General features: G+C 41.9%; 1 pseudogene; it reads right to left on the bottom strand.

Annotated features, from left to right (window-relative positions):
• Nucleotides 1–8,472: 8,472 nt before the first annotated feature.
• LOC137235081 (uncharacterized) lies at nt 8,473–13,193 on the bottom strand (annotated as a pseudogene).
• Nucleotides 13,194–72,089: the final 58,896 nt, after the last annotated feature.

A 72,089-nucleotide genomic window follows, 5' to 3' on the forward strand; every position in this document is an offset into this window, starting at 1 on the left:
TTCAGCGCCCCCTGCCGGCTATGTCAAAAGTCGCACAACATAAGGCTCTTCCCGATTTACCGGGGCATGACGAACATGGATCGACTAAAGACAATCATAGATTTGCGATATTGCACAAATTTCTTATCGCCATTCCACCAACGGAAGACATGTCCCAGCGAAGATCGCTGTCATCGGTGCAACGAGCAGCACCACACGTCAACACACCTCGACGACGTTCCACCACCGTCCCACGAGAGCGATGGCGAAGAGAGCTCCGACGGAGCCCTATCCATCCACGTCACGGAACAAACCCTGTGGTGGGAAGCGGACGTCGCCGAGGAAGAGGTCGAACGACGGGAAGATCCTACTTCAATGCTAGCCACGACACCACCGGGCGGTTCAGGACCACAACGTTTCCGACCGCTCCTACGGCATGAAAGGCCTTCAAACTTACAACGCGGGGATGGCGGGGAGACACGTCCTTTCCCCCCATCGCACCGCTCTGCCGGGCGGCGCCGTGGTGACGCGGAACCGCGTCCGTCCCGCTCGTCACGACGCTCAATTGGCAGGGCGGCCCCGTATAATGCTCGTGCCCAAGTAACTACGCTCGCGCGCCAACCAACAACGCCAGCCGGCTTCAGAACGGGACGCCTCCGGGAGACTCCTCTAGCAACGACCATTACACGCGCATTCGTAGCCATAGCTCCAATGGCGGTCGTCCGGATAGCAGCAGGAGGGAAGCTCCACGCAGTACGCGCCCTTATCGATCCGTGCGCTCCGAATTCAATCATCGATGCGAATCTCGCGAAGGACCTCGGGTTAGAGCGAACGTCCTATCACGTGAAGTGCACGCTTGTTCTGCGAGGAAAATACGGGGTAACGGGAGCAGTGACGACCCAGGCCACAGTGGTGTCGCGATATTCACGGCTTAGTCCGACAGCAACTCTGGATCCATCGGTAGCCACGCCATTCCAATTTATGAAGCTGGCGGATCCAGCTTTCCACCGGTCTACACCTGTCCGGCTCACACTAGGTGCCGACGTCTACGCCAGCCTAATGGTTAGCGGCACACCACCGTCGAACGTCGGCGGGCTGCTGACTCAAGCCACCATATTCGGGTTGGTAGTGTCTGGAGCCCACCAGCAATAATAAACCCACCAACACTAATATACCCAAACAAATTTTCATGGAAATACTTAAATTTTGCATTGAAGAAACTAGATACTTCAAATTTAATGATACGGTATATACACAATAGAAAGGAATGCCAATGGGATCCCCTGCATTCCCAGTCATAGCGGATATCATAATGGAAGAATTGCTCAACAAAACGATGGAAAAGTTAAGCCGTAAACCAAGAAGTTTAACCAAATATGTCGATGATTTATTTGCGATCATACGGGAGGATGAAGTACAAAATACGCTTAACATATTAAATTCGTTTGACAGAAATATTAAAATCCCCATTGAACTTGAAGAAGAAAACTCATTGCCGTACCTTGACTCTATTATAATCCGCAGAGGAAATCAGCTAAAACTAAAGTGGTATAGAAAAGCAACAGCATCCAGGCGAATCATCAACTTTCATTCGAAACATCCCAAAACGATGATAATAAATACAGCAATGGGCTTTTTACGACGTATGTTGCAGATAACAGACAAAGTTTACCACAATCAGATTAAAAAAGAAGCAAAATTACTGTTATAAGACAACGAATTTCTGGAAAACATGATAAAACACTATTAAAATGAACCAAATTTACAAAAAATCAACAAGACCGTGAAACCCCGAAACAAATATTCAAATCCGTCACTTATGTACCTCATTTATCTGAACGACTAGCGAAGTCAGATTGTTATGATAAAGAAAAAGTAAGAATAGCCCATAAGCCTACCAACACTCTTAAAACCATGTTCAACAAAACTAAGTCAAAAATACCTGAATTAGTAAAAAGTAATGTAATTTATAAAATTCCAGCTAACGGCATTAACCAAGAACCTTGCAAAAGTATGTATATTGGCACAACGAAATCAAAGTTAAAAACAAGACTAGCACAACACAAATGGGACGCTAAACAGTGCCATCATTCAAATACACAAAAAACTGCACTTATGGCACACTGTGCAAGTAGCGGCCACTCCCCCAACTTCGAAAAAGTAACAATATTACAATAAGAACAACACTACAACAAAAGATTTACACTAGAAATGTTACATATAATTAACACACCACCAGACATTCGGCTAAACTACAAAACGGATACCGATGGCGTTGCTCACTTGTTTCGTCATTTACTAACGATCAAATAGACAGTGTTAAGCTCAGCGTCAAGTTATAAAGACGTGCAAAGAAATGTATGTATATACAAATATTGTTTATGTTTTGACTTTGTTTTTGGTATTAAGAAAATTGTTTATATCCCGTTTATACACAGATCCTTATTGGAATAAATTAGTCAAAAAAACCTGTGGTTTTATTCAACGTAGTTTTATTGACCTCGAGCCAGCTAAAGTTCAACATATTTACATATAAAAAGGTCGCTAAAAACATTCAGCTTACAAAGACGGAAGGCACGCCGTAAGCACAGACACAGCAAAAATGGGTTGTGCAGATATAAAAAACAACAACAACAACTCCAAATAGATAATAAACAAGTTTCAAGTTACATCGAAGAAAGTGGTAAAGCTTAAGTCTAGTATAAAATTTTTGTTAAAATGCAGAAAATCTAAGCTTATACCTAATTTTATTAAAAATTGTACAAAATCTTATAAACTATTTGTATATGAACGAGACATACATCAAAACATAGACAGAACGTTAGACAAATATACACACCATTATCATACAAAAGTATTAAGCCTACTTCTTAAACACAAAAACAGCATACTACAGAGACAAAATAAGCGATTGGAAGACATAACAACAAAACTAAAGAAATCTTTGAGTCCAGAAGATCTACGAGAATTTATGGAAAATGAAGAAAACGTCACATATAAACTAACAACATTGGTAAAAAATAGGCAAGTGGCAAACATGAGAAATTAAGAAACAAACAAAATAGCATACTTACTAACAACAACCACGAAGATTGGTTTTTAAACAAAACGACAATCGACTTCCCACAAGATATCAAAGCACTTCTCGCAAAGGGACCGAAGTTCGCGTTACCGAGAAGCACTTTGATATCTTGTGGGAAGTCGATTGTCGTTTTGTTTACAAACCAATCTTCGTGGTTGTTGTTAGTAAGTATGCTATTTTGTTTGTTTCTTAATTTCTCATTTTTTGCCACTTGCCTATTTTTTACCAAAGTTGTTAGTTTATTTGTGACGTTTTCTTCATTTTCCATAAATTCTCGTAGATCTTCTGGACTCAAAGATTTCTTTAGTTTTGTTGTTATGTCTTCCAATCGCTTATTTTGTCTCTGTAGTATGCTGTTTTTGTGTTTAAGAAGTAGGCTTAATACTTTTGTATGATAATGGTGTGTATATTTGTCTAACGTTCTGTCTATGTTTTGATGTATGTCTCGTTCATATACAAATAGTTTATAAGATTTTGTACAATTTTTAATAAAATTAGGTATAAGCTTAGATTTTCTGCATTTTAACAAAAATTTTATACTAGACTTAAGCTTTACCACTTTCTTCGATGTAACTTGAAACTTGTTTATTATCTATTTGGAGTTGTTGTTGTTGTTTTTTATATCTGCACAACCCATTTTTGCTGTGTCTGTGCTTACGGCGTGCCTTCCGTCTTTGTAAGCTGAATGTTTTTAGCGACCTTTTTATATGTAAATATGTTGAACTTTAGCTGGCTCGAGGTCAATAAAACTACGTTGAATAAAACCACAGGTTTTTTTGACTAATTTATTCCAATAAATTTCGGTTATTCCGCGATAACCGGTCTCAAGGATCTGTGTATAAACGGGATATAAACAATTTTCTTAATACCAAAAACAAAGTCAAAACATAAACAATATTTGTATATACATACATTTCTTTGCACGTCTTTATAACTTGACGCTGAGCTTAACACTGTCTATTTGATCGTTAGTAAATGACGAAACAAGTGAGCAACGCCATCGGTATCCGTTTTGTAGTTTAGCCGAATGTCTGGTGGTGTGTTAATTATATGTAACATTTCTAGTGTAAATCTTTTGTTGTAGTGTTGTTCTTATTGTAATATTGTTACTTTTTCGAAGTTGGGGGAGTGGCCGCTACTTGCACAGTGTGCCATAAGTGCAGTTTTTTGTGTATTTGAATGATGGCACTGTTTAGCGTCCCATTTGTGTTGTGCTAGTCTTGTTTTTAACTTTGATTTCGTTGTGCCAATATACATACTTTTGCAAGGTTCTTGGTTAATGCCGTTAGCTGGAATTTTATAAATTACATTACTTTTTACTAATTCAGGTATTTTTGACTTAGTTTTGTTGAACATGGTTTTAAGAGTGTTGGTAGGCTTATGGGCTATTCTTACTTTTTCTTTATCATAACAATCTGACTTCGCTAGTCGTTCAGATAAATGAGGTACATAAGTGACGGATTTGAATATTTGTTTCGGGGTTTCACGGTCTTGTTGATTTTTTGTAAATTTGGTTCATTTTAATAGTGTTTTATCATGTTTTCCAGAAATTCGTTGTCTTATAACAGTAATTTTGCTTCTTTTTTAATCTGATTGTGGTAAACTTTGTCTGTTATCTGCAACATACGTCGTAAAAAGCCCATTGCTGTATTTATTATCATCGTTTTGGGATGTTTCGAATGAAAGTTGATGATTCGCCTGGATGCTGTTGCTTTTCTATACCACTTTAGTTTTAGCTGATTTCCTCTGCGGATTATAATAGAGTCAAGGTACGGCAATGAGTTTTCTTCTTCAAGTTCAATGGGGATTTTAATATTTCTGTCAAACGAATTTAATATGTTAAGCGTATTTTGTACTTCATCCTCCCGTATGATCGCAAATAAATCATCGACATATTTGGTTAAAATTCTTGGTTTACGGCTTAACTTTTCCATCGTTTTGTTGAGCAATTCTTCCATTATGATATCCGCTATGACTGGGAATGCAGGGGATCCCATTGGCATTCCTTTCTATTGTGTATATACCGTATCATTAAATTTGAAGTATCTAGTTTCTTCAATGCAAAATTTAAGTATTTCCATGAAAATTTGTTTGGGTATATTAGTGTTGGTGGGTTTATTATTGCTGGTGGGCTCCAGACACTACCAACCCGAATATGGTGGCTTGAGTCAGCAGCCCGCCGACGTTCGACGGTGGTGTGCCGCTAACCATTAGGCTGGCGTAGACGTCGGCACCTAGTGTGAGCCGGACAGGTGTAGACCGGTGGAAAGCTGGATCCGCCAGCTTCATAAATTGGAATGGCGTGGCTACCGATGGATCCAGAGTTGCTGTCGGACTAAGCCGTGAATATCGCGACACCACTGTGGCCTGGGTCGTCACTGCTCCCGTTACCCCGTATTTTCCTCGCAGAACAAGCGTGCACTTCACGTGATAGGACGTTCGCTCTAACCCGAGGTCCTTCGCGAGATTCGCATCGATGATTGAATTCGGAGCGCACGGATCGATAAGGGCGCGTACTGCGTGGAGCTTCCCTCCTGCTGCTATCCGGACGACCGCCGTTGGAGCTATGGCTACGAATGCGCGTGTAATGGTCGTTGCTAGAGGAGTCTCCCGGAGGCGTCCCGTTCTGAAGCCGGCTGGCGTTGTTGGTTGGCGCGCGAGCGTAGTTACTTGGGCACGAGCATTATACGGGGCCGCCCTGCCAATTGAGCGTCGTGACGAGCGGGACGGACGCGGTTCCGCGTCACCACGGCGCCGCCCGGCAGAGCGGTGCGATGGGGGGAAAGGACGTGTCTCCCCGCCATCCCCGCGTTGTAAGTTTGAAGGCCTTTCATGCCGTAGGAGCGGTCGGAAACGTTGTGGTCCTGAACCGCCCGGTGGTGTCGTGGCTAGCATTGAAGTAGGATCTTCCCGTCGTTCGACCTCTTCCTCGGCGACGTCCGCTTCCCACCACAGGGTTTGTTCCGTGACGTGGATGGATAGGGCTCCGTCGGAGCTCTCTTCGCCATCGCTCTCGTGGGACGGTGGTGGAACGTCGTCGAGGTGTGTTGACGTGTGGTGCTGCTCGTTGCACCGATGACAGCGATCTTCGCTGGGACATGTCTTCCGTTGGTGGAATGGCGATAAGAAATTTGTGCAATATCGCAAATCTATGATTGTCTTTAGTCGATCCATGTTCGTCATGCCCCGGTAAATCGGGAAGAGCCTTATGTTGTGCGACTTTTGACATAGCCGGCAGGGGGCGCTGAATGTGTTGCCGCGTGCCTCCGTCTTGGCGCGTTTGTGGGACAATCCAGTCATTCTGGAATATCAAATTGTTAGTAGAACATTCGTAGATGCCCTTAGATTGGGTGGCTTATGAGCCGGTACTAGGAGCTTAAGTAGCTGAGGTCGGGGTTGGCGTACTCGGGATAAAGGGTTGTGTGGAACGAATAATCTTCTTAAGTTATTCTGTCGATGTAATGATGGGTTTGTAGTGGTTGAAACCACTGTTATATTTAATATAATTTTAGGTATCTTTAATTTTGGTAAATATCCTCATCATACTGAAATTCTGATATTGAAAGCAGTCATTTTTTTGGTGTTTGCCTAATACAGGCAATATGCGGTAATATACGCTACATTTGTGTAGCAGATGGTATCACGAGTTACCCATGTATTTTCACGGCTCCTTGTAGTTGCCCTACAAAAATTTGGTCACAAAACTCAACCACGCCGATACAAATGTGGCTGTGAATATAACCTATGAATCCCTGTAAAATGACTAGTCAAATGACGTCGTGCATATAAATGTGCGACAGATGTAAAGAGGCCTTTACTCGCTGTCTGGGAACACTCTTTGTGTTGATTTGGGCCATGTTGTGTGAGAATCACAAATTATGGTGTGTTTGTTGATTCCAACACAACCCTGGCGGGCATAGCCTACACTAACGAGTGTGGCAATTTGTAGAGCTGTCAGCTGTTCACTCTTCCAATCGTTGGAATGAGATCGCTGTGCGGTGCTGCCCATTGCAATTTAATGATACATAATGGTCATGTCATGAAGTATTTAGGGACAGCTTGCGTCTGAGTCCTGACGCGACATTAAATTTATAGTCTGTTCTAAAAAGTTTAATTTCTCCCTTGTTTGTAGCATCGAAAGCATAGATGACACTACTTTATTCCTGCTGGGATTTCAAGCTAAAAAAGGGACTGACGAAAGTCTGTCGAAACTTCAATGCACAACAAAAGCAATTTCTGTCATGAAAGCGCGACCCCCATTGAGTGTGCCATGTTTTTGTTTATGTTTTACATTTTAATTTTGCACTACCCTTTTTAACAATGAAAACAATGCAAATAAACCGCGAGAATTATTTTGGTCTCGCGTGGTTCCACCTTTTGTTTTCACAAGAAAGTTGGTTTTAATTGTGTGTCTGTGCACCAAACTGTCAAACTAAAAACTTTTTCCAAAAACAGAAAAGAGAATAAAAAATACTGCCGAATGTCAAAAAAACTATCGACATACAACCTGGCGCGTGTGTTTTCAGTGAAACCAGGTTGTCTCTTCAGGGTTTTCGTTAGTTGGTTTTTTGTTCGGTTACTAATACTCGAGTTTGTTGGATCCCGCGGATCCAACTTGTGATCTCATGGGGTCGCGCGCAATGTGTTTACGACTTAAGAAACAAAAGGCAATGTCAGACGAGTGGCAACCTTGCTTCGTTCAGTCAGAATGGTATCCATTCATTAAAATGTGAATACATACCGATTGTGACTGAATAACCTTCATCAAAGTATGTACCTCACTGAAGAAAAAAAACGTGTTCTGGGTAAAATATGCCCTTTTTCTTTAAGAATTGGTGTGTTAAAGTGTGTAAATGCTGATTTCATGCAACTCAAGATAAATGCATACTATGTGGATGAATTAATGAGCACTGGACCTGCATACAAAAACTTGCATTATTTATTTAACTTGGCACAGTAAAACATTGAGCCTATGGCTAAGGAAAACTACTATAACGATGAGTTGGTAATTGCACATACGGATGATATGATAGACGCACCTACTAGCATGGTATTATTCATTTTCAATGATAAAACTAATTTTTTTTATTAAACTAGATTTCTATACATTATATTAAACCAAAATCTTGTGAACAAACTGACACTAGAACAAAACAGCAAAACGTGTTTTTTAGTGCTAATTTTCGTAGGGCAAATCGGTATCTGCGTCGTATATGCTTGTGTATGCAGCTGTAGGCCTTAACAATTTTTGCTGAACCGGATTACCTATATAAAGGCTTAAAAGAATGGTTTACAGATGGCTAGCTGTCTGTTTTTGATATATGATATTTAAAACTTTGCGTACGTAAAGTATAGGATTTTCCGTTTTTAAACGTTATTGTATCGTAATTACTCCTCATCAGCGCTTTTAACTATATAAATTCAAAGCCTTCATATTTTGAATCTGCATCAATACGTTGCTCTGGTAATATTGTGTGTCCCTCAATATCGAAAGCGTTTATGAATGTTGTAGTTTTACCCTCTACTTCCTCACTTTTTATAGCAACTATTATTTTGTCATCAGTATTGGGTATGCATTTTGAAACTTGAATATCCATGTGTGGGCGCTGTATTCGTGGCGTCTAAAGGAACTGTTGTAATTTTTGTAAAACGTTTATCTGCCGTGATTAGTAAGTTACAACCCAGATGTTCATCGCGCGTTTCGTTGTACTCTTCACGCAAGCAGCGTCTTGGTAAAGTACCATTTCCTTTGATGTGCTGACCAAAATACCCCCTGTGTGATCACCGATGGTACGTAGTTTTCCATTGAATGTTACGAGTTCTGATAACTCCATACCACGTCCTTTGAGCAAAAATGCAGATTCTAATTTAACAGGATCGCCACCATTCCCTTTGACAGTGATTTCTGGTTTTGACTTGCGATATGTCAAATATCCCTTCTTTAAATAGCTGCGCCATACTGTGCTACCATCTTTCCCTACAACTTTTGAGCTTGTACCCAAATCAGCTACTATACCCATACGATATGTCAACTCACTGGAGTGTACCTCGATGCGTTGCGTAAGTGGATATTTCTTATCGTAAGCTAAGTAATCAGGATTTCTGGTTATACTGACAGCAGCGGTACTACGTGTTGAACTGCTAGAACTTTTACGCCATGCTATATCTGAGGAAGATTGTGAACCTGTGTGCACATAAGCAAATAGAAAGCATAACAGAATAACACAGCACGCGAGCAGCCAGAAATGATAATTGAAACGTGATGTTCGATTTCCTATTCGATAAGTTGGTGGCGTACGTAACGCTGAACACCAATCGCGTGTATACATCACCGACTGTGTATGCGACAGATTCTAAGTCGTGTGGTGGTGTGATGTGCGCGGAGTGCTTGAGCTATTGACTTGGCGGTATGCGTAATTACTAGCGTGGATTGGTGTGGCGGTGCTGCTGCTGCTGGTTCGCCCTGAGTTCGAGTATACGCTATCTTATATCCATCCAAGCTCACTGCTACGATGCACTTGTTTTAAAAAATCGTTTACAAAAAATCGTTTTTTTTTTTATCCTGCGAACTGAATATACATTGCACCATGATTGGCATTGAAATTATAGGTTTTTGCAATTGGAAGGAACAGAAAAAATCACAGCATTCGACGCCCTTCCCCACAATAATGGGTTTTTTTTTTTTTTTTTTATAAGGTTTGTTGACGTAATGTGGGAATATACAATTTGATTGAAAACCCACGATATGATGTATTGTTTAAAAAAAAACAGACAATGTAAACGCAAAGGCAACCGGTGCTTTGTACCTATTTGTGCGGACCCCTTTGAACCCCCTTACTTTGTTTGGTGGTTATATAGCGGTATAATAAATATCCTGATTAGGTTAACCCATGTAAGGAATGATGTTTTATAATTGTTTCAGGATTTTAGGTGATATGAGGAATTTTGAGTATCTCGCGATTGGTGTACACACAATGGCACATGCCTTCCCGATGTAACAGAGAAGAAAAACTCTGGTTTGGGGCAGTGCCTCGAATGATCACTGGTACCTTGCGTCGACAATGTAGTCCTTGTTGCTTCGAGGATGGAACCGAATGTCTTCACAATGCCCATCCCTATATGGTTGCATAGTCAAATATCTAGGTCACCATATATGTTTGGGTCTACCTACAAATTGGCTGAATGCCATTTTTATACAAGCTATAGTTCTTCTCGGTCTAACGTAAGCGCGTTAAGATTGAGGTGTATTAGTAGTACAGGCTGGGCCATTTAGCTCGCCCCAGTTTTCGGAATCTGCGAGTTTGGTTGCTGGGGATCAAGCATCGGTGGTACGATGACTCCTGTTGCTTTGAAATAGGGGGGGGGGGGGGGGGGTTGTGTAATTCTGATAATTGCTGATTCAATGGTATGTCGCCTATAGTAGATCTGCGTTAGGATTGTTGGCTTCGTTCGGGGTGAACGAGAGCTGGGTTCGGCGGGTTGTAGGCCTCGTTCGGGGTAAAACGAGTGCAGGGTTAAGGGGGTTTGTTATAACGGGTGGGAGTTACAAGTCTCCCTCACCCTCACTGGAGGGTGGTAATAGGACCAATTTCGTGATTGGTCTGGTGGTTTGTCCCCTTGCCGTATCCAGTTCGACGACTCGAACTCGGTTATCGGGGCCATAATGAAGGGTGGCTATCCGACCTAGTCTCCATTCGTTGGGGGGCAGATTATCCTCCTTAATGACGACTAGGTCTCCCTGTTTGAGGTTTGATTGTGGATGCTTCCACTTAACGCGCTTCTGCAATTCGGTGAGATACTCCGTTTTCCACCGTTTGCAGAAGGTTTGATGCAGCGCCTTGAGTTTTTCACATCGATTGACGAGTGATGCGCGATTCTCGCTGACGTCGATCTCGGGTGGCGCTAGTAGGTGGCCTCCAACGAGGAAATGGCCTGGAGTAAGTGGCTCCAAATTAGACGGCTCGTTGGAGGAGGGGCTTAACGGTCGAGAATTGAGACAGGACTCGATTCGACAAAGTAGTGTGCTGAACTCTTCAAGGGTAAATTTGTGATCCAACGCGATCTTCTTGAAGTGGTTCTTGAAGCTTTTGACCCCTGCCTCCCATAGTCCGCCCATGTGAGGAGCTCCTGGTGGTATGAAATGCCATGTCAGGTTTTGATGACTGTACTTGGATAAAGTTTGGTTGCGAGCGTCCGCCAGGAAAGCTTTGAGTTCTGAGCGGAGAGCTCTGGAGGCTCCGACAAAGTTGGTTCCGTTGTCGGAGTAGATGTTCTTTGGACATCCTCGCCGAGCGACAAACCTATCGAAAGCTGCCAGGAATGCGGCAGTACTGAGGTCACTAGTGGCTTCCAAGTGAAGCGCTTTGGTTGCAAAGCAAACAAAGAGGCAGAGGTAACCCTTTGACATGCGGCATCCTCTTCCGCTATAAGATTTGATGTCAAATGGTCCGGCAAAATCTACCCCCGCATTGGTGAAAGACCGGGAAAAGGTGGTTCGTTCTGAGGGTAGATCTCCCATAAGTTGGGTTTGGGTCCGCTTGCGGAATATTGTGCAAGTTTTGCAATTGTGTATGACCGATCGGATCATATTTTTGACCCTAGGGATCCAATATTGTGTGCGTAGGCGACGAAACATAAGTTGGTTCTCCCCATGCAGGGTGTCTTTATGGATGAACTGGACAAGAAGTCGTGTGAGCCGGCAGTCATACGGCAGAATGATCGGGTGCCGTTCACTGTAGGGAAGATCCTTGGCCCCTGAAAGACGACCGCCAACCCTCAATATGCCCTTATCATCGACAAGGGGGGTAAGAGGGAGGATTTCACTCTTTGAACCGATGAGCTTCCCGGAATTTAAGCTCGAAAGTTCCTCCGAATAGTGCCTCCGTTGGTAGAAAGCTATTAACTGACTTGTCGTGGCCTGGATTTCATCGGGTGAAATGAAGTGCGATGCCGCTTTAAAGGAAGATTTTGTCTTAGGATTGGTTCTTTGGATAAATCTTCGAACATACGATATGACCCTCAAGGCCCTGGACAAATTGGAAAACCGTTCGAGGATGTCGTCTTTCTCTTTTATTTTTGAAGTTGTATGAACCTGCACCCGTTTTTCCTCTATGTTAGTCCGATAGTCCTTTTCTTGTATTGGCCATTCTGTCTTATCTTCTTGTAACCAAGAAGGTCCCTGCCACCACAAAGAGTTATTGACTAACTCCTTCGCTGATAGTCCTCGGCTAGCCAGGTCGGCAGGATTGGATGCGGATTCTACGTGGTGCCAGGATTTGTTTCCTACCTTTTCTACTATTTTCGTTACTCGATGAGCGACAAAGGTTGACCAAGAATAAGGGGGTTTTCTTATCCACGCCAAAACAATCGTGGAGTCTGTCCATAGGTGTAGATTGAAATTTTCTAAATGCAGATTTTCACGCACTGCTTCGATGGTTTCGGCCAGCAACACTGCACCGCATAGCTCTAATCGGGGTAATGAAACTGTTTTAACGGGTGCTACTCTTGTTTTTGCTATTAATAAGTTAACGTAGACCTCATCCTTTATCTTTACTCGTAAAAAGACTGTCGCGGCGTAAGCTTTTTCCGAGGCGTCGCAAAAGCCGTGTATTTCAACGTCGTTGGTTGGCGTAAAATACACCCAACGTGGGATACGAATTCCGTTAATGGAGGGGTATTCCTGCATAAAATTATGCCATCGGTCTAGGGTTCCTGCCGACACTGGTTCGTCCCAGTCAGTCCCCTCTAGCCAAATGTCTTGCATAATGATTTTTGCAACAATGACGACTGGGGCGAGCCAACCTAGGGGATCGAAAAGTTTAGCGATTGCAGAAAGTATTGTCCTTTTCGTTAACATATCCCGATTTTCAATTGGTTTTGCCGTGAAGTAAAAATAATCCGCATGCGCGTTCCATCGAATACCTAGGGTCTTGACCGTACTCGTGTCCTCGAATTCCAAAAAGTCTTCGTTGAGCAGGTGAGGTTTGGGTATTCCTTTAAGTATTCTTGAGCAATTTGACGTCCATTTGCGGAGGGAAAAACCAGCGGACTGTAATGCATCTGTGATTTCATCGCGAGCTTTGAGTGTGGATTCGATGCTATGTCCCCCGGCTAGAACGTCATCGACGTACATACCTGTCCGTAAGATATCTGCGGCAATGGGTAATGAAGTTTCAACGTCGTCTGCTAGTTGGTGCAGTGTCCTTATCGCCAGATAAGGAGCACAATTGACTCCAAAGGTGACTGTCTTTAATTCGTAGACGCTGATAGGGTCACTAGGATTGTTGCGAAAAACTATTCTCTGGAATTGTGTTTGGTTTGGCTTTACCAATATCTGCCGGTACATTTTCTCGATGTCGCTATTAAAAACATATTTAAAGAATCTCCATCGAAGGAGTAGAATCGTTAAGTCGGCCTGAAGCACTGGGCCTGTATAAAGTACGTCGTTTAGGCTTGTGCCATTGGCTGTGGGACACGAAGCGTTGAACACCACACGAACTTTGGTCGTGGTGCTTTCCTCTTTTATAACCGCATGATGGGGTAAGAAGTAGCAATCGGTCACGTGGGGTGGTATGATTTTTGGAACTTTTGACATATGTCCCAATGTCTCATATTCCGCTAGTACCCTATTGTATTCTGTCTGTAGGGCCGGTGTCTTGGCTGGGCGCGTCTCATTCCGGTAGAATTGGGAGCAGACGCCGTTTAGGGAAGGCCCTAAGGAGATGTTGTTGGGAAAATCCTGTTTAAAAGGAAGGGCGACAGTATATTTGCCATCGGAATTTCTTTCTGTTGTAAGTCTGAAAAGTTCCTCGCAATAGGCATTATCTTCGTTAAGTGCCCTTTTCTTAGGTATGTTTTCAAGTTCCCAGAAAGCGGTTAGTTGCTTGTCTAGGCTGATTTCATTAAAAAAATATACCCGTGTATTAGTTGGGTGAGGTACTTCTGCACGACCAGTTAGAATCCAACCGAAGACGGTTTCTTGGGCGAGAAGCGTATTTAGAACGTTCTTCCTTATACCGTTCAGTATTATCTGGGGATAAATGTCGCCTCCAAGTATGAGATCGACTGGTTCATTAATGAAGAACCTTTTATCCGCCAGAATCAGATCAGGGAACGCTTGCCGAGTCGTTGCGCTCACTTGGCAAGTCGGAAGGTCCCCTGTTAATTGGGGCAGGACTAGGACCACTGTATCGATGCTCACTAAGGGGTCTGTGAGCGAACCTAACGTAATCACACATGATTCCTTTACCTGTGCAGATGGGGTATTATTTATTCCTGACACTTGCACATGCAGACGTTTGGATGGAAGGTTTATTCGCTTTTTTAGTCTTTCTGTTATGAAAGAGCATTCGGACCCAGAGTCTATCAGCGCTCTGGCGGAAAATTTCACTCCATTATAGTGTATATTAACACGTGCTGTTCCTAATAATACCCCTTTAGTGGTGTTAGCATGACACGAAGAGACGTTATTAGCATTATCTTGTCTTTTTTCAGACGCCATCCTTGCCCTAGCCTGCTGTGAGGTTGAAGGTGTGTTGTCGGTGGCGTTTTGAGTCCACCTCTGAGGATTTGTCTTTGGTTGTGCTGTCGGAAGATGGAGCAAGGTGTTGTGCCTCGCGTGGCACGTGCTGCAATTAAATTGGCTAGTGCATCGTGTCACGGTGTGTCCACCCGACAGACAATTCAGACAGTAACTATTGTTTTTGATAAATTCAATTTTTCCTGACGTGGACAACCTAAGGAATTTTTGGCAATTTCGTAATTTGTGCTCTGTACTGTTGCACATCTTACAGGCTGATTTGGGTACGCTGGCTTGGTAAACCCCAAGTTTCGTAGAATTTTCCCGAGAGTTTGAATTTTGACTTTTGGGTGCTTTTGTGGTTTTGTTACCTCTAAGATCAGAAACCGTCTCTAATGTCTGGAAGCGATTGGACAGGAATTTGTCCATATCCTCCCATTTTGGGATATCTGTTTTTCGTTCTACGGTCTGTTCCCAAAGAGCCAACGTAGATTCAGGGAGTTTTGTGGAGCATAGGTAGGTTATAATTGCATCCCAATTTGTGATGTCAATATTATGACATTGTAATGCAGAAATGCAATTGTTTATCTCCCGTTGCAATTTTTTGATGGAGGTTCCACACTCCTGTTCGACTGCCGTCAGATTAAATAAAAGTTTTAATTGTGTGTTGACGAGGATACGTTTATTTTCGTACCTGTCGCTTAGATTTTTCCAGGCGGTTGCAAAACCCTCGTTTATTAATGAGCACCTGCCCACTATTTCTTTTGCCTCCCCTTGAGTTTTTTGTTTTAGATAATATAATTTCTCGACATCTTTCAGATCAGTATTGTGGATGTATATCGCCGTGAACATATCTCTAAAGGCTGGCCAGGAAAGGTAGTCGCCTTTAAATACATCGGTGTCACAAGGCGGCAGCCGCATTTTATGTCCACGGCGCGAAGAGTCTTCATCCTTTGCTTCATCCTTGGCCGGCTGTGGGGTGATGGATTCGGCTTCAGCCGCCACAGCAGACATGCATTGCAGGTAGCATGCAAAGCAACTTTTATTTTTCTTTCTTAATGAGCTGAGCTCGTCTTTGGACAGTTCAGAATTGCTGAGAAGACTTTCATATGTGGACTTGGTCTTCTTCCATAGTGCCCTTAGCTCCTCTTGCATTAGTGCAAGGGTGTGCTTGTTCCGGGATTCGGCTCAAACTCCACTATGGAATCTTGTTCAAACTCCACTATGGAATCAGCCAATCTCATATAAGTCTCCATTGATTTTATTAATTTGAATATTTTGTTTCTTTGAAGGTGTTGAGCTTGAAAGCAAAAGACTTAGTGGCGTTGGTGTATATTCAACCGCAGCAAAAATTATAAGAGTGTTTTGTTTTTTTTTTGTACGTAGCCCAGCTATCAATCCTGCTGTGATTGTGCTGTGTGAGTAAAGTCTAAAAAATACACTGATTTGAACTCTGATCGGATTGTATGTGTAAACCGGAAAGCAATCTTATGTGAATTTAGTGATAAGAAAAAATTTGAATCAGATGTAAATCTTGACGTGGTATAATGTGTGGCCAGTGATATGAACCACTTATAGAGATCCTCACGAGGATTATGTAAGCCACAGATAGAAATCCTGACGAGGATTTAATGTGTATACAGTATTATAGATAGAAATCCTGACGAGGATTTAATGTGTATATAGCGATATGCAGCACAGATAGAAATCCTGAAAGGTTCTAGTGTGTACAAAGTGATATCAAACACAGATAGGAATCCTGACGAGGATTTAATGTGTCTACAGTGATGTGCAATGCAGAGAAGAGAATTCGTCTGCAGGTATTTAATGTGTCTAAAGGGTGTGTTGGACACAGGTAGAAATATTTTCTGAAAACTTAGTGTGTCTAAAAAAAGTTTAAAAAACGCAGATGTAATCCCGATGTGGATATGATGTGTAATCCTCGAGATTTGAAACACAAATAGAAATCCTTATGTGGATTTAATGTGTTTAAAAGGGTGAAATTTGACCCACAGATAGAAATCCCGACGAGGATTTAATGTGTATACAAGTGAAAGTGAAACACAGACAGAAATCCTGACGAGGATTTAATGTGTATACAAAAGGTGTTATGTGAACGTTGATGAGTATCGCCGAGTAGCCAACCAGGGTATCTTTCCCAATATAAATAAGACAATAACTTTGTTTATCCAACTTAATGTGGAAAATTACACTTTTAATTATTTATTATAAAAAACGCTGAGAACATACAGCTATGTAATAGTAAACGATCAGTATAAAATTGTGTTTGTGACCAATTGTGATGAGCCACTAGCCACTCAACGCAGTGCTAATTTTTGGCTTTATGGTATTATTTTAGTTCGCAACTGATTAAGAACTGATTTCCGTTCAAAGATAACGCAATTGATTATATGTATATAATTCGGTGAAAAAATACTCTATATCAAATGCCTTCGAATTAATCTGAATTAAGTGTATTCACAAATGAGCGATTTGCAACAATGTTATTGATTGTCGCAATTAAGCAAAAATGACTACAAGCCACCCAACGAAGGTGAAATTTTTTTGAAAAAATTTTTCTGTGGTTGCAGAATATTATGACTGCGTGAATATTGTGGTATTTCTTTGCAAGTTCATCAACCAAGTGAGAGTGTATGTAGATTGTTGCCGAAAATCAACAACCGAAATGACTATCTATAGAAACCTAGTGTGGTTGCACAGTGCAGTGATAATTTTGTTGCAAAAGGAGAAAAAAGAAAAAAAATCCACTGACTGCCTGCCTTGAGTTGTGTCGGAAAAGTCTTACCACTGGTGGGGGACTTAGCCGATAATCAAAAGGCGCTAGGTGTGCGTTGTGACACAATGAACTTCCACTTGCTTTGACCTGCAAATGGATATCACAAATCCACTCGATACGTGAGTTCGTATATAAAAAAAAAAATGTGCACCAAAATCAACCACTTACCTTACACAAGTTTTGGTAATGTATGATGATATGTGGACTGTTGATGTGATAAATGGACGTGATATCGTATGATGAGTTGATTAGTGGACTGTTTGATGTTGTGATGATGATGTGTTAATGTGATGTAGATGAGTGGACTGTTTGATATGCTGATGATGTTTTAATGCTAATGGACTGTATGTATGTGTGGGATGACGAGTTGGTATACGCTGCTCGTTCGTTTTGATGGCCAACTTTTTTCACTGCTGGTTGATTTTAATATTTTTATAAATAATTTTCCTTGCTTGGTTAATAATTTCCAATTATTCCGATGGGCTGATTCTGGGGTAAATCACCTTTGTTTCCTTTGAATTTTTGTTTTTCTCGGCGCGTAAGGACCAAATGTTACGGCGGCAAGACCAAGATAGGGCGCGCTCGTAATAATGGTGGGGAGAGAAGAAAAGAAAATACACAAACGAATTCGTTATAAAAAGTGAACAATAATATTTATTAAAATAAATGGAAATGCAAATGCAACGTTAGTCCACTTAATCACAATAAATGGAATTGGTTAGACAATAAAATGAAAGTAAAGGCAAATGCAAGATAATCCACTTACATTCAATGTTTCCGATGACGGAAGTGCAAAAATGAATTTTAAAATGTTAAATAGAATTGAAGGGCTTACCTTTGGTGGCTTGGCTGCTGGCGGTTTCTTAGACGTTCGCAAAAGAAGTGAAAGAGGTAAAAAACCTTTTGTTCGCGGTCACTGCCGAATCCTAGGCTTAACTATTATCCGGCGGGGTAAACGGTTATCGGTATAAACCGATATGTATAAATGAAATATGTGAGGTAAAAGGACAACGAAAAGAAAAAGTTAAGTAATACGAGGGTGCACCGCCATATTTAGGCTTGTGGCCTAAACAATAGCCCATAAGCCTACCAACACTCTTAAAACCATGTTCAACAAAACTAAGTCAAAAATACCTCAATTAGAAAAAAGTAATGTAATTTATAAAATTCCATGTAACGGCAATAACCAAGAACCTTGCAAAAGTATGTATATTGGCACAACGAAATCAAAGTTAAAAACCAGACTAGCACAACACAAATGCGACATTAACTGTGCCATCATTCAAATACACAAAAAACTGCACTTATGGCACACTGTGCAAGTAGCGACCACTCCCCCAACTTCGAAAAAGTAACAACATTACAACAAGAACAACACTACAACAAACGATTTACACTAGAAATGTTACATATAATTAACACACCACCAGACATTCCGCTAAACTACAAAACGGATACCGATGGCGTTGCTCACTTGTTTCGTCATTTACTAATGGTCAAATAGACAGTGTTAAGCTCAGCGTCAAGTTATAAAGACGTGCAAAGGAATGTATGTATATACAAATATTGTTTATGTTTTGACTTTGTTTTTGGTATTAAGAAAATTGTTATATCACGTTTATACACAGATCCTTCAGAACGGTTATCGCCGAATAACCGAAATATATTGGAATAAATTAGTCAAAAAAACCTGTGGTTTTATTCAACGTAGTTTTATTGACCTCTAGCCAGCTAAAGTTCAACATATTGAGCAAAAATAGATATATCTTTACAAACTTAGTTCACATACTTATGAACTCACCTTATCTTGGTATAAAAAATGGCCGAAATCCGACTATGACCGCGCCCACTTTTTCGATATCAAAAATTACGAAAAATTTAAAAAATGCCATAACTCTATACCAAATATGAAAAAAAGGATGAAACATGGTAATTGGATTGCTTTATTGACGCAAAACATAACTTTGGAAAAAAACTTTGTAAAATGGGTGCCACACCTACCATATTAAGTAGAAGAAATTGAAAAAGTTCTGCAGGGCGAAATCAAAAGCCCTTGGAATCTTGGCAGGAACAGTATCGTGGTAATACATATATAAATAAATTAGCGGTACCCGACAGATGATGTTCTGGTCACCCTGGTCCACATTTTGGTCGATATCTCTAAAACGCCTTCACATATACAACTAAGGGCTACTCCCTTTTAAAACCCTCATTAGTACATTTAACTTGATACTCATATCGTACAAAACGTTACAGAGTCACCCCTGGTCCACCTTTATGGCGATATCTCGAAAAGGCGTCCACCTACACAACTAAAGCCCACTCTCTTTTAAATAATCATTAACACCTTTCATTTGATACCAATTTCTTACAAACGCATTCTAGAGTCACCCCTGGTCTACTTTTATGTCGATATCTCGAAAAGGCGACCACCTATAGAACTAAGGCCCACTCCCTTTTAAAATACTCATTAACACATTTCATTTGATACCCATATCGTACAAACGCATTCTAGAGTCACCCCTGGTCCACCTTTATGGCGATATCTCGAAAAGGCGTCTACCTATAGAACTAAGGCCCACCCCATTTTAAAATACTCATTAACACCTTTCATTTGGTACCCACATCGTACAAACAAATTCTAGAGTCATCCGTGGTCTACTGTTATGTCGATATCTCGAAAAGTCGACCACCTATAGAACTAAGGCCCACTCCCTTTTAAAATACTCATTAACACCTTTCATTTGATACCCATATCGTACAAACAAATTCTAGAGTCATCCCTGGTCCACCTTTATGGCGATATCTCGAAAAGGCGTCCACCTATAGAACTAAGTCCTACTCAATTTTAAAATACTCATTAACACCTTTCATTTGGAACCCATATCGTACAAAAACATTCTAGAGTCACCCCTGGTCCACCTTTATTGCGATATCTCGAAAAGGCGTCCACCTATAGAACAAGGCCCACTCCCTTTTAAAATACTCATTAACACCTTTCATTTGATACCCATATCGTACAAAAACATTCTAGAGTCACCCCTAGTCCACCTTTATGGCGATATCTCGAAAAGTCGTCCACCTATAGAACTAAGGCCCACTCCCTTTTAAAATACTAATTAACACCTTTCATTTGATACCCATATCGTACAAACAAATTCTAGAGTCACCCCTGGTCCACCTTTATGGCGATATCTCGAAAAGGCGTCCACCTTTAGAACTAAGGCCTACTCAATTTTAAAATACTCATTAACACCTTTCATTTGATACCCATATCGTACAAACAAATTCTAGAGTCACCCGTGGTCTACTTTTATGTCGATATCTCGAAAAGGCGTCCACCTATAGAACTAAGGCCTACTCAATTTTAAAATACTCATTAACACTTTCATTTGGTACCCATATCGTACAAACAAATCCTAGAGTCACCCCTGGTCCACCTTTATCGATATATCGAAAAGGCGTCCACCTATAGAACTAAGGCCAACTCCCTTTTAAAATATTCACTAACACCTTTCATTTGATACCCATATCATACAAACACATTCTAGTGTCACCCCTGATCAACTTTTATGGCGACATCTCGAAAAGGCGTCCACCTATAGAACTAAGGCCTACTCAATTTTAAAATACTCATTAACACCTTTCATTTGGTACCAATATCGTACAAAAACATTCTAGAGTCACCCCTGGTCCACCTTTATTGCATTATCTCGAAAAGGCGTCCACCTAGAGATCTAAGGCCCACTCCTTTTCCTATAGAACTAAAGCCCACTCAATTTTAAAATACTCATTAACACCTTCCATTTGATATCCATATCGTACAATAAATTCTAGGGTCACCCCAGGTCCACTTTTAAGGCGATATATCGAAAAGGAGTCCACCTATAGGACTAAGGAACACTCCCTTTTAAAATACTCATTAACACCTTTCATTTGATTCCCATATCGTACAAACACATTCTAGAGTCACCCCTGGTCCACCTTTATTGCGATATCTCGAAAAGGCGTCCACCTATAGAACAAGGCCCACTCCTTTTAAAATACTCATTAACACATTCATTTGATTCCATATCGTACAAACACATTCTAGAGTCGCCCTGGTCCACCTTTATTGCAATATCTCGAAAAGGCGTCCACCTATAAAACTCAGCCCCCTCCCTTTTAAGATACTTATTAACACTATAACGTAGCGTTACAATAATATAACCCCCCGTACTTCCTTTTTCACTTAAACCTGAACCCCCCTGTACTTATTTTTCTATAGCATAGCCAACAACCACTATGGTAAATAACCACACGCTACCAACTACTGATGGCAAACCAATGGTGTGTTTCGTCAACACACCACACAAGAAAATCACAATAATGGTGTATTGGCTTCTCAACCAGTTTGCGGCACCACCCGTATAAACAGCGAATTTGCATTTTTGCAATTCAGTCCTCGCAGGTGACCCAGCGGGAGTGGTTGTCTTTTTAAAGACAAAATTGCCACTCAGGCTAGCTAGCTGAGTGGAAGGGGCGCTGTCATGGCGCGGGTCACCCTCCACCTTGGCTGGACGGCGCGAGTGGTGTCTTATGACTATCTCCCTCCGTCGTCCACCTAGGTGTTGGGGGGCACGAAAACCTAATGACTAAACCGCCCCTCCCCCGCAGCTCGGACTGAGTGGAAGGGGGTGCTGGTATGGCGCGGTTCACCCTTCACCTGGGCTGGACGGCGCGAATGGTGTCTTCGGACTATCTCCCTCCGTCGCCCACCCAGGTGTCGAGTGGCGCGACGTCGAACGACCAAGCGACCCCTCCCCTCTCAGCTCTTGTATAATAAGCTGTTCGGCGCGGGTCACCCCCCTTGCTATGCCCGGACGACGAGAGTGGTGTCTTCGGACTATCTCCCTCCGTCGCCCCGGCCAGGCAAGGGATGGCTCGCGGCCAGAACGACCGCACGAACCCTCTCCACAGCTCTGGTTTCGGCCGTTGGCCGATGCGTGGGCACAAGGGGCTACCGCTGTGCCGTTAAAGGCCGTGACACAAAGACATTTTTCACATAGATGTGTTTAACACAACCTTATGCATTCCAATAACATCGCCACAATCAACCAAGATGTTGCGTTTGTAAATATGAAGGAACTTCAGACTTGGCAATTGAAGTTTATTACGCCTTGCCCATTCACATAAAAAATTTCGCGAAGCACTGTTGTAAACATTCTCCCTATACAACAAAAATACTTGCTAGCATATTTTGTGTCGTATTCGATTGTTATATTGCAGTTTTTAATTGTGAAAAATGTTAGAAAATTTACCAACCAATGGGAAAAATAATTTCACTTGCAAAGTGTTCTGCACTGAACTACTTTAGATGTCGGAGCCGAAGTGGGTACCACCGAAGGTCACCAATGCAAAAAAATGTATTGCAATGTGTTCTTTGATTCCCAACTTGGGGTTCGAAGCGGTCCAAGGTAATTTCTTGTTTTTTATACTCAGCTGAGCTGAGCTCACAGAGTATATTCATTTTGTTCGCATAACGGTAATCCGTAACGGCATAAACTAATCGAGATAGATATAGACTTCTATATCTCAAAATGATCTGGGCGAAAAAAGAAATTCATTTAGCCATGTCCGTTAGCCCGTTCGCCCGTCCGTAAACACGATAACTTGAGTAAATTTTGAAAATTTCGAAAAACCGAAAAAGTACGATAATTCATTACCAAAGACGGCTAAAGTGATGAAACTTGGTAGGTGGGTTGACCTTATGACGCAGAATAGAAAATTAGTAAATTTTTGGACAATGCGCGTGGCACCACCCACTTTTAAAAAAGGTAATTTAAAAGTTTTGCAAGCTGTAATTTGGTAGTCGTTGAAGATGTCATGATGAAATTTGGCAGGAACGTTACTCCTAATACTATATGTGTGCTAAATAAAAATTAGCAAAATCGCCATAAGAGGAACAAAAATTTACCAATCCTTGTGAAATTTGGTAGGTGCATAGATTCTATGACGATAACTGTTTTCTGTGAAAATGGGCAAAATCGGTTGAAGCCACGCCCAATTTTATTACACAGTCTACCGTCTGACCTTCCGCTCGGCCATTAACACGATAACTTGAGCAAAAATCGGTATATCTTTACTAAACTTAGTTTACATACTTATTTTAACTCACCTTATCTTGGTTTAAAAAATGGCGGAAATCCGACTATGACCGCGCCCACTTTCTCGACATCAAAAATTAAGAAAAATTAAAAAATGCCATAATTCTATACCAAATATGAAAAAAAGGATGAAACATGGTAATTGGATTGGTTTATTGACGCAAAACATAACTTTGGTAAAAAATTTGTAAAATGGGTGTCACACCTACCATATTAAGAAGAAGAAATTGAAAAAGTTCTGCAGGGCGAAATCAAAAGCTCTTGGAATCTTGGCAGGAACAGTATCGTGGTATTACATATATAAATATATTAGCGGTAACCGACAGATGATGTTCTGGTCACCCTGGTCCACATTTTGGTCGATATCCCGAAACCGCCTTCACATATACAACTAAGGGCTACTCCCTTTTAAAACCCTCATTACTACCTTTAACTTGATACCCATATCTTACAAAACGTTATAGAGTCACCCCTGGTCCACCTTTATGGCGACATCTCGAAAAGGCGTCCACCAATAGAACTAAGGCCCACTCAATTTTAAAATACTAATTAACACCTTTCATTTGATACCCATATCGTACAAACAAATTTTAGAGTCCACCTTTATGTACAAACAAATTCTACAGTCACCCGTGGTCCACCTTTATGGCGATATCTCGAAAAGGCGTCCACCTATAGAACTAAGGCCCACTCCCTTTTAAAATACTAATTAAAACCTTTCATTTGATACCCATATCGCACAAACAAATCCTAGAGTCGCCCCTGGCCCACCTTTATCGATATCTCGAAAAGGCGTCCACCTATAGAACTAAGGCCAACTCCCTTTTATAATATTCACTAACACCTTTCATTTGATACCCATATCGTACAAACACATTCTAGAGTCACCCCTGGTCCACCTTTATGGCGACATCTCGAAAAGGCGTCCACCAATAGAACTAAGGCCCACTCAATTTTAAAATACTCATTAACACCTTTCATTTGATACCCATATCGTATAAAAAAATTCTAGAGTCCACCTTTATGTACAAACAAATTCTACAGTCACCCGTGGTCCACCTTTATGGCGATATCTCGAAAAGGCGTCCACCTATAGAACTAAGGCCCACTCCCTTTTAAAATACTAATTAAAACCTTTCATTTGATACCCATATCGCACAAACAAATCCTAGAGTCGCCCCTGGCCCACCTTTATCGATATCTCGAAAAGGCGTCCACCTATAGAACTAAGGCCAACTCCCTTTTATAATATTCACTAACACCTTTCATTTGATACCCATATCGTACAAACACATTCTAGAGTCACCCCTGGTCCACCTTTATGGCGACATCTCGAAAAGGCGTCCACCAATAGAACTAAGGCCCACTCAATTTTAAAATACTCATTAGCACCTTTCATTTGATTCCCATATCGTACAAAACACATTCTAGAATCACCCCTGGTCCACCTTTATTGCGTTATCTCGAAAAGGCGTCCACCTATAGAACTAAGGCCCACTCCCTTTTAAAATACTCATTAACACCTTTCATTTGATACCCATATCGTACAAACAAATTCTAGAGTCATCCCTGGTCCACCTTTATGGCGATATCTCGAAAAGGCGCCCACCTTTAAAACTAAGGCCCACTCCCTTTTAAAATACTCACTACCACCTTCCATTTAATTCCCATATCGTACAAACAAATTCTAGAGTCATCCCTGGTCCACCGTTATGGCGATATCTCGAAAACGCGCCCACCTAAAGAACTAAGGCTCACTCCCTTTTAAAATACTCATTAACACCTTTCATTTGATACACATATCGTACAAAAACATTCTAGACTCACCCCTGGTCCACCTTTATGGCGATATATCGAAAAGTCGTCCACCTATAGAACTAAGGCCCACTCCCTTTTAAAATATTAATTAACACCTTTCATTTGATACCCATATCGTACAAACAAATTCTAGAGTCCACCTTTATGGACAAGCAAATTCTAGAGTCACCCCTGGTCCACCTTTATGGCGATATCTCGAAAAGGCGTCCACCTATAGAACTAAGGCCCACTCCCTTTTAAAATACTAATTAACACCTTTCATTTGATACCCATATCGCACAAACAAATCCTAGAGTCACCCCTGGCCCACCTTTATCGATATCTCGAAAAGGCGTCCACCTATAGAACTAAGGCCAACTCCCTTTTAAAATATTCACTAACATCTTTCATTTGATACCCATATCGTACAAACACATTCTAGTGTCACCCCTGATCAACTTTTATGGCGACATCTCGAAAAGGCGTCCACCTATAGAACTAAAGCCCACTCAATTTTAAAATACTCATTAACACCTTTCATTTGATACCCATATCGTACAAAACACATTCTAGAATCACCCCTGGTCCACCTTTATTGCATTATCTTGAAAAGGCGTCCACCTGTAGAACTAAGGCCCACTCCCTTTTTTTTATGTCGATATCTCGAAAAGTCGACCACCTATAGAACTAAGGCCCACTCCGTTTTAAAATACTCATTAACACCTTTCATTTGATACCCATATCGTACAAACAAATTCTAGATTCATTAAAACCTTTAAAACTAAGGCCCACTCCCTTTTAAAATACTCACTACCACCTTTCATTTAATTCCCATATCGTACAAACACATTCTAGAGTCATCCCTGGTCCACCGTTATGGCGATATCTCGAAAAGGCGCCCACCTATAGAACTAAGGCCCACTCCCTTTTAAAATACTCATTGCCACCTTTCATTTGATACCCATATCGTACAAAAACATTCTAGAGTCACCCCTGGTCCACCTTTATGGCGATATCTCGAAAAGTCGTCCACCTATAGAACTAAGGCCCACTCCCTTTTAAAATACTAATTAACACCTTTCATTGGGTACCCATATCGTACAAACGAATTTTAGAGTCACCCCTGGTCCACCTTTATGGCGATATCTCGAAAAGGCGTCCACATATAGAACTAAGGCCCACTCCCTTTTAAAATACTAATTAACACCTTTCATTTGATACCCATATCGTACAAACAAATTCTAGAGTCACCCCTGGTCCACCTTTATGGCGATATCTCGAAAAGGAGCCCACCTATAGAACTAAGGCCCACTCCATTTTAAAATACTAATTAACACCTTTCATTTGATACCCATATCGTACAAACAAATCCTAGAGTCACCCCTGGCCCACCTTTATCGCTATCTCGAAAAGGCGTCCACCTATAGAACTAAGGCCAACTCCCTTTTAAAATATTCACTAACACCTTTCATTTGATACCCATATCGTACAAACACATTCTAGTGTCACCCCTGATCAACTTTTATGGCGACATCTCGAAAAGGCGTCCACCTATAGAACTAAGGCCCACTCAATTTTAAAATACTCATTAACACCTTTCATTTGATTCCCATATCGTACAAACACATTCTAGAGTCACCCCTGGTCCACCTTTATTGCGATATCTCGAAAAGGCGTCCACCTATAGAACAATGCCCACTCCCTTTTAAAATACTCATTAACACTTTCATTTGATTCCCATATCGTACAAACACATTCTAGAGTCGCCATTGGTCCCCCTTTATTGCAATATCTCGAAAAGGCGTCCACCTATAGAACTAAGAACACTCCCTTTTAAAATACTAATTAACACCTTTCATTTGATTCCCATATCATACAAACACATTCTAGAGTCACCCCTGGTCCACCGTTATTGCGATATCTCGAAAAGGCGTCCACCTATAGAACAATGCCCACTCCCTTTTAAAATACTCATTAACACTTTCATTTGATTCCCATATCGTACAAACACATTCTAGAGTCGCCACTGGTCCCCCTTTATTGCAATATCTCGAAAAGGCGTCCACCTATAAACCTCAGGCCCACTCCCTTTTAAGATACTTATTAACACTGTAACGTAGCGTTACAATAATATAACCCCCGTACTTCCTTTTTCACTTAAACCTGAACCCCCCTGTACTTATTTTTTTATAGCATAGCCAACAACCACTATGGTAAATAACCACACGCTACCAACCACTGATGGCAAACCAATGGTGTGTTTCGTCAACACACCACACAAGAAAATCACAATAATGGTGTATTGGTTTCTCAACCAGTTTGCGGCACCACCCGTGTAAACAGCGAATTTGCATTTTTGCAATTCAGTCCTCGCAGGTGAGCCAGCGGGAGTGGTTGTCTTTTTAAAGACAAAATTGCCACTCCAGCTAGCTAGCTGGGTGGAAGGGGCGCTGTCATGGCGCGGGTCACATTCCACCTGGGCTGGACGGCGCGGGTGGTGTCTTCGGACTATCTCCCTCCGTCGTCCACCTAGGTGTTGGGGGGCACGAAACCCTAATGACTAAACCGTCCCTCCCCCGCAGCTCGGACTGAGTGGAAGGGGGCGCTGGTATGGCGCGGTTCACCCTTAACCTGGGCTGGACGGCGCGAATGGTGTTTTCAGACTATTTCCCTCCGTTGCCCATCCAGGTGTTGAGTGGCGCGACGTCGAACGACCAAGCGACCCCTCCCCCCTCAGCTCTTGTTTAATAAACTGTTCGGCGCGGGTCACCCCCCTTGCTATGCACGAACGACGAGAGTGGTGTCTTCGGACTATCTCCCTTCGTCGCCCCGGCCAGGCAATGGGATGGCTCGCGCGTCGAACGACCGCACGAACCCTCTCCACAGCTCTGGTTTCGGCCGTTGGCCGATGCGTGTGCACAAGGGGCTACCGCTGTGCCGTTAAATGCCGTGACACAAAGACATTTTTCACATAGATGCGTTTAACACAACCTTATGCATTCCAATAACATCGCCACAATCAACCAAGATGTTGCGTTTGTAAATATGAAGGAATTTCAGACTTGGCAATTGAAGTTTATTACGCCTTGCCCATTCACATACAAAATTTCGCGAAGCACTGTTGTAAACATTCTCCCTATACAACAAAAATACTTGCTAGCAAATTTTGTGTCGTATTCGATTGTTATATTGCAGTTTTTAATTGTGAAAAATGTTAGAAAATTTACCAACCAATGGGAAAAATAATTTCACTTGCAAAGTGTTCTGCACTGAACTAAAGTAGTAAAGGTAGATGTCGAAGCCGAAGTGGGTAGGTACCACCGAAGGCCACCAATGCAAAAAAATGCATTGCAATGTGTTCTTTGATTCCCATCTTGGGTTTCGGAGCGGTCCAAAGTAATTTCTTGTTTTTTTATACTCAGCTGAGCAGAGCTCACAGAGTATATTCATTTTGTTTGCATAACGGTAATCCGTAACGGCATAAACTAATTGAGATAGATATAGACTTCTATATCTCAAAATGATCTGGGCGAAAAAAGAAATTCATTTAGCCATGTCCGTCCGCCCGTTCGTCCGCCCGTAAACACGATAACTTGAGTAAATTTTGAAAATTTCGAAAAACCGAAAAAGTACGATAATTCATTACCAAAGATGGCTAAAGCGATGAAACTTGGTAGGTGGGTTGACCGTATGACGCAGAATAGAAAATTAATAAATTTTTGGACAATGCGCGCGGCACCACCCACTTTTAAAAACGGTAATTTCAAAGTTTTGCAAGCTGTAATTTGGTAGTCGTTGAAGATATCATGATGAAATTTGGCAGGAACGTTACTCCTAATACTATATGTGTGCTAAATAAAAATTAGCAAAATCGTATTACGAACAAGCCATAAGAGGAACAAAATTTTACCAATCCATGGGAAATTTGGTAGGTGCACAGATTCTATGACGATAACTGTTTTCTGTGAAAATGGGTAAAATCGGTTGAAGCCACGCCCAATTTTTATACACAGTCTACCGTCTGTCCTTCCGCTCGGCCGTTAACACGATAACTTGAGCAAAAATCGGTATATCTTTACTAAACTTAGTTCACATACTTATCTTAACTCACCTTATCTTGGTTTAAAAAATGGCCGAAATCCGACTATGACCGCGCCCACATTTTCGATATAAAAAATTACGAAAAATTAAAAAATCCCATAATTCTATACCAAATATGAAAAAAAGGATGAAACATGGTATTTGGATTGGTTTATTGACGCAAAACATAACTTTGGAAAAAACTTTGTAAAATGGGTGTCACACCTACCATATTAAGTAGAAGAAATTGAAAAAGTTCTGCAGGGCGAAATCAAAAGCCCTTGGAATCTTGGCAGGAACAGTATCGTGGTATTACATATATAAATAAATTAGCGGTAACCGACAGATGATGTTCTGGTCACCCTGGTCCACATTTTGGTCGATATCCCGAAAACGCCTTCACATATACAACTAAGGGCTACTCCCTTTTAAAACCCTCATTAGTACTTTTAACTTGATACCCATATCGTACAAAACGTTATAGAGTCACCCCTGGTCCACCTTTATGGCGATATCTCGAAAAGGCGTCCACCTATAGAACTAAGGCCCACTCCCGTTTAAAATACTAATTAACACCTTTCATTTGATACCCATATCGTACAAACAAATTCTAGAGTCACCCCTGGTCTACCTTTATGGCGATATCTCGAAAAGACGTCCACATATAGAACTAAGGCCCACCCCCTTGTAAATACTCATTAACACCTTTCATTTGGTACCCATAATGTACAAACAAATTCTAAAGTCACCCCTGCTACACCTTTATGGCGATATCCCGAAAAGGCGTCCGCCTTTAGAACTAAGGCCCACTTCATTTTAAAATACTCACTACCACCTTTAATTTGATTCCCATATCATACAAACACATTCTAGAGTCATCCCTGGTCCACCGTTATGACGATATCTCGAAAAGGCGCACACCTATAGAACTAAGGCCCACTCCCTTTTAAAATACTGATAAACACCTTTCATTTGATACCCATATCGTACAAGAAATACTAGAGTCACCCCTGGTCCACATTTATCGATATCTCGAAAAGGCGCCTACCTATAGAACTAAGGCCCACTCCCTTTTAAAATACTCATTAACACCTTTCATTTGATACCCATATCGTACAATCACATTCTAGAGTCACCCCTGGTCCACCTTTATGGCGACATCTCGAAAAGGTGTCCACCAATAGAACTAAGGCCCACTCAATTTTAAAATACTCATTAACACCTTTCATTTGATACCCATATCGTACAAAAAAATTCTAGAGTCACCCCTGGTCCACCTTTATGGCGATATCTCGAAAAGGCGCCTACCTATAGAACTAAGGAACACTCAGTTTTAAAATACTCATTAACACCTTTCATTTGATTCCCATATCGTACAAAACACATTCTAGAATCACCCCTGGTCCACCTTTACTGCATTATCTCGAAAAGGCGTCCACCTATAGAACTAAGGCCCACTCCCTTTTTTTTATGTCGATGTCTCGAAAAGTCGACCACCTATAGAACTAAGGCCCACTCCCTTTTAAAATACTCATTAACACCTTTCATTTGATACCCATATCGTACAAACAAATTCTAGAGTCATCCCTGGTCCACCTTTATGGCGATATCTCGAAAAGGCGCCCACCTTTAAAACTAAGGCCCACTCCCTTTTAAAATACTCACTACCACCTTTCATTTAATTCCCATATCGTACAAACACATTCTAGAGTCATCCCTGGTCCACCGTTATGGCGATATCTCGAAAAGGCGCCCACCTATAGAACTCAGGCCCACTCCCTTTTAAAATACTCACTAACACCTTTCATTTGATACCCATATCGTACAAAAACATTCTAGAGTCCCCCTGGTCCACCTTTATGGCAATATCTCGAAAAGTCGTCCACCTATAGAACTAAGGCCCACTCCCTTTTAAAATACTAATTAACACCTTTCATTTGATACCCATATCGTACAAACAAATACTAGAGTCACCCCTGGTCCACCTTTATGGCGATATCTCGAAAAGGCGTCAACCGTGGTGTGATGGTAGCGTGCTCCGCCTATCACACCGTATGCCCTGGGTTCAACTCCCGGGCAAAGCAACATCAAAATTTTAGAAATAAGGTTTTTCAATTAGAAGAAAATTTTTCTAAGCGGGGTCGCCCCTCGGCAGTGTTTGGCAAGCACTCCGGGTGTATTTCTGCCATGAAAAGCTCTCAGTGAAAACTCATCTGCCTTGCAGATGCCGTTCGGAGTCGGCATAAAACATGTAGGTCCCGTCCGGCCAATTTGTAGGGAAAATCAAGAGGAGCACGACGCAAATTGGAAGAGAAGCTCGGCCTTAGATCTCTTCGGAGGTTATCGCGCCTTACATTTATTTTATTTTTATTCATTAATACCTTTCATTTGGTACCCATATCGTACAAACAAATTCTAGATTCACCCGTGATCTACTTTTATGTCGATATCTCGAAAAGTCGACCACCTATAGAACTAAGGCTCACTCCCTTTTAAAATACTCATTAACACCTTTCATTTGATACCCATATCGTACAAACAAATTCTAGAGTCACCCCTGGTTCACCTTTATGGCGATATCTCGAAAAGGCGTCCACCTATAGAACTAAGGCCCACTCCCTTTCAAAATACTAATTAACACCTTTCATTTGATACCCATATCGTACAAACAAATCCTAGAGTCACCACTGGCCCACCTTTATCGAAAAGGCGTCCACCTATAGAACTAAGGCCAACTCCCTTTTAAAATACTGATTAACACCTTTCATTTGATACCCATATCGTACAAGAAATACTAGAGTAACCCCCGGTCCACATTTATCGATATCTCGAAAAGGCGCCTACCTATAGAATTAAGGCCGACTCCCTTTTAAAATATTGATTAACACCTTTCCTTTGATACCCATATCGTACAAACACATTCTAGAGTCACCCCTGGTCCACCTTTATGACGACATCTCGAAAAGGCGTCCACCAATAGAACTAAGGCCCACTCAATTTTAAAATACTCATTAACACCTTTCATTTGATACCCATATAGTACAAAAAAATTCTAGAGTCACCTCTGGTCCACCTTTATGGCGATATCTCGAAAGGCGTCCACCTATAGAACTAAGGAACACTCCCTTTTAAAATACTCATTAACACCTTTCATTTGATTCCCATATCGTACAAAACACATTCTAGAATCACCCCTGGTCCACCTTTATTGCGTTATCTCGAAAAGGCGCACACCTATAGAACTAAGGCCAACTCCCTTTTAAAATACTGTCACCCCTGGTCCACCTTTATGGCGATATCCCGAAAAGGCGTCCGCCTTTAGAACTAAGGCCTACTCCATTTTAAAATACTCATTAACACCTTTCATTTGATTCCCATATCATACAAAAACATTCTAGAGTCATCCCCGGTCCACCGTTTTGACGATATCTCGAAAAGACGCACGCCTATAGAACTAAGGCCAACTCCCTTTTAAAATACTGATTAACACCTTTCATTTGATACCCATATCGTACAAGAAATACTAGAGTAACCCCCGGTCCACATTTATCGATATCTCGAAAAGGCGCCTACCTATAGAATTAAGGCCGACTCCCTTTTAAAATATTGATTAACACCTTTCCTTTGATACCCATATCGTACAAACACATTCTAGAGTCACCCCTGGTCCACCTTTATGACGACATCTCGAAAAGGCGTCCACCAATAGAACTAAGGCCCACTCAATTTTAAAATACTCATTAACACCTTTCATTTGATACCCATATAGTACAAAAAAATTCTAGAGTCACCTCTGGTCCACCTTTATGGCGATATCCCGAAAAGGCGTCCGCCTTTAGAACTAAGGCCAACTCCCTTTTAAAATACTGATTAACACCTTTCATTTGATACCCATATCGTACAAGAAATACTAGAGTAACCCCCGGTCCACATTTATCGATATCTCGAAAAGGCGCCTACCTATAGAATTAAGGCCGACTCCCTTTTAAAATATTGATTAACACCTTTTCTTTGATACCCATATCGTACAAACACATTCTAGAATCACCCCTGGTCCACCTTTATGACGACATCTCGAAAAGGCGTCCACCAATAGAACTAAGGCCCACTCAATTTTAAAATACTCATTAGCACCTTTCATTTGATACCCATATAGTACAAAAAAATTCTAGAGTCACCCCTGGTCCACCTTTATGGCGATATCTCGAAAAGGCGTCCACCTATAGAACTAAGGCCCACTCCCTTTTAAAATACTAATTAACACCTTTCATTTGATACCCATATCGTACAAACAAATCCTAGAGTCACCACTGGCCCACCTTTATCGAAAAGGCGTCCACCTATAGAACTAAGGCCAACTCCCTTTTAAAATGTTCACTAACTCCTTTCATTTGATACCCATATCGAACAAACACATTCTAGTGTCACCCTGATCAACTTTTATGGCGACATCTCGAAAAGGCGTCCACCTATAGAACTAAGGCCCACTCAATTTTAAAATACTCATTAACACCTTTCATTTGATACTCATATCGTACAAAAAAATTCTAGAGTCACCCCAGGTCCACTTTTAAGGCGATATATCGAAAAGGAGTCCACCTATAGAACTAAGGAACACTCCCTTTTAAAATACTCATTAACACCTTTCATTTGATTCCCATATCGTACAAACACATTCTAGAGTCACCCCTGGTTCACCTTTATTGCGATATCTCGAAAAGGCGTCCACCTATAGAACAATGCCCACTCCCTTTTAAAATACTCATTAACACTTTCATTTGATTCCCATATCGTACAAACACATTCTAGAGTCGCCCCTGGTCCACCTTTATTGCAATATCTCGAAAAGGCGTCCACCTATAAAACTCAGCCCCCTCCCTTTTAAGATACTTATTAACACTATAACGTAGCGTTACAATAATATAATCCCCCTCTACTTCCTTTTTTCACTTAAACCTGAACCCCCTTGTACTTATTTTTCTATAGCATAGCCAACAACCACTATGGTAAATAACCACACGCTACCAACCACTGATGGCAAACCAATGGTGTGTTTCGTCATCACACCACACAAGAAAATCACAATAATCGTGTATTGTTTTCTCAACCAGTTTGCGGCACAACCCGTATAAACAGCGAATTTGCATTTTTGCAATAAAGTCCTCACAGTTGAGCCAGCGGGAGTGGTTGTCTTTTTAAAGACAAAACTGTCACTCCGGCTAGCTAGCTGAGTGGAAGGGGCGCTGTCATGGCGCGGGTCACCCTCCACCTGGGCTGGACGGCGCGTGGTTTCTTCGGTCTATCTTTCTCCATCGTCCACCTAGGTATTGGGGGGCATGACTTCCTAATGCTAAACCGCCCCTCCCCCGCAGCTCGGACTGAGTGGAAGGGGGCGCTGGTATGGCCCGGTTCACCCTTCAATTGGGCTGGACGGCGAGAAGTGTGTCTTCGAACTATTTCCCTCCGTCGCCCACCCAGGTGTCGAGTGGCGCGACGCCGAACGACGAAGCGAACCCTCCCCCTCAGCTCTTGTATAATAAGCTGGTCGGCGCGGGTCACCGCCCTTGCTACGCCCGGATGACGAGAGTGGTGTCTTCGGACTATCTCCCTCCGTTGCCCTGGCCAGGCAAGGGATGGCTCGCGGCCCGAACGACCGCACGACCCCCTCTTCACAGCTCTGGTTTCGGCTGTTGGCCGATGCTTGTGCACAAGGGGCTACCGCTGTGCCGTTAAATGCCGTGACACAAAGACATTTTTCACATAGATGCGTTTAACACAAGCTTATGCATTCCAATAACATCGCCACAATCAACCAAGACTTGCCAATTGAAGTTTATTACGCCTTGCCCATTCACATACAAAATTTCGCGAAGCACTGTTGTAAACATTTTCTTTATACAACAAAAATACTTGATAGCATATTTTGTGTCGTATTCGATTGTTATATTGCAGTTTTTAATTGTGAAAAATGTTAGAAAATTAACCAACCAGTGGGAAAAGTAATTTCACTTGCAAAGTGTGCCAACAACCTTAACCAAAGCAAAAGTCAAATTCTTCTTCTTTTGCTTTGCTTGTAACAAAATTGGGGAATTGGCTACTTTTCAATAACAGATGGCACCAGTGTTGCTCATTCTACCGTGCTCCATAAAAATACGTGCAATCTACTCATAATGCATAAGCGTGTGTTAAACTCATCTATATGAAAAACTGCGTATGTGTCGGAGCTATAAGAAGCACTTCCCCTCCGCGCACGGATGGATCCACGGTGTCTCGGCTGGTACAGCCCCACCCCCTTTACGCACCTTCTATTAGCGTGCAAATAGGGGGGCCGGGGTGTACAGCGGTGAAACCAGCACTAACCCCAATCCTCGCAGTATCTTCCCCTGGTGACATACCCCGCCCACTATCGATTCTGCTGAAGACTGCCGATCAATCGGATACCGTCAACAGACCCCGCTCGGCCGCCGCTATGCAGGTAAACCCCCTCACCAGCCTACTTCCCCTCTTACCCCGGCCCTGGTACGCCCTCCGTAGCCATCCGCCGCTGCTTCCATCCCGCCGGTGCTGCGCCGACCGTTGGCCGTCTGCAATACTACCGCCGTGCCGATCCCGCCGTGCTGGTGCCGCCGCTGCTACAGCAACCACTGACGGCGTGCCATGCTACCGCCGTTAAGCCGCTGCATCCGTCACGCCGCTGCTACGACGACAGTTGGCCGTCTGCCATCCTACCGCCGTTAATCCGCTGCTTCTATCCCGCCGCTGGTTCCGTACCGCCGTACCAATCCGTCCGTTACCCGACCGTTCAACCGTCCTACCTAACCTCTTCTGCTCCAACGACCGTTAGCTGCCGCTCCGCCCCCCTCGCCATCTTGCGACGGAAAGCTGCTTCCCGTCTAATATCTCCAGCCGTGTGTGTGTGTGTTCGTAACACATAAATATTTTGTATTTATTCAGTAAGGCTTTGTGGGGCTTTTACTATACTCTGGATTGACTGAGCGTTACCCCAGCCTTAGACAAAACCCACCTCATAAATGGCGCCCGAGCAGGGACCCTCCTCCGCAGATGACCGTGGAAAACCAAATACAACTACCACCAAAACTGCCGGGGCGGGTTCGACGAACACACCACCAGAAAGGACAAACACATCGGCCCCCGAAGATACGATGCTGAATACCGACTCACTCAATTGGATCTACTTACTGAAAAGGGAGAGGCTGATGGAGGAGTGTAAGAAGCATAGCATTCCCGTGGAAGGCCAAACCGTAGCCGATCTGCGCCGCGCACTGAGCACGTACGTACAAGCAGAACGCACGAGGAAATCAAGCGAAGACCTACTGAAAGAGTTGGAGAAGGAAGTAGAAGATTACGAAGGGAAACCAGCTAAACTACCAACACCGACACTAAACATCACCCCAACACAACCGGCCAAGTCAATACCCGCCGTCCAGGTACAAAATCCACCCTCATGCGCATGAGAAAGAAGGCGCGCACCCGAAACGAGACGAAATGAGCACCGGTGAGCTAATGAATACCGTCCGCCGCAGGGATCTGCATTTTTCGGAAGAGGAGTCGCTGCACGAATTTCTGGAGAGGATAGAGGAGCTCGCCGAATGTTACCGCATCCTAACGCTGCTGGAACTACTACGTGGCAAAGCATTTCAATGGTACCGCATCCGTAAGCAACAAATATATAACTGGGGCGATTTTCGAAGGGAGGAGGAAAATTTTTTCCTGCTTAAGCGGCATCTTCAACATTTAGAACAGGCCATCCGACAACGTAAGCAAAAAGGCCGAGAAAAAGCCAAAGAATACGTTCTCGCATTGGAAACGCTGATCCGCCAGCACCCGAGAATGTGCAACGAAAACCAACTCGAGCGAACCTACGATGGCCTATGCGTTGAATACCGCCTCTTTGTCAAGCGCAGCGAGTTTAGCACGATCGAAGAGCTCCAGGAAATAACTGAGCAATATGAGCTGCTAAAAAGCGAGGAAGCGAAACAGGGCAAAGTGGTGGCCCACAGCCTGTATCATCTACAAACGGAGTACGATAGCAAGGAGTGCTGCTGGCGCTGCAAGGAGCGCGGACACAGCCGCTTCCAATGCAGGGGCCGCCGGAGAATGTTCTGCTCCAGGTGTGGACAAGAAAACATCCTATCCAGAGACACGCTATGCCCTTCGACCAACCAAACAACAGACAATAACACATTAAGGATGCCATCAAACTATGTGAGAGGAAGCCGCGCAGCATTATCTGTTCGGCCACATAACCCAATGGAACCACCAGCCTGCGAGCCCGCTGCCGAAATGCAAGTAGATGACCGTTTCTAAATTCCGATAACAATCGAGGGCTTGAGCGTGCGCGGGCTAGTGGACACCGGCGCCACCCTATCATAAGTCGATGAGTCAATACGAAATCACTTGGAGAGGAACAACATCAAACCACATCTTAACAGGCGGAGCGTCCAATTGGAAGACCAGACGTGTGTCTATAGTTCGAATTCCTACCCAGCAAGGATTACGTACCACGGACGAACGACAAATACAATAATATCCGTCATCCCGAACCTGGTAGAACGGATGGTCTTAGGAATGGGCTTTCTACGGGAAAGGGAAACGACCCTCACGCTAGATGGCCAGCCGTTAGAAGTCACCTTGACAAGGAGATCAGCCGAGCTTGACATAATATGTGCAATGACCAGCCTGAAACACGTGAACAATGGCCAAAATTCGGAGCAGGAAACTTTTTCAGCGCACAACCAGAAGCGATTGAGCAAAACCGTTAGCCCAATTACCGCAGCCGAACATTCGACCACCTTCGTTACCCGGCTACACAAAAATACAACTTCGATATAGAGTACCGAAAAAGAGCACAGAACGCTATATGCAATGCGCTCTCCCGCCGCCCGTTATAAAACACCGAAGCAGATATATTTTACACAACAAAATGCGACAGAGAAGAGCCGGGTGAGATTATTGGCAACCATGAAATATCCGCAGCCATGGGAACTAGTAACCGCCGATTTCGTGCCACAACTACCACGTTGCAAGCAAAGAAGAACTTACCTCCTCGCCATGATCTACAAATTCTACAAGTGGGTGGAGTTAATCCGGGCGCGCCAAGCAAAAAAGGCAAGCGTGCTCGAAGCGCTACAAGAAGAGGTCATATACCGACTTCCTTGTTTGAAAACCTTCCTCACCGCCAATGGGAAACAGTTCGGAGGAAAAGCGTTAGCACCGTTCCTGAGCGATCACCGCACATGGGATTAGGAGATTCCACAAATGGCACTTGCAATAAATATGGTCAGCAAAGAGTGTAGAAAGGCATCTTCAGCATACATAAACTTAGGCGAAACAAAACGACGTCAGAGCGGGTGCACACGGAGGGAGCAGTACCTGTGGCCAGCCAACCGAGCGGAAGTTCAAAGGGCACCAATTTTTTTTCGGGGCGCATTTTACCGAACACATGATGGTCATGCTGAAATCACAACCCGAGGAAGATGGAAACGAAGAAGAAGAGGATTAATTATTATAAAAAATTGTATGAAATTGAAATATACTCTGTTAGTTGTAAGAACAATGAAATGTAATTACTATTTTTATTTAGACCAATTTGAAACTATATTGTTTGCTGGGTAGAGCTTTTATGGTCGTTTTAATAAGTGTACTTTGTTTTGTTTGTATTCTTTGACGCGTTTCGACGCTTACTGCGTCATCCTCAGAAAGCTGTTTTATTTGAAAATATATCAAATATATAAAAACTAACTACTTTTTCCAACAATAAACATGAAAATTCAATCTTGAAAATTGTTACTTACATTAATTGTTTAACTAATTGTAATATCACAGTTTAAAAACACGCATACATATTTACATATTAGCCATGTTTTTTAACACGCGTATATCCGTTTACGCTTAAACTTTATATTGACTGCTAAGAGACAAACTATAAATATACTTCTGAAATTGCTGCGCATAAATTTTGTCCTACTAAATTTCAATACGCATTATACTCAGATGTAACTGAAATATGTGTCTTTGTTTCACCCTGTACACTAATTCTATGTATTATATGTGTGTCCACAATTCATCGCAACTGATTCAGCTATATGTTATACCCTATGGCCATCAGAGCGTTGCGTCTCCGCTTTTCGGTACACCCTGTTGCTGTAGCTAGTTGTTTTACCACAGCCGCTAGATGGGTCTCCTAAGCATTATCTAAGCGAAGATAGGCGTTTTTTAACACGCGCAAACGAAACGTATACGCGCGTGTTAAAAAACACGGCTATTATCAAGTAGCACTGATTTGCGATTGTCTCTTCGCTCTTTCTACAACTGCGGTATAAATGTTGCTTATATTGTTAGCGTCCTCTTTGAAATTCATAACCTGGTGTATTTTTTGCTGTATTCTTAAGCTCTCCAAAGTTAGTCGTGTTTTTTCTCTTTTTTCTATGTCTAATATTTGTGCATGGTCATAATCCGCTGTATGGTTACTCTTTGTAAGGTGCTGTGCGAGAGCCGTTGTCATCTTATTATTTTTCGCATCTGTTCTGTGTTCATTTAGCCGTGTACCCAGTTGCCGTTTTGTTGTGCCTATAAAGTATTGATCACATTTTTCACCCACTTTGCCATTACATTTTATTTGATATACTACGTTGTTCTGTTGCTCTTTTTCCACAGGATCATTTGTTTTTGTAAAAATATTTCTTGGAGTGAAGTTTGGCTTGTGTGCATAGTACACATTTTTAATTTTCATTTTTTTATGCAGATTTTGGTTGTCCGTTAAACCCGGGATAAATGTTACTCCGATGTATTTTTGGTGAATTTCTTCGGATTTTTGTGTTTCCTTTTTATCTTCGCGAATTTTTTTTGTTACATTTTCTATTAATTTATCAATAAGCTTGTGTGGATAGCTGTTGTTGTACAAATTTTTTTTAATCTTTTGTTTGTTTTCTAGCATAAACTCGTGGTCAGTGAGTAATATTGATTTTCTAATTAGGTTCTTCGCTGTGTTTAACTTTTGCTTCCACGGATGGTTCGAATGGTAATTAACCGTTAACCATTAAAACAGAAATTTCAATTATCTAGTGTTGCAGCCATCGCTCCTAGAATATACGGTCTTCCAAAAATACATAAGAAAAACATGCCCTTAAGGCCAATTGTATCGTCGACAAAAGTACCATGCTACAACTTATCTAAGCATATTGGAGTTGTACTGAAGAATATAATATCTGAAGAATATAATATAAAGAATTCATTTCAATTAAAAGAAAATCTAAAAAATATCCATATAGTAGATGACGATATTCTAATATCTTTTGATGTAGTTTCATTATTTACAAACATCCCAATACATTTAGCAATACAAACAATAATGAAAAAGTGGCCAGAGTTGGAAAAACAACCAAAAATTTCAAAGAAACGTTTCCAGACTATACTCGAGTTTTGTCTAAGAGAAAATAATTATTTTATGTACAACTCGATTTTTTTTATCAGCAAATATACGGCATGCCCATGGACAATCCCCTATCGCCAACCATAGCTGACATAGTTCTTGACAAAATACTTGACGACAGCATAGTTGAACTTAAAACCCATGACATATATATCAGATACATAAAAAAGTATGTAGATGATATATTCGCAATTATAAAGAAAAAGGACGCGGAAGACGTCTTGAAAATATTGAACGCACAGCATACTAAAATAAAATTTACAATGGAAATAGAACAAGAAAATGAAATAGCCTTCCTAGACCTAAAAGTAATCCATAAAAATAGTAAATGTACAACGAAATGGTACACGAAAACCATTGCATCGGGTAGAATAATTAATTACCATTCGAACCATCCGTGGAAGCAAAAGTTAAACACAGCGAAGAACCTAATTAGAAAATCAATATTACTCACTGACCACGAGTTTATGCTAGAAAACAAACAAAAGATTAAAAAAATTTTGTACAACAACAGCTATCCACACAAGCTTATTGATAAATTAATAGAAAATGTAACAAATAAAATTCGCGAAGATAAAAAGGAAACACAAAAATCCGAAGAAATTCACCAAAAATACATCGGAGTAACATTTATCCCGGGTTTAACGGACAACCAAAATCTGCATAAAATGATGAAAATTAAAAATGTGTACTATGCACACAAGCCAAACTTCACTCCAAGAAATATTTTTACAAAAACAAATGATCCTGTGGAAAAAGAGCAAGAGAACAACGTAGTATATCAAATAAAATGTAATGGCAAAGTGTGTGAAAAATGTGATCAATACTATATAGGCACAACAAAACGGCAACTGGGTATACGGCTTAATGAACACAGAAAAGATGGGAAAAATAAGAAGATGACAACGGCTCTCGCACAGCACCTTAAAAAGAGTAACCATACAGCGGATTTAGACCATGCACAAATATTAGACATAGAAAAAAGAGAAAAAACACGACTAACTTTGGAGAGCTTAAGAATACACCAAAAAATACACCAGGTTATGAATTTCAAAGAGGACGCTAACAATATAAGCAACATTTATAAAGCAGTTGTACAAAGAGCGAAGAGACAATCGCAAATCAGTGCTACTTGATAATATATAAATATGTATGTGTGTTTTTAAACTGTGATATTACAATTAGTTAAACAATCAATGTAAGTAAAAATTGTCAAGATTGAATTTTCATGTTTATTGTTGGAAAAAGTAGTTAATTTTTATATATTTGATATATTTTCAAATAAAACAGCTTTCTGAGGCTGACGTAGTAAGCGTCGAAACGCGTCAAAGAATACAAAAACAACAAACAAAGTACACTTATTAAAACGACCATAAAAGCTCTACCCAGCAAACGAAATGTAATTACTTTTCCGCGACTGAATTAAAAACGTGACATGTAAACATTAACTTTGTTAGATATAAGTGGAATCACTCTGTATGTTGTTGAGAGAAAAGAAAAAAAATTAATAAAGTGCTTTGCCCACATGCAAACCGGCATAATACATAGGCCATGCCTGGAGATCCATCTTTCCCCACCGCAGCTTTCCGTCAATCGAAGTGAGAGGGGGACTGTAACGTAGCGCTACAATAATAAAACCCGCCCTGTACTTCCTTTTTCACTTAAACCTGAACCCCCCTGTACTTATTTTTCTATAGCATAGCCAACAACGACTATGGTAAATAACCACACGCTACCAAAGACTGATGGCAAACCAATGGTGGGTTTCGTCAACACACCACGCAAGAAAATCACAATGATGGTGTATTGGTTTCTCAACCAGTTTGCGGCACCACCCTTTTTTTTGCAATTAAGTCCTCGCAGGTGAGCCAGCGGGAGTGGTTGTCTTTTTAAAGACAAAATTCCCACTCCGGCTAGCTAGCTGAGTGGAAGGGGCGCTGTCATGGCGCGGGTCACCCTCCACCTGGGCTGGAGGGCGCAAGTGGTGTCTTCATACTATCTCCCTCCGTCGTGAAACTAGGTGTTGGGGGGCACGACGCCCTAATGACTAAACGGCCCCCCCCCCAGCTCGGACTGTACGGAAGGGGGTGCTGGTATGGCGCGGGCCACACTTTACCTGGGCTGGATGGCGCGAGTGGTGTCTTCGGACTATCTCCCTCCGTCGCCCACCCAGGTGTCAAGTGGCGTGACGCCCAACGACCAAGCGACCCCTCCTTCCTCTTACTTACTTACTTAATTGGCGCTAAGCCGTCTAAACGGTTATGGCCGTCCAACAAGGCGCGCCAGTCGCTCCTTCGCTCCACCAACCGGCGCCGATTGGTCACACCAAGGGAGTTTAAATCGTTTTCCACCTGGTCCTTCCAACGGAGTGGGACCACCCTCTACCTCTGCTTCCATAGGCGGGTTCCGATAGAAGCACTTTCTTGGCCGGAGCATCATCTTCCATTCGCATAACATGGCCTAGCCAGCGCAGCCGCTGCGATAAGTGACTTGTAGAGTATGATTTTCGCTGGACTATGTTGATGTCTGCGTATAGATCGTACAGCTCATCATTAAATCTTCTTCGGTACTCGCCATCGCCAACGCGTAGAGGTCCATAAATCTTTCGCAGAACTTTTCTCTCGAACACTCCCAAAGCCGCTTCATCTGCTGTTGTCATGGTCCGTGCTTCTGCCCCATATAGCAGGACGGGTACGATAAGTGACTTGTAGAGTATGATTTTCGTTCGCCGAGAGAGGACTTTACTTTTCAATTGCCTGCCTACTCCAAAGTAGCATTTATTTGCAAGATTGATTCTTCGCTGGATTTCAGTGCTGATGTTGTTGCTAGTGTTGATGCTGGTTCCCAAATAAACGAAGTCTTTTACTATTTCGAAGTTATGGCTGCCAACAGTAGCGTGGTTGCCAAGGCGCGTATGCGCTGACCCTTTGCTCAATGACAGCAGGTAATTCGTTTTGTCCTCATTCACCATCAAACCCATCTTTACCGCTTCTTTTTCCAGTTTGGAGTAAGCAGAACTAACAGCGCGGGTGTTTAGGCCGATGATATAAATGTCATAAGCATATGCCAGTAATTGCACGCTTTTATAATATATTGTTCCAGTGCGGTTAAGTTCTGCAGCTAGTATAATTTTCTCCAGCATCAAATTAAAGAAATCGCACGATAGGAGTTCACCCTGTCTGAAACCTCGTTTAGTTTCGAACGGCTTGTAGAGGTCCTTCCTAATTCTGACTGAGCTGATGGTGTTGCTCAACGTCATTTTGTACAGCCGTATAAGTTTTGCGGGGAAACCAAATTCAGACATAGCGGCATATAGGCAGCTCCTTTTCGTGCTGTCGAAGGCGGTTTTAAAGTCCACGAAGAGGTGATGTGTGTCGATTCTCTTTTCAAGGGTTTTTTCCAAGATTTGGCGCATTGTGAAAATCTGGCCGATGGTAGAATTACGAGGTCTGAAGCCACACTGATAAGGTGCAATCAGCCGGTTCACAGTGCGATATAAAGAAGGCTGATTCCACGATAGTTGGTGCATTTTGCAGTATCCCCCTTCTTGTGGACTGGGCAAAGAACACTTAGATTCCAACCGTCGGGCATGCACTCGTTCGCCCATATTTTGCTAAGAAGTTGCTGCATGCGCCTTAGCAACTCCTCGCCGCCGTACTTTAATAGCTCCGCAGGCAATCCATCAGCGCCCACGGACTTGTTGTCTTTCAATCTGGTTATTGCTATTCTAACTTCGTCATAATTGGGCGGGGGACATATATTCCATTATCATCGATTGCGGAATCGGGTTCTTTATCTCTGCGCGGTGAACTGCTGCCTCTATTTAGGAGAGCAGAGAAGTATTCCCTCCATAATCTAAGCACTCTCTGGACATCAGTTACAAGGTCGCCGTTTTCGTTCCTACAGGAGTTTGCCCCGGTCTTAAAACCTTCAGTCTGTCGCCTTATATTTTGGTAAATTTCGGGCGTTATTCCTGGTGGCTAGCAGCCCAAGCTCCTCGCACTCACGTCTTTCTACTTCTGATTTTTTTTCCTAAAAAGGCGTCTAGCATCCCTTTTCACCTCACGATAGCGTTCGCACAATCCTCTTGTCACTCGCTTTTAACGTAGCCCTGTAGGCAGCGTCTTTTCTTTCGGTTGCAACGCGACATTCTTCATCGTATCAGTTGTTTTTTCGTGGCCGCCGGTAACCAATTTTTTCCTCAGCGGCAGTACGAAGTGCTTTGGAGATATGCTCTCACTGCTCCTGTATTCCTTCAGGATGAGTTGTGCTCTGAGAGCAGGTGTGAGAGTCCAGTTGCGAAATCATTGGCAGTCTGTTGTGATTGAAGCTTTCCGACGTCTAGCTTTCCTTGTGTTTTTTGTTTCTTGGTTTTAGCCGCGTTGAGGCGGGTCCGTATTTTGGCTGCAACGAGATAATGGTCCGAGTCGATGTTAGGTCCTCGGATCGTGCGCACATCTAAAACACTGTAGGCATGCCTTCCGTCTATCACAACGTGATCGATCTGATCGCTAGTATTTCGATCAGGAGACAGCCATGTAGCTTAATATATCTTTTTATGCATGAACCTGGTGCTGGATATGACCATGCTTCGAGCACCGGCAAATTCAATCAGCCTCAGTCCGTTAGGAGAAGTTTCATTTTGTAGGCTGAACTTTCCGGATGTAGGGCCAAAAACACCTTCTTTGCCCCCCCTGGCATTAAAGTCGCCAAGCACGACTTCTATATCATGACGGGGGCAGCGCTCGTATGTGCGTTCTAATTGTTCATAAAAAGTGTCTTTCACCAAATCGTCTTTCTCCTCTGTCGGCGCATGGGCGCAGATGAATGATATATTAAAAAATTTTGCTTTTATTCGGATAGCGGCGAGATGTTCGTCCACAGGCGTGAACGCCAGCACTTGGCGACAAAATCTCTCTCCCACCACGAACCCGACGCCGAAACTGCGCTTATTCGTATGACCACTCCAATAGATGTCAAAATTTTTGATTTTATTTCTTCCTTGCTTCGTCCAACGCATTTCTTGGATGGCGGTGATGTCAGATTTTGCTTTGACGAGGACATCAACCAGTCGGGCATCTTCACCAATCCCATTCATAGAGCGGACGTTCCAGGTGCATGCCCTCAATTCATTGTCCTTCAAACGTTTGCCGTGGTCGTCATCAATAGAGAGTGTATTTATCTGGGGCTTGTTGCTATATTTCATTGGAGTATGGTTTTACGTGGCGGGTCCCAAGCCCAGCGCACAACCCGTTCAGCGGGGGTGAAAATATTACTTGCACGTTTATATAGCGAGCCGCTTGCTGCAAGACAGACGCCCGCTTGCAGCCGCACCTAGAGGTGTACAGACGCTGCCGATGAGATCTCCCCTGGCTAGCCCTTAAACCGATTATGTCAGAGTGGCCTAGCCAGGTGGTCGCCTTCTCACATTAGCTCACCGCTAAAGGGATGTTTAGCGGCTACCCAGAAGATACTTGGCCGCAAGCGACCGGCAGTAGTGAGCTGCTTGAACCGCATGCAAAAGAATCGCTTTGGCCATTCCCAGGTGAATGGCGGTCAGATGCTTTCCCCACTTTCGTGGACTTCTACACACGGCTCCACCCTCCAACGACGCCCTAATGACTAAACCGCCCCTCCCCTCTCAGCTCTTGTATAATAAACTGGCCGTAGCAGATTTAACCACTCCAACTAGCGAGCTGGGGAGAAGAGGGTGCGGCCGTGGCGCGGGTCAGTCCCCTTTCTACGCCCGGACGACAAGAGTGGTGCCTTCGGACTATCTCCCTCCGTCGCCCTGGGCTGGCAGGGGATGGCTCGACGCCCGAACGACTGCACGACCCCCTCTCCACAGCTCTGGTTTCGGCCGTTGGTCGATGCGTATGCACAAGGGGCTACCGCTGTGCCGTTAAGGTGCACTTCCCCTCCCCGCACGGATCGATCCACGGTGTCTCGGCTGGTACAGCCCCGCCCCACTTACGCACCTTCTATTAGCGTACAAGTAGGGAGGCGGGGTGTCCAGCGGTGAAACCAGCACTAACCCGAGTCCTCGCAGTCTCTTCCCTAGGTGACCGACCCCGCCCACTATCGATTCTTCTGAGGATTGCCGATCAATCCGATACCGTCCACCGACCCCGCCCAGAACGAGCCATCGCTGTCCAGGTAAACCCCATCACCGGCCTACCTCCCCTCACACCCCGGGCCCTGGTACGGGCTCCGTAGCCCACCGCCGCTGCGTCGCATCGTCGCCCCTCTAGTGCCGCCGTTGCTTCCATCCCGCCGGTGCTGCGCCGACCGTTGGCCGTCTGCAATACTACCGCCGTGCTGGTGCCGCCGCTGCTACACCAGCCACTGGTCGCTTGCCATCCTACCGCCGTTAAGCCGCTGCATCCGTCATGCCGCTGCTACGACGACCATTGGCCGACTGCCATCCTACCACCCTTAAGCCGATGTTTCCGTCCTGCCGCTGCTACTGTAGTGTAAACAGTCAACAATTTAATGCCAAATATTTAAATCAGCTAATATGCTACCCTGTAACCAAAATAGTTTAAATGTTCATCAACACATAAAAAGGCATTTGATAATTCTTGCTGACATAGCCATTCACATGATTTAATACAGGTGTGTGTACAACACACAACCAAACAAATTTGCATTCAAGCAAATTTGCGAACATTGCATTTCCCATAGAAGTAACAACTCAACACAGGTGTGTAGGTATATATTTTATATCGATTTGTATGTAGGTATGTAAGTATGTATGCTTAAAGTAAATATGTATGTAAGAATATGTTTAGAATAATTTAGTATAAATAAGCTGACAATATTTGAATAAAGGGCATTCGCTCATTGATGTTAAAAACTGACAAAACCAATTATACCATCATTGTTTTTCTTATCTTTTATATGGCGAACCTGCCTATGATTCTACTGGCTGAATTTTCAGCCTAATTTCATAGCTGTCAAGGATTTTACTGGCTGATTACAGCCTAAGCCTTGTAAAGGAAAAAACAGAAAAGATACATTGGAATTGCGGCAATTAGAAGACCACAAAAGAAAACAAAAAAGGTACATTGGAACGATACAGATCAGCATGGCGCAAGGACTACACCGAAATTGTGAAGCGTTCAGGACTAGCAGCTAATAGCTATAAGTATAATACGTATATTAGCTTAGTTTTAACAATTTAAAATTATTGTTAGGCAGGAAAATATTCGGGCAACTTAACGGCTGCCTATTGACAAGCAAAAAATTTAATTTCTGCTGAAAAACTTTTTTTTTACTAATTTTTGAGCTATGTTCCCCGAAGAGGACATACAAAATCAAAGCCAATTTGACCAAATCTTCGACAAATTAGTTAAACTAAATATAAATTTACAAGAAGGTGAAAACGAAGCACCTGAGATACCCAAGCAGGGCCCTAAGCCAATAACAATCGGGGAGTACAGAAAGAGAAACAGGATTCAAAAAATTGAGGAACCTAAAGTTCCAGGCCGGCCAATTGAAAAGAAAAAAGGAGGAAAGCAATCTGGCATTCGAAAAACAATAGCCAAGATCTATGAAAAAATAAATTTAAGCACTAATCAGGCAGAAAAAATTCAACTAAAAAAAAGGAATTAAGGGATTAAGGAAAAATAATTATAAAAATAAAAAACCGAATCCAGCAATGGAAACATTAAGGTGTTGAAAAAAATAGATAAAATAAAATTTTGTAAAACTATTGACTTTAAAATTATGGAAAGACCAAGGAAAATTTAAACTTATGTAAAAGGCCCACTTGAGGACCTTAAAAATGAAATTAAAATTGTAGATGAGGAAAAAACTCTAGTATGGTTGAAAAAAATGGTGGAAACTTATTGATATGCCGGAAGAGCCAACAATATGGAATGTAAGAAACCCACCAGCAACAACACCTGAAGAATTATATAGGTACGGAGTCAAATTTATGGGAAGAACAGATTAAAATATCGAAAAAAAAAAATTTTTAATAAAAGAAAAAAAAACAACAACAAAAAAAAAGATTTTTTGTCTTCATATTTTTTTACGATGGGACGCCAAGAATCAAAAATAGAAAAACCAACGGCGAACGTTGTAAACTCAGTCCACTAGATACTATTAAGATCATGCTTCTAATCATCTGCGTAGTCAGTTGCATCAGTTTGTTTCTGAAACTCTACTCAACCCGTAATAAATTCCTAAAAAATCGATATGCCAGCCGCGCAGACGGTTTAGATAAGGTTTAACTAAATTTTAACTGCCATCCCCAATGGGCAAATGGGAAGATATCGTTAAACTAGAAGAAAAAACGATAGGAGAAAAATCTTACAAATGTATTAATAAAAATATAAAAGTAAAGCCAGAAACAGTAGTAAAGCATCTTAAAATAATAGTTGAAGCATTTAACAAAATAGGAAAAACAATTCAACAGTTAAATGGTAATTTTTGTTGTTATATCGGCCTACTGATTTGTAAGATCGCGGGTTTGAATCGAGTTCAAGGCCTAACAATAATTTTTTATCATTATTATTGTTATGATAAATTTTTTCTTAATTGAAAAAAATTTTAAATTAGAATAGAAGAAAGAAAAAATTTAGACAACTGCCAAAGCTCGTTGTATAGATCCATTTCGGGAACTGCTGAATTCCATTTCGGGAACTGCTAAATTCCTTCATCGGCAACGTTTAAACGCCGCTGCTATAACCATTCAGCCAACAACTTTAACTTTAACTGTAACTTTAACCGTAACTTTAACTGTAACTTTAACTTTTACTTTAACTTTAACTTTAACTTTAACTTTAACTTCTAGTAGAAAATGGGGTGCCAATACCTCAGAGCCCCCTGCTCGCCTCCATATCACATTTTTAAAGGGGTCTTCAAATAGAAGATAAGGTGGCTCATTAGAGCGAAACCTCAGAGTTCCCTATGCTCGCCCCAAACTAAATACATAAAGGTGTACCGATGCTTTGCATCGTCCCGTGTTTTAAATACACCATAAACTATATGAACATAAAATACAGTCCATTAAACTAATAATTTATTAAATAATAAATTTAAAAAATGCTTGGTTGAAGTGGGCTTTGAACCCGCAACCCCGAGCGTTTGAGTCGGGTACGTCATCCACTGTGCCACGACTCATACGCCTACAAGCACATCAAATTACTCCCTTATAACTTACATTAAACTGCTCGCCCTCAACTGCCCCACGCTTAGCTACCAAGCATATCAAATTTTTTCCAGCATTAGAGACAAATTGGTGTCCTCACTGGCAAGATATGATATAGAATTCATAGTACCAACGAGTTTCAAGAAGGAAATAGAAATATACTACAGCACATTCCTTCTGGAGTCAGCATCCGATTTAGAAGAGGAACCAAAAGTAGAACAAAAAGAAGAAGAAAAACAGGAACAAAAGGAAATTTTAACAGAGACGCCAAACTACCAAACAAGAAAAGACAAAATGGCTCATACCACAGTAGAATTCTTAAAAATGGCTTCGTCAGTTCTACCTGAGTTTGATGGTAAACATGAGAACTTACATAGCTTCTTAGACGCACTAGATATCCTAGAACAAATTAAGGATACTCACGAGAGCATAGCAGTCTCCATGATTAAAACTAAGCTCAAGGGAACTGCTAGAAACATTTTGAGCACTGAAAACTCAATACTAGCAATAAGGCAAAAGTTAGGTTCAGCAAATAAAGGTGAATCTGTAGAAGTTTTGACGTCAAAACTCCTAAAAGTCCAACAGCGCAGTAAAGCAGCTAACCAGTGCACTGCCGAAATCGAAAAATTACCAAAATCGTTGGAAGGTGCTTACATATCAGACGGTCTTGCACCTGATTTGGCAACCAAATATGCCACACAATCAGCTGTAAAGGCCATGTGTAAGAACTAGGCTAACGAAAGAGTTACACTGATAATGCAAGCACGAACGTTCACATATATGAACGAGGCTATTTCAAAATTCACGAATAGCTGTACTGAATTCACGGGTAACCCAAATACAGTGTTACGCCTGATGCGCTCACAAGGTAATTCCGAAGGAACTACCAAAATAATAATTATCGAGGTAACAAAAACCGAATATATTATGGTAATGCTAACAGATATAATAAAAATACTGGCAATAGACAAAATAATAATTTCCCAAGACGCAATGTTGGAGGTCAGTCGAAATCATCCAATCAGAGTAACACGAGAAATCTCCGTAATAAAAACCAACAGGAAGACCAGCAAACTCCACTCCAACAGTAAACTCTAACGGTAAGTATGTACATTCAACTTGCATCTGAACAGCTACATATCTTCCAATACTACTCTAAATAAGTCAACTTCAACGTTCCTGATAGATACAGGAGCGGATATCTCAATAAGAAAGAAGGGTCAAATTGACAGTAATGTCACAATAAATAACTCACAGATCACAGATTTAAAAGGTATTGGCCGAAGCATAACAAGCACATTTGGAACAGTAAAAGCAGATCTAACAGATGATAGTTTTTAATAGGACACAAATTTCACATAGTAGAAGACAATTTCCCAATCCCATGTGATGGAATTTTGGGACTCGACTTCATTAAAAAATATAATTGCATTTTAGATTATAATAAAAATGGGGACAGCCTAATACTACGACCATACGATTACCCAGAAGATATATTTATACAAATGACAAATAAACCAACAATCAATAGCGTTACAATACCCGCAAGAGCCGAAGTAATTAGACAGGTTCATATCACTGGTCACAATAAGGAACTATTAGTACCTCATCAAGAATTGACTGATGACATTTTTATAGCCAACACGATAGTAAACTCAAATCAAGCTTTAATAGGGATAATAAATACAACAGATAAACATGCTATAATTCAAGATTATGACATCAAATCAGAAAGTTTAGAGGATTATGTAATAATTGAAAATACACCTGACTGTAAAGCTAATAATAAGGAAAAGTTAGAAAGATTGAGTAAAAATTTCCCACCATTCGCTAGTAAATCACTCAACACATTATGCTCAGAATTCGTTGATATATTCTCATTAGAAACAGAACCAATCACGACCAACAATTTTTACAAACAAAAGTTGCATCTGAAAGATAACACAGCTGTGTATATTTAAAATTATAGACTACCCAATGCACATAAGAATGAAATAAATAAACAAGTAAATTAATTAATTCAAGGTGATATTGTTGAACCGTCAATCTCAGAGTACAACAGCCCTATTTTATTGGTACCTAAAAAATCCCTTCCAGGCAAAGAAGAAAAAAGGTGGAGATTAGTTGTTGATTTCAGACAAATAAATAAAAAATTAACAGCTATTGAACTCCCTTTGCCTAGAATAGATGATATTCTGGATCAATTGGGAAGAGCGAAATATTTCTCATGCCTAGATTTAATGTCAAGATTTCACCAAATAGAACTCAGCCCAGAGTAAAGAGATATCACATCCTTTACGACGGATAACGGTACTCATCGTTTCAAAAGAGTACCTTATGGTCTCAAAGTAGCTCCAAACGCATTCCAGAGGATGATGACATTGGCATTCGCAGGTCTAAAACCAGCACAAGCATTCTTATACATGGACGATTTAGTCGTATTAGGATGCTCCGAAAATCATATGATTAAAAATTTACGGGATGTATTCTCCACATGCAGAAAATATAATTTAAAATTACATCCAGATTATTTTTCAGTCAAGAAGTTACTTATCTTGGACATAAATGCACAAGTACTGGAAAATTGTTCAAAATTACCCAACTTCCAAAAATACCGATGAAGCAAAAAGCTTTGTCGCATTTTGTAATTATTATAGAAGATGCATACCAAATTTCGCGGAATACGCCAGGATTCTAACAAGACTTAGTAAGAAAAATGTAATTTTCAATTTGACAGACGACTGCGGGAAATCTTTTATCTACCTAAAAAATGCATTAATTAGTCCAAATATCCTACAATATCCCAATTTTGATAAAGAGTTCTTTATTACAACCGACGCAAGTGGTTATGCTTGCGGTGCTGTGCTAAGCCAAAAATATGAAGGAAAACAATTACCCATTGCCTATGCCTCAAGATCATTTACAAAAGGCGAAATAAATAAAGCCACGATCGAAAAAGAATTAGCGGCCATACATTGGGCAATTGAATATTTTAGACCATATGTTTACGGCAGAAAATTCACAATGAAAACTTATCATCGACCTTTAACGTATTTATTCTCAATGAAAAACCCTTCATCTAAATTAACTAGAATCAGGTTAGATTAGGAGGAGTATGACTTTGGGGTGGAGTACATAGCCGGAAAAGAAAATTACGTGGCAGACGCTCTGTCAGGAATAGATATCAATGATTTGAAAGAAATGTCAGTACAGGCATATAAAATAATGAAAGTCACGACAAGATCGCAAACTAAAAAGAATTCTAGTAATAACATTAATAGAAATGAAAAGAAGAAAAGTCACAAAGAGAACCCTATAATATACGAAGCGCTTAATAAATGTGAAGTAAAACGACTAGTCCAGCTCGTTTTCGATCCTCCGAAATTATATTTCAAAAAAGGAAAGAAAATTTGTAGTGAAATAAATATAGAGAGTCAAATTGTTGAGGCGAATATTGACCAGGCTTATGGAAAAAGCCGGCAATTGAGAAAATACAGTTGTCCTTAGGAGACAAATTGTTTAATTATACTCGAGTAGACACATTTAAGGAAATAGGTACCAAAGTTCTCAAAACTTTAACTATTGTATTAACTCCGGATATTGTGCATGTGACGGAAAATGATAAAATTAAAAAGATTCTTCAAAAATATCACGATGATCCTGTTAATGGTGGCCACCCAGGAATCAATCGTACAACTAATAAAATAAGACAAAAATATTACTAGAAAAATATGAAAAATGATATAAGAAAATATATAAAGAAACGCGTTAATTGTAATAAAAATAAAATTTATAAAAATTTAAAAGAACCAATGATTTTGACTGAAACACCACCGAAAGCGTTCGAAACAGTACAAAGGGATACAATTGGACCTTTACCAAGATCATTAAATGGAAATGAATACGCTGTCACTCTGAAAAGTGATTTGAATAAATACTTAGTAGCAATTCCTATACAAAGCAAACATGCAAAAGCCAGAGCCATATTCGAAAATTTCATCTTAATTTATGGAAGTATGAAAACCATAATAATGGATATGGGATCTGAATATAAAAATAGCTTGTTTGAAGAACGATGTAAGTTTCTCAATATTGAGCACAAAACATCTACCTACGCCGTATCACCACCAAACATTAGGCACTGTTGAACGTAGCCATAGAACTTTCAATGAATATGTGCGTTCATACATATCCATTAACAACGATGACTGGGATGAATATCTTTAATATTTTGCATATTGTTACAATACTACCCCATCTACAGTCCATAACTATTGTCCTTTCGAATTGATCTTTGGCAAAAAACCCCAAACTTACGAATTTTCACAAGAAAATACGTTAAGCCCATCATACAACTATGGGGCTTACGATAAAGAAATATAGGTTACAAATAGCACAGAATGGGGCCTTTAAATTAGTAAAAGGGGCTAAAGAAAAACAAAAGATTAGTTATGATACAAATATTCACTATATGGAAATACATATAGGAGATGTAGTGTTAGTAAAAAATGAAGCAGGGCATAAGTTACATAGTAGATATAAAGGTCCCTATAAGATAGAAAAAATCGATTCAAATATAAAATTTTACTCTAGTACCCTATAAAGTAGAAAATATTGATAATAAAAATAATGACACTTTAATCCCATCTGGAATAGGAAATGAGGATAAGCTAAAATTTCCCAGTAACATAGAGAATAGCAATATCATAAATAATAAGAAAATAATAATACACAAAAATAGATTTAAATTAGTAGAATAAGAAAATTTTCAACTTACAAACATAAAATACAAAAGTAGAATTAATTTATACTTAAATAAATAAAAATAGAATGCTCATGCATTTTCCAAAAGCATTAGCATTCTGAAAAAAATGGAGATGTAGTGTAAATAGCCAACAATTTAATGCCAAATATTTAAATCAGCTAATATGCTTCCCTGTAACAAAAATAGTCTGAATGTTCATCAACACATAAAAAGCCATTTGATAATTCTTGCTGACAGCCATTCACACGATTTAATACAGGCGTGTGTGCAACAAACAACCAAACAAATTTGCATTCAAGCAAATTTGCGAACGTTGCATTTCCTACAGAAGGCACAACTCAACACAGGTGTGTAGGTACATATTTTGTATCGAGTTGTATGTAGGTATGTAAGTATGTATGCCTAAGGTAAATATGCATATAAGTATGTATGCTTAAAGTAAATATGTATGTAAGAATACGTTTAGAATAATTTAGTATAAATAAGCTGACAATATTTGAATAAAAGGCATTCACTCATTGATGTTAAAAACTGACAAAACCAATTATACCATCATTGTTTTCCTTATCTTTTATACTACGATGACCGCTCGCCGCTTGCCATCCTACCCCCGTTAAGCCGTTGCATCCGTCATGCCGCTGCTACGAAGACCGTTGGACGTCTGCCATCCTACCGCCGTTAAGCCGCTGCATCCGTCCCGCCGCTGCTACGACGACCGTTGGCCGGCCGTCATCTTACCGCCATTAAGCCGCCGCATCCGTCCCGCCACTGCTACGAAGACAGCTGGCCATCCGCCACTCTACCGTAGTTAAGCCGCTGCTTCTATCCCGCCGCTGCTTCCGTAAGGTCGTACCAATCCGTCCGTTACCCGACCGTTCAACCGTCTTACCTAACTTCCTTTGCTCCAACGACCATTAGCCGCCGCTCCGCCCCCTCACCATCTTGCGACGGAAAGCTGTTGCCCGTCTAATATCTCCAGCCCTGTGTGCGTGTGTTCGTAACACAGGTGTGTGGGACCTTTACTCGACTCTGGATTGGCTGAGCGTTACCCCAGCCTTAGACAAAACCCACCTCATAACACCCTTCTTTGATACCCATATCATACAAACACATTCTAGAGTCACTCCTGGTCCAAATTAATGGCGATATCTCGAAAAGGCGTCCACCTATAGAACTACGGCCCACTACCTTTTAAAATACTCATTTACACCTTTCATTTGATACCCATATCATACAAACAAATTCTAGAGGCACCCCTGGTCCACTTTAATGGCGATATCTCGAAAAGGCGTCCACCTATAGAACTACTGCCCACTACCTTTTAAAATACTCATTTACACCTTTCATTTGATACCCATATCATACAAACACATTCTAGAGTCACTCCTGGTCCACCTTAATGGCGATATTTCGAAAAGGCGTCCACCTATAGAACCAAGGATCACTCCCTTTTAAAATACTCATTACCACATTTCATTTGATACCCATATCGTACAAACAGATTCTAGAGTCACCCCTGGTCCACCTTTATGGCGACATCCCGAAATGGCGTCCACCTATAGAACTATGACCCACTCCCTTTTAAAATACTCTTTAGTACCTTCCATTTCATACCCATGTCATACAAACACATTCCAAGGTTACCCTGGGTTCATTTTCCTACATGGTAATTTTCCCTTATTTTGTCTCCAAAGCTCTCAGCTGAGTATGTAATGTTCGGTTACACCCGAACTTAGCCTTCCTTACTTGTTTAAAATATATTTTAGTAGGAGCAGCATTTTTTTACAACTGTTCTCGGGAATTGAGCTTAAAGTACGCCTTTTGGCACAAATTCCGGCATCTAGATCTTTTAACCGACGTGTTTTGTAAACTTTTACTCTAAATACATTATGTTTGTCGAGGTGGACTCTGGATAAGCAAGAGTTCAACCTATAACAGCATCCGGTGCGTAGTTGTACCAATTGACCCCTAGTTAGTCTTCTCCGCTCTGCTGCAAGAGATGGATAATCATTATAGTGCTTGATCAAGGAGCTGTTTGTTGGGGTGCACCGGTTTGTGCGAATTCAGCAAAACAGTTTGTTCAGAATTTCATTATGCTGCTTTATCTAGAACATTTTTGCTATACTATGTAAGAGATGCTTAGGTGCCATAAGGCGCCATCCCGTGGCAGCTCTGGGTTCAGCTTTGCAGCCTTTTACAGTGTTAGTTTAATTAGTCAGACGGGGCACCAATCGGCTTGTTAGTTGTTAGCAACGTTTCCTTATCTTTTTTCCCAAGTGCTGTTGGGAAGCGATGAGAGGATTTTGATGAGGCTCTTTGCTTCAGATGGAACTTCGGTAGCTTGCGCCTGGAAGGCAAGATTACTGGCGAGTTTTACAGCCAGCCACAATGACGTGACCGTCTAACAATTGGTCTTATGTATGGACTGTGTATGTGAGAAACCCGAAATCCACAAAATTTCATCTTTTTTTATTCTGAAGATTAGTTAACCTATTCTAGGTCCAGGGCCTGTTGCGATTATTGTGAAGTAGACAGTTTAATTCCCCTATATAGTCGTGGTGTGGAAATAGCACTCTCGCTTAAGGCCTTTGTGTTCAAACAGTTGGGGTTCCTCCTGAACAAGCCCTTTTTTGCGAAAACCCAGCAAACGCGTTCGGAATAACCAATTTGTAAAATAAAAAAGCACAGAGGTAATTAAAAAAACCATAATAAAATTATTATTTTGATTGGCTTATTACTCAGAATTAGTATTTGAAATAAAACAAAATTTTTTGAATATAACTAAAATGTGACAAATGATAGTGATAAAACTATAATATAATAATTATAAGTTATAATGACCTAATTTGGTAGTTATTATCCTTTGTTTTTGAGTCGGAAAAATCCGGTTCAAAAATTATCCTAGGTGAAAGTGTATACGATCCCGAGAATACCCATAGCATTTTCATGACGAATCATGTATCCTTTTTATTTTTCGGAAGCTTTTCAAAAAAATCCCTAAATCTTCAAATAAAAGTTAAATCTGGACTTATATTTTTTAAGAACATAATAAAAGTCCCGTGACTAAGGCATGGTTCATCCAAATGAACCAAATTCTTTACCAATCGATTCTCCTAAATATCTAGACTTAAAACCTGTAGAGATGCATATCACATTCTCTTAGTACTATACTTTTACTTTTCCATAGCAAAGCTGATCCTGTTTTTTCGCCAGAAAGTTGGATCCAATTGTGATATTGCCTTGAAATTTGATGCACTGATTTCTGTTGAAACAAGAATGATTCGGTATAAATAAATTCGTTTCATTTGGATGAGCCGTTTCATAGTTAAAGGGCCGGATTTTTATTCTGTCCTTAAAAAATGAAATAAAATAAAATTTTATAGTTTCTTTCAAATAAAAATCCAAAGTCCGGTAATAATTTTTTCTTATAATTTACAATAGGAATAACAGTTTGGGTCCCTGGCTATAATTTTTATAGGTTTCGCAAACTTTTTTTATTCCTGTAAAATTTGACGAAATACGCACCCACGCACCAACTTTGGAAAAATCCAACCTTTTTTTCACGAAATGTCCACATCCTTAAATTTTTACTCAAAAAATAGAATAAAACGATAGTAAACAAAGAAGGAAGGCTAAGTTCGAGTGTAACCGAACATTACATACTCAGCTGAGAGCTTTGGAGACAAAATAAGGGAAAATTACCATAAAGGAAAATGAACCTAGGGTAACCCTGGAATGTGTTTGTATGGCATGGGTATCAAATGGAAGGTATTAAAGAGTATTTTAAAAGGGAATGGGCCATAGTTCTATAGGTGGACGCCATTTCGGGATGTCGAAATAAAGGTGGGCCAGGGGTGACTCTAGAATGTGTTTGTACGATATGAGTATCAAATGAAGGTGTTAATGAGTATTTTAAAAGGGAGTGATCCTTATTTCTATAGGTGGACGCCTTTTCGAGATATCGCCATAAAGGTGGACCAGGGGTGACTCTAGAATGTGTTTGTACGATATGGGTATCAAATGAAAGGTGTTAAAGAGTATTTTAAAAATGAGTGATCCTTAGTTCTATAGGTGACCGCGTTTTCAAGGTATCACCATGAAGGTGGACCAGGGTGACTCTAGAATTTGTTTGTACGATATGGGTATCAAATGGAAGGTGTAAATGAGTAATTTAAAAGGGAGTGGGCATAAGTTCTATAGGTGGACGCTTTTTCGATATATCGCCATAAAGGTGGACCAGGAGTGACTCTAGAATGTGTTTTTACGATATAGGTATCAAAAAAAGGTGTTATGAGGTGGGTTTTGTCTAAGGCTGGGGTAACGCTCACTCAATCCAGAGTCGAGTAAAAGTCCCACAAACCCCTACTTAATAAATACACAATATTTATGTGTTACGAACACACGCACACACGGCTGGAGATATTAGACGGGCAGCAGCTTTCCGTCGCGAGATGGTGAGGGGGCGGAGCGGTGGCTAACGGTCGTTGGAGCAGAGGAGGTTAGGTAGGACGGTTGAAAGGTCCGGTAAAGGACGAATTGGTACGGCGGTACCGAAGAAGCGGCGAGATAGAAGCAACGGCTTAACGACGGTAGGATGGCGGACGGACAACGGTCGTCGTAGAAGCGGCGGGACGTATGCAGCGGCTTAACGGCGGTAAGATGTTGGAGGCCAACGTTCGTCGTAGCAGCGGCGGGAAAGATGCAGCGGCTTAACGGCGGTAGGATGGCAGACGTCCAACCAACGGTCATCGTAGCAACGGAATGAAGAGTGCAGCGGCTTAACGGCAGTAGGATGGCAAGCGGCCATGCCTGGAGTGGTTGGTGTAGCATCGGCGGCACCAGCACGTCGGGATCGGCACGGCGGTAGTGTTGCAGACGGCCAACGGTCGGCGTAGCACCGGCGGCACCAGAGGGACGACAATGCGACGGCGGTGGGCTGTGGGCTGGTGATGGGGATTACCTGGACAGCGGCGGCTCCTTCCGGGCGGGGTCGGTTGACGGTATCGGATTGATCGGCAGTCTTCGGCAGAATCGATAGTGGGCGGGGTAGGTTACCCGGCGAATAGACTGCGAGGACTCGGGTTAGTGCTGGTTTTACCGCTGGACACCCACGCCTCCCTACTTGAACGCTAATAGAAGGCACGTAAGGGGGCTGGGCTGTACCAGCCGAGACACCGTGGATCGATCCGTGCGTGGAGGGGAAGTGTACCTTAACGGCGCAGCGATAGCCCCTTGTGCACACGCATCGGCCCACGGCCAAAACCAGAGCTGTGGAGAGGGGGGGTCGTGCGATCGTTCGGGCGGCGAGCGCGTGCCACGGTCGCACCCTCTTCTCCCGAGCTCGCTAGTGGGAGTGGTTAAACCCACTCCAGCCAGCTTATTATACAAGAGCTGCGGGGGAGGGGCGGTTTAGTCATTAGGGCGTCGTGCCCCCAATACCTAGGTGGACGACGAAGGGAGATAGTCCGAAGACACCACTCGCGCCGTCCAGCCCAGGTGATGGGTGACCCGCGCCATGACAGCGCCCCTTCCACTCAGCTAGCAAGCCGGAGTGGCAATTTTGTCTTTAAAAAGACAACCACTCCCGCTGTCTCACCTACGAGGACTGAATTGCAAAAATGCAAATTCGCTGTTTATACGGGTGATGCCGCAAACCAATATACCATCATTGTGATTTTCTTGCGTGGTGTGTTGACGAAAGACACCATTGGTTTGCCATCAGTCGTTCGTAGCGTGTGGTTATTTACTAGAGTCGTTGTTGGCTATGCTATGAAAAAATAAGTACAGGGGGTTCAGGTTTAAGTGAAAAAGGAAGTACAGGGGGATTTTATTATTGCGACGCTACGTTACAGTCCCCTCCCACTTCGGTTGACGGAAAGCTGCGTTGGATAAAGATGGATCTCCAGGCATGGCCTAGGTATTATGCCGGTGTGCATGTGGGCGAAGCACTTTATTAATTATTTTTTTTTCTTTTATCTCAACAATATACAGAGTCATTTCACTTATATCTAACAGAGTTTATGTTTACATGTCACTTTTTTAATTCAGTTTTATAACGGAAACGTAATTACATTTTATTGTTCTTAAAACTAACAGAGTATAATTCAATTTCATACAATTTGTTCTAATACATAGTCTTCTTCGTTTCCATCTTCCTCGGGCTGTGATTTAATCATCAGGTGTTCGGTAAAATTCGCTCGGTTGGCTGGCCACTGTGCACCCGCTCTGACGGCACTTTGTTTCGCCTAAGTTTATGTATGCTGAAGATGCCTTTGCACACTCTTTGCTGACCATATTTACTGCAAGTGCCATTTGTGGATTCTCCTAATCCCATGTGCGGTGGTCGCTCAGCAACGGTGCTAACGCTTTTCCTCCGAACTGCTTCCCATTGTCGGTGAGGAAGGTTTTCGGACAACGAAGTCGGTATATGACCTTTTCTTGTAGCGCTTTGAGCACGCTTGACTTTTTTGCTTGGTGCACCGGGATTAACTCCAACCACTTGTTGAATTTGTAGATCATGGCGATGAGGTAAGTGCTTCTTTGCTTGGAACGTGGTAGTGGTGGCACGAAGTCGGCGGCTGCTATTTGCCATGGCTGCGGATATTGCATGGTTGCCAATAATCTCACCGTGCTCTTCCCTGTCGCTTTTTATTTTGTAAAATATGTCTGGTTCGGTGTTTTGTTACGGGCGGCGGGAGAGCGCATTGTATATCGCGATCGGCGCTCTTTTTCGGTACTCTTTATCGAAGTTGTATTTTTGTATAGCCGGGTAACGGGGGTGGAAGCGTTGTTTCAGCGGTCGGTAATATTTACGGATGGTCGAATGTTCGGCTGCGGTAATTGGGCTAACGGTTTTGTCCAATCGCTTCTGGTTGCGCGCTGAAAAAGTTTCCTGCTCCGAATTTTGGCCATTGCTCACGTGTTCCCGGCTGGTCATTGCACATAGTGTGTCGGCTGATCTCCTGCTCAAGGTGACTTCTAACGGCTGGCCATCTAGCGTGAGGGGGATTCCCCTTTCCCGTAGAAAGTCCATTCCTAAGATCATCCGTTCTGCCAGGTTCGGGATGACGGACATTATTGTATTTGTCGTTCGTCCTTGGTACGTAATCCTTGCTGGGTAGGAACTCGAACTATAGACACACGTGGACCACCACTTTTCCCTGTTTCGCTTCCTCGCTTTTTAGCAGCTCATATTCCTCCGTTATTTCCAGGAGCTCGTCGATCGACCTAAACTCGCTGATACTGAATAAATACACGATATTTATGTGTTACGAACACACGCACACACGGCTGGAGATATTAGGCGGGCAGCAGCTTTCCGTGGCAAGATGGCGAGGGGGCGGAGCGGCGGCTAACGGTCGTTGGAGTAGAGGAGGTTAGGTAGGACAGTTGAATGGTCGGGTAACGGACGGATTGGTACGGCGGTACGGAAGCAGCGGCGGGATAGAAGCAGCGGCTTAACGGCGGTAGGATACCGGATGGCCAACGGTTGTCGTAGCAGCGGCAGGATGGATGCAACGGCTTAACGGCGGTCAGATGGGGGACGGCCAACAGTCGCGGTAGCAGTGCCGGGACGGATGCAGCGGCTTAACTGCGGTAGGATGGCAGACTGCTAACGGTCGTCATAGCAGCGGCGTGGCGGATGCAGTGGCTTAACGGCGGTAGGATGGCAAGCCTCCAGCGGTCGTCGTAGCAGCGGCGGGACGGAAGCAGCGGCTTAACGGCGGTAGGATGGCAAGCGGTCAGTGGTTGGTGTAGCAGCGGCGGCACCAGCACGGCGGTAGTATTGCAGACGGCCAACGGTCAGCGCAGCACCGGCGAGGTGGAAGCAGCAGCGGCACCAGAGGGGCGACGATGCAACGGCAGCGGCGGTGGGCTACGGAGCGTGTAACTGGGCCGGGGTGAGAGGGGAAATAGGCTGGTGATGGGGTTTACCTGGACAGCGGCGGCTTGTTCCGGGCGAAGTCGGTTGACGGTATCGGATTGATCGGCAGTCTTCGGCAGAATCGATAGTGGACGGGGTCGGTCACCTGGGGAAGAGACTGCAAGGAATCGGGTTAGTGCTGGTTTCACCGCTGGACACCCCCGCCTCCCTACTTGCACGCTAATGGAAGGTTCGTAAGTGGGGAGGGCTGTACCAGCCGAGACACAGTGGATCGATCCGTGCGCGGAGGGGAAGTGCACTTTAAGGGCACAGCGGTAGCCCCTTGTGCACATGCATCACCATTTCACAACGGCCGAAACCAGAGCTGTGGAGACGGGGTCGTGCGGTCGTTCGGGCGGCGATTCATCCCCCGCCTGGCCAGGGCGACGGAAGGAGATAGTCCGAATACACCACTCTCGTCGTCCGGGCGTAGCAAGGGGGTGACCCGCGCCACGGCCGCAACCTCTTCTCCCCAGCTCACTATTGGGAGTGGTTAAACCCGCGCCGGCCAGCTTATTATACAAGAGCTGAGGGGGAGGAGTCGCTTGGTCGTTCGGCGTCGTGGCACTCGACACCTGGGTGGGCGACGGAGGGAGATAGTCCGAAGACACCCCTCGCGCCGTCCAACCCAGGTGAAGGAAGACCAGCGCCATTTCCGCTCAGTACGAGCTGCGGGGGAGGGACGGTTTAGTCATTAGGGCGTCGTGCCCCCCAGCGCCTAGGTGCCGGATGGAGGGAGATAGTCCGAGGACACCATTCGGGCCATCCAGCCCAGGTGGAGGGTGACCAGCGCCATGACAGCGACCCTTCCACTCAGCTAGCTAGCCGGAGTGGCAATTTTGTCTTTAAAAAGACAACCACGCCCGCTGGCTCACGTGCGAGGACTGAATTGCAAAAAATGCAAATTCGCTCTTTATACGGGTGGTGCCGCAAAGTGATTGAGAAACCAATACACCATTATTGTGATTTTCGTGTGTGGTGTGTTGACGAAACACACCATTGGTTTGCCATGAGTCGTTGGTAGCGTGTGGTTATTTAACATAGTGTTTGTTGGGTATGCTATAGAAAAATAAGTACAGGGGGGTTCAGGTTTAAGTGAAAAAGGAAGTGCAGGGGGGTTATATGATTGTAACGCTACGCTAGTGTTAATAAGTGTTTCAAAAGAGAGTGGGCCTTAGCTCTATAGGTGGAGGCCTTTTCGAGGTATAGCAATAAATGTGGACCAGGGGTGACCCTAGAATGTGTTTGTACAATATGGGAATCAAATGAAAGGTGTTAATGAGTATTTTAAAAGGGAATGGGATTTAGTTCTATAGGTGGATGCCTTTTCGAGATATCGATAAAGGTGGACCAGGGGTGTATCTAGAATGTGTTTGTTCGATATGGGTATCAAATGAACTGTGTTAATGGATATTTTAAAATGGAGTGGGCCTTAGTCCTATAGGTGGACGCCTTTTCCAGATATCGCCATAAAGGCGGACCTGGGGTGACCCTAGAATGTGTTTGTACAATATGGGAATCAAATGAAAGGTGTTAATGAGTATTTTAAAAGGGAATGGGCTTTAGTTCTATAGGTGGATGCCTTTTCGAGATATCGATAAAGGTGGACCAGGGGTGACTCTAGAATTTGCTTGTACGATATGGGTATCAAATGAAAGGTGTTAATTAGTATTTTAAAAGGGAGTGTGCCTTAGTTCTATAGGTGGACGCCTTTTTGGAGATATTGCCATAAAATTAGACCAGCGGTGACTCTAGAATGCGTTTGTACAATATAGGGATCAAATGAAAGGTGTTAGTGATTATTTAGAAGGGAGTGAGCCTTAGTTCTATAGGTGGACGCCTTTTCGAGATATCGCCACAAAGGTGGACCAGGGTGACTCTGTAACGTTTTGTACGATATGGGTATTAAGTTAAAGGTACTAATGAGGGTTTTAAAAGGGAGTATCCCTTAGTTGTATATGTGAAGGCGGTTTCGAGATATCGACCAAAATGTGGACCAGGGTGACCAGAACATCATCTGCCGGGTACCGCTAATTTATTTATATATGTAATACTACGATACTGTTCCTGCCAAGATTCAAAGGGCTTTTGATTTCGCCCTGCAGAACTTTTTCAATTTCTTCTACTTAATATGGTAGGTGTGACACCCATTTTACAAAGTTTTTTCCAAAGTTATGTTTTGCGTCAATAAACCAATACAATTACCATGTTTCATCCTTTTCTTCATATTTGGTATAGAATTATGGCATTTTTTTAATTTTTCGTAATTTTCGGTATCGAAAAAGTGGGCGTGGTCATAGTCGGATTTCGCCCATTTTTTATACCAAGATAAGGTGGGTTCAGGTAAGTATGTGAAGAAAGTTTAGTAAAGATATATCGATTTTTGCTCAAGCTATCGTGTTAACGGCCGAGCGGAAGGACAGACGGTCGACTGTGTATAAAAACTGGGGGTGGCTTCAACCGATTTTGCCCTTTTTCACAGAATCGTCATAGAATCTATGCCGCTACCAAATTTCACAAGGATTTGTAAATTTTTGTTCGACTTATGGCATTAAAAGTATTCTAAACAAATTAAATGAAAAATGGCGGCGCCCCACCCATTTTGAAATTTTGCTTTATTTTTGTATTTTGTTACACCATACCATTACTGGAGTTGAATGTTGACATAATTTACTTGTATACTGTAAAGGTATTCAATTTTTTGTTAAAATGTGAATAAAAAAAAAAATTTTAATAAGTGGGCGTGTTCGTAATCCGATTTTCCTAATTTTTACTTAGCACACATATAGTATTAGGAGTAACGTTCCTGCCAAATTTCATCATGATATCTTCAACGACTGCGAAATTACAGCTTGCAAAACTTTGAAATTACCTTCTTTTAAAAGTGGGCGGTGCCACGCCCATTGTACAAAAATTTACTAATTTTATATTCTGCGTCATAAGATCATCCCACCTACCAAGTTTCATCGCTTTATCCATCTTTGGTTATGAATCGAAATTTTCGATATCGAAAAAGTGGGAGTGGTTATGGTCCGATTTCGTTCATTTTAAATAGCGATCTGAGATGAACCTACATACCAAATTTCATCAAGATACCTCAAAATTTACTCAAGTTATCGTGTTTACGGACGGACGGACGGACGGGCGGACGGACATGGCTAAATGAATTTTTTTTTCACCCAGATCATTTTGATATATAGAAGTCTATATATATCTCGATTAGTTTATGCCGTTACAGATTACCGTTATGCGAACAAAATTAATATAGTCTGTGAGCTCTGAGAGTGACCGAAGTGAATGAATGCTCTTATATGATACTATGATGATTTGGTTTCACTTGGGTGAAAGTGACTCTTCGCGTCGCGTTGCGTTATACATTATAACGCCGTAAATTACTTCAAAGATGTTTGATCGACTTATGGAATTTTAAAGAAAACAGGTTTTTCACTTACAACAAAGATTTTATAAACGGGGTCGCCCTCGGCACTATTTGCGCAAGCGCTCCGAGTGTATTTCTTCCATGAAAAGCTTGCTAGTTGTTGATCTGCTTTGCAGATGCCGTTGAAAGTCGGCATAAAATATGTACATATAGCACGACGCAATTTGGAAGGGAAGGTTAGGTTAGGTTGACCTGGCAGGTCCATGCGGACCTCACATAGACTGAATGAGTCCGTAGTGTTACCAGAAAATTATTTTAACGACGAAACCCTATCAAAAACCAGGACCAATGTTATAAAATAATTCTGTCTTCTTGGCAAATATTAGAAATTTTTAGGATTTAAGCCACTTGCTGCTTCTACATCTGACGGCTGTATCTCTCCCAATAGCTGGAGCCTTAGCCTGGAAAGTGCAGGGCAAGAGCACAAAACGTGCTCGATCGTTTCCTCGTCCAACCAGCACTTCTTACATCTGCTATCATTGACCAAGCTTAATTTAAAGGCATGAGGCGCCTGAAGGCAGTGACCCGTCAGGAGTATACTGTCCTCTCTTTTTAATGATAGAGGCAACTTTGCTAGTCTAAGGTTGCAAGACCTACACGTAATCTTCAACACTTTACAGCCCCGTGCTTGAACCCACGCCTTTCCCGCTTGGTCGATCATGTGCACCTCTAGCCTTCTCTTGATCTCGCTCAATTTAATTGGGACACCTATGGAGCAAGCTTCAGGGGATGCGCCCTTTTATTTATTTAAAACTTATTTGTACAAGTAAGACTCTGTCTTTTAGGTAATACATCAATGACATCAAAAAATTTAAGTTACATGTAAATAAAATTAATAAGGAATGATTACAAAATTTTGATTAAAAATAATAAAAAGCACATATGTATATAATTATTTATAGTGTGATAGAAACAATTTCAGACCAACGTTTAAAAGATGAAGATTTGAGATATATAGATTAGAGTAAGTTAAGAGTTTTGAAAACATAATACTGCTTGTTTGAAACATCCTGCTTTACTAATTGCTTTTGTCTTGGAAGGAAGTAAGTTCCATAGACGGATCGTACATACAAAGAACATTGTAGAGGATGTCGAGTATTTAAAAGCTGGTATCAACAGATTCAAAGTTCGAGTGGACTGACACAAGGTTAGCTTATATAATAGGTAAGGGGGATATTGAGAATGCAGAAGTTTGTGTTAGAAACATAGATTTCTCATTTTTAAGAAATTGCAAACGTCACTCCCGAGTATTTGCACGGCATACGGAGATATGTGATCGTACTTTCTTTTAGAAAAAACAAATTGGGCGGCATTATTTACGGCCAGATGAAGTTTGTTAAGCGATACCGAATCAAGGTTACCATATATAAGTTCAATATCGAATTTCTTCAAGTTAATGATCTGCGCTGCAAGCAATATCGAATTGCTTCAGGTAACGAAATTGCAATTCATCGAAAGCGCCTTGTCAGCAATTAATAATTAAGTCAATGAAAATTTTAGGTTTAGTTTCAGCATTAGTTGTTTGCGATTGTCATTCTTTTTTTGGTTACGCTGGACTACTCATGGTAATTATACTATTAAGAAACTTGAAATCTGTTGTTTTATTTACTTACAGGGAAACAAAGGGGCCGTGGGGGCCCTCAACTTTAATTTTTTTTGGGGCCCTAGTCCTTGTGCTCCTTAACTGGCGCCCGAGCAGGCACCCACTGACATGTGGGTCTTTCAAAAAGGAACTCCTTAAATGTGAGGTCCATAGTGATTAATATCAAGTAGTGATAGTGATAGTGGAGTGCTAAAGAAAAAAGAAACATTTTTTGATAAAAAAATCAAGCCTATAAAGGAATAAAACAAAAATACATAGGCAAGACCTTAACTTAGATAATTTAAGGCTTGTACAGCCAATAGCGAAAATACTAAAACAGCGATGCACCTTCGAGGGGACCCTCGAGTTATTACAATAGCTTAACTCTACCATTCCCTTCGGGACCCTCCGGGGTATAAAAGCTTCTCTCCCCAGGAGAGGTAAAACGAAAAAATAAACAAATGAATAACAAAAAGTTGAGTGAAAACTAATGCTACAAGCAATAAATTACTACGTCCTATCCTAAAAGCCCTCAGAGGGCTATACAGGAATAATATCAAATGAAGTGAGCCTGTGACCCCAAAGATCCTCTGGCGCGCGAATAAAATTTAACACGAAAAGTTGAACATTTGATAAGTGAATTATCCTACGGCCCCACTATTGCTATTCCGAGTGCACGTATAATCACATTGGCTGGATGAGTCCGTATACCTATACTTCTAGGACGGACCTCACCATACCGTAGGCCGAAAAATGGTTAACGACTTCTGCGACCGCGCCATGTACACAAAAATGTTTTTGCATGCGGTATGCACCTTGCCGCTCCCTTCAGGATGCGGGAAAAATTTCCTTTTGAAGAAGTTAACCCCAGCATACACATAAGAACACACTTGGGCCGGCTTTAAGAGTTAACCCGAGCGTACACATAAGAACACACTTGGGATGGTTTTAAGAGTTAACCCGAGCGAACACATAAGAACACACTTGGGCCGACTTATCCTTTTATGGAGTTTCCAGGGTACACATCGGAACACACTGGAAGCGGCCACTCGTTATTTGTGATACTTTTAGCGTACCCATAAGAACACGCTAAAGATTTGCAATATGTCTAGAGCGTTGCGGAGCAACTGTGCCTTAGTAGGTTACCTTCAATCTGATTGTCGACGCCTAAAAAGGAATGACACAGCCTACCCTGACCAAAACTCAAATTATTTAAAAAACTAATGTACTGTGAAACGCCAACTTGGTACATGTCGTCGTTTCAATAAGAACATGGTAAATGTTTCACAAATGTAACTAAAGTCCTTTTTTTCTTTGAAAGAAACTGTCAAAGTGTAAGGACAATTTTAAAACAAACAAGTAAGGAAGGCTAAGTTCGGGTGTAACCGAACACTACATACCCAGTTGAGAGCTTTGGAGAAAAAATAAAGGAAAATTACCATGTAGGAAAATGAAGCTACGGTAACCCTGGAATGTGTTCGTATGACATGGGTATCAAATGGAAGTTATTAAAGAGTATTTTAAAAGGGAGTGGGTCATAGTTCTATAGGTGGACTCCATTTCCGGATGTAGCCATAAAGGTGGACCGGGGGGTGACTCTATAATTTGTTTGTACGATATGGGTATCAAATGAAAGATGGTAAAGAGTATTTTAAAAGGGAGTGATAGATGGACACCTTTTCAAGATATCGCCATAAAAATGAACCAGTGGTGACCCTAGAATGTGTTTGTACGATATGGGTATCAAATGAAAGGTGTTAATGAGTATTTTAAAAGGGAGTGGGCCTTAGTTCTATAGGTGGACCACGGGTGACTCTAGAATATGTTTGTACGATATGGGTATCAAGTGAAAGGTGTTAATAAGTACTTTAAAAATGAGTGATCCTTAGTTCTATAGGTGGCCGACTTTTTGAGATATCACCATAATAAAGGTGGACCAGGGGCGACTCTAGAATTTATTTGTTCGATATGGGTAACAAACGAAAGGTGTAAATGAGTATTTTTAAAGGGAGTGGGCCTTAGTTATATAGGTGGACGCCTTTTCGAGATATCACCACAAAGGTGGTCCAGGAGTGACTCTAGAATTTGTTTGTACGATATGGGTAACAAACGAAAGGTGTAAATGTGTAGTTTTAAAGGGAGTGAGCATAAGTTCCATAGGTGGACGCCTTTTCGAGATATCGCCACAAAGGTGGACCAGGAGTGATTCTAGAATGTGTTTTTACGATATGGGTATCAAAGAAAGGTGTTATGAGGTTGGGTTTTGTCTAAGGCTGGGGTAACGCTCAGTCAATCCAGAGTCGAGTAAAGGTCCCACAAACCCCTACTGAATAAATAAAAAAAAAAATAAAAAAATACACAATATTTATGTGTTACGAACACACGCACACACGGCTGGAGATATTAGACGGGCAGCAGCTTTCCTTCACAAGATGGTGAGAGAGGCGGAGCGGCGGCTAACAGTCGTTGGAGCAGAGGAGGTTAGGTAGGACGGTTGAGCGGTCGGGTAACGGACGGATTGGTACGGCGGTACGGAAGTAGCGGCGAGATGGAAGCAGCGGCTTAACGGCGGTAGGATGGCGGACGGCCAATGGTCGTCGTAGCAGTGGCGTGACGAATGCAGCGGCTTAACGGCGGTAAGATGGCGGACGGCCAATGGTCGTCGTAGCAGCGGCAATACGGATGCAGCGGCTTAACGGCGGTAGAATGGTAGACGGCCAACGGTCGTCGTAGCAGCGGCGTGACGGATGCAGCGGCTTAACAGCGGTAGGATGGCAAGCGGCCAGCGGTCGACGTAGCAGCGGCGGGACGGAAGGAGCGGCTTAACGGCGGTAGGATGGCAGACGGCCAATGATCGTCGTAGCAGCGGCGTGAAGGATGCAGCGGCCCTTGTACATACGTATATCTGTGAATTCATTTATAATCCGTAGTTTGCATTATATTCGATTATATGGAATTGTATTATATTGAATTACCCACAAAATCAACTAATTGTATCTAGCCTTAAGTTTCCCATTGGGAATCTTCATGGACGTGTGGCAGCCTCCACCGCGTAAATCCCCCAAAACGAATTCGCCGCAATCCGAAGCAGGGCGATCTGACATCACCGCCAGCTGTCAAAGCGGCCATCATATTTTTGTTTTGTTATTATAATTTTGCAAAGTGGCAGTTGCTAATTTTTCACTTGTGCGAACCATCGTTTTTCCTGGAAAACCATCATTTTTTTTACCAAACAACACTGTGCGAGAATCATCCAATTTACATACGGTATTGTACTGTTATATCCGTCTTATACTCGCGTCAATTGTATATTATAAACAACGTGAATCTTGCCATTTAAACTTTGCGATAATCGCACATCAGTACGTGTATTTCATATCGTACAACCAACGTATTCAACCGCAGTTATTAAAATCACCCCTCGGGAAATAAAGAATAAACCATAACCTAATCCAAGAAAAGCGCTATTAATTTGAGCATCACATTCTCGTGTTTGAGAACTTCCACCTAGTGGGCAACACCACGCAGAAACTGCCGGAAAGTTATCCGGCCAACATCAGCTGTTCCAATACATAGTCCAAGCACCTGTAACTACTGAGCTTTTGCAGTTGGAATTCTGGGTGTAAACGTATACGTATTTGCATAATTTCATTGGAATCGGTGAGTGATTGAAAGCGAGAAAACCAGTTGCTCCTTGAGAGATTTTCGAGTGTGTGAAGAAAGATCACCAACAATTTGGTAAGAAGCCTCCACGAGGAAAAGGCGTAAGCGTGATCAAGGCAGCGGGTAGCCAGTCGTACCACCTCAAATCGGCGATTACCGAGGTAAGTCTCGAATTAGCTAATGGTCATTCGTCGCCATTGACGAAACCAGCCCCTTGTAAAATAATATACATATATTAAATATATCCCTCCCAAATAATTTTTGGCGGCTCCCGACCATATAAAATTTTCCCGCCAAAAATACATTTTTCCCGCCATAAAATATATATGTATATTCCCACCACCATATACAAACGTGTAAAAGCTGTGCATTACAAACCGGCAGATCCCACACACACTTGTACAAAGTTAGCTCATTGCACTTTAATACTTGTTTCCCTTGCGGTTTAATTTAAATATATATCCCCACATCTGTATTATTATTCGCGATACCCAGCAGGTCATCTCAACTGGACCCAGACTATTCCCAATTCAGTCTAACTGGTCCTAGCCTACTACACTCTCGACCAATAGGAAAACTTCTCCCTTTGGTTTTCCCGCATAAATAAACACTCGGCAATCTCCAAAATAACCAAAATAGTTAAAGTAAAATTAAGCAAGTCCCTCTTCAGAATAGCTACCGTGGTCGAAAATAAATTTATATCCGAAA

Source organism: Eurosta solidaginis, chromosome X (assembly GCF_040869045.1).
Source record: "Eurosta solidaginis isolate ZX-2024a chromosome X, ASM4086904v1, whole genome shotgun sequence".
In the NCBI taxonomy this organism is placed as follows: Eukaryota; Metazoa; Arthropoda; class Insecta; order Diptera; family Tephritidae; genus Eurosta; species Eurosta solidaginis.